Source organism: Nicotiana attenuata, chromosome 11, assembly GCF_001879085.1.
Source record: "Nicotiana attenuata strain UT chromosome 11, NIATTr2, whole genome shotgun sequence".
Taxonomy (NCBI): domain Eukaryota; kingdom Viridiplantae; phylum Streptophyta; class Magnoliopsida; order Solanales; family Solanaceae; genus Nicotiana; species Nicotiana attenuata.
In genome coordinates this window covers 47,753,344-47,817,708 of record NC_031999.1, presented here as the reverse complement: position 1 = coordinate 47,817,708, position 64,365 = coordinate 47,753,344, and the positions used below count along the sequence as shown (strand labels likewise).

The window sequence follows — 64,365 nt, the reverse complement described above, 5'->3', positions numbered from 1 at the left end:
ATATATATATATATATATATATATATATATATATATATATATATATATATATATATATATATATATATAATTATAATACTTCAAATATTCAGAAAGTAATCAAGGGACTTTCATATTTAATACAAATCAGAAACTAATTTTGAATTATTTTAATACAAAATGCATACTATACAAATATTTCAATCTGTTTCTGAAACTGAGACAGATTCAGTTAAATACATTTGTTATTTAAAACTACTGAGTAATGTTAAATACATCTGAATACAGTTAAATACATTTGTTATTCAAAACTAATGAGTCCATTAAATACATCAGATGTAAAAGATACATCTGAGTACAATTGAATACATAAAAATCATGTAAGACAAATTCGTATAAGAGCTCAATTTGTGAATTATACAATTAGGCAAATCAATCCTAAAAAATGAGTTACGATGGATTTGGAAGGGGTAAAACTTACATTGTCATCCCATAGTTTACCGTCAAATGATAGAAGGTAAAACCAATTTTTTGAATTGACTTGATCAACTCCAAAATTCAATGGTATATGAAGTATTGACTTGTTCTTCTTGTAATGGTCTTCCAAGTTACATCTACAAGGATGATATAAAAAAATATTATATTCATTTTTAAAAATATAAATACATAATAGACATACTGGAGAAAAAATTCACTTCTGTTCATGTCTAGCAAGAAGATCATCACGAACCCATTTCTCGTATTCCTAAATGATTAATGTAGGATGTGGCCCCGTTATTGAATCATCCTCAAAGGGGTATTTTTTTTTTCAAATATGGGGGTCAACTTTACTGAGGTACCTGTTGTTCATTGAATTCATGAATAGAGACTTTTAATTATAGATACCATGGGGAAATAGATCATAAGTTTTTAAAACACTAACCTGCGGAGTCGAAGTTAGGCTCGTAAGGCGAAGAATACCATTTACTTGGTCGCCGATTCCTATGAGATGGTAATGGGGTTGATTCAACATTTTTTGCACTATGATGTATAACAATTCTAGTTTCTGGAATTTGACTTGGAAGAAACTTGTCGTCCAGCTCAAATTGCGATACATAGAAATCTGTAGATACACCCTCTTGGCCTATAGGTGGTATGTTGCACGGCACCTCCGATGTAGTATTCACCTCCACTCTTGACTCCACACAAAGGGCATTAACAACTGTATTCTATTAGACGTATACATCAATGTTAGTGTATTATAAATGACCTATATACATAAAGTAACTGATTGTATGAATACATTTAAATACATATAAATACAATACATATTTGATCTTGAATTTGTATATTGTTGAGGCTGTATTTGAATGGAAAATTTAAATACATCTGACTACATGTTAAGAATACATCTAAATACATATAAATACGTTACATATTTGAGGCAGTATTTAAATGCATCTAACTGCTGTGTAATAACATTACTATATAGAGGAAGCTTAAATATATACAAGTATCATGTCTTAATATATATAATACATCTAGATACAACATGCGAATGTCACAATAATTATGTAGAAATAAAGTCAGAAAAATACAAATGCATATAGGATTAAGATTATTAAAAATACTGAAGTATTATGTATATACTTGTATTTCACAATGTTACAAATTATTTTATATATGATTAATTCGAATAAGAGCAAACACGAGATATAAACATATACTAAAGAGGTTAAAAAATATTAAACCTCAACATTATGCCGACAGCTGTATCAGTCTGTGACCTTTTGGACTATCTTGCAAGTTGGCATCATATGACATTTCAATACCATCATCACGTCTCCCTGTGATTTCCTTTCTCTGGTGTACGCTTTCCTTTTGCTGATTGTCTTGAAGATGCTCAGAAAGCATCTTAAAGTTATCATTGATCAATGATCTCAGAGACTTGAACTCACCCACAACCTTAGCAAGACAGAAATAATTAGATAAGTGTGCCAAAAATATATGAATGTTAAGCACTAAACTGTAATGTTTAATATGTGCATAAAAAACTCAGGTATTCTTTGAATGAATTTAGATCGTTCATCAAAGAAGATACTTCATCATTTTTGGAATTTGCCGGCTAATTGTGATGCAAAACATTTTGTGCAATTTCAGATACACCAACATGAGGAATCTTGGATTGAGTCTCTGTATTTGAGGGATGAATAATCTGTTCTTTGCGCTTTTTATGGGGCGGTGATGAAGATGGACCAACACTTGTAGCATGTTTCTTCTTAGACTGAAGATCAGGTGTAGGAGAAAAGTCATCCGAATCCTCTGCCGACTTGTCTGAATGAGTAGGAGTAGGACTGTTCTCAACAACAACGCCTACTGTCGGAATCTGAATAACGGCAAGCTCTATATCGCTTGGCTGGATGTCCTTGTAAACAATTTGAAAAACGAAATACAATCAAAGTCTTACTACCATGGTTGTATGAAAATCTGAAATCAAAATGTAATTTGTATTCAAATGAAGGCTGTATGCAACTGTGTGCAGCAGTAATGATTAGTAAATTATAAACTAGCCACCTAACAACATTACATAATGAAAAAAAGGTTGTATGCAGCCATGTATCACTTTACAAATGCAACTGTAAATTATAAACTAGCCTTTTTTGCAATTGTATACAAATGCAACTGTAAACTATGAACTAGCCATTTGCAACTGTATATAAATGCAACTGTATGCAACTTTACAAATGCAACTGTAAATTATAAACTAGCCACCTAACAACATCACATTACGCAACTGTATACATAAAAGAAAAAAAAAGGTTGTATGCAGCAGTAATGATTAGTAAATTATAAGCCACCTAACAAATAGTAAATTACCATGTTTCCATTGTTATTGAACATGTCGTTCATCAGATAAGCAAAGTTTGGCTGATTACCGATGGATCTCCAATTGAGTATTCTGGGTACCACGTTATCAACTCGCAGTGCAATTTTGGGATCAACATTTGAACAGCACTCATAAAACCAAACTTGCATGGCTAGAGGCATCCCAGCTATCCTGTAGTACTTCTTCTGAGCATCCATCCTCTTGCTAATAGATTTTATAAGGCTCTCAAATGCTTTTATACCCCATGGATAATCAGAATAGCTCCCACTCTCGACCAAGTCAAAATGTAGCTTTGGGATGGTTGTGCTGTTCTTCTCGGATGAAAAGATGAAAGTTTGTATTAAATACAACACAGCTATCTTTAAGGCATCCCCATCGTTGTTCTGACCCCAATTCTTGTCAACAAAGCATTTCAACAGATCTTTCTTTTTGACAAGATTGGCACCGTCAAAGTATGTCTCAACAATCCGGTTAGGAACCTTTTCATTGAGCTGTCAGCAGGGTTACCAACACATTTGAGGCCAGTCACAAGCGCAAACTCCCTTATTGAGAAAGATAATGTAGTACCATTGATGTATATTAAAAATACATCGTCAGGACTTCCTTCTAACTGCAGAACCATGAAGCATTTGAACACTTGATGTTGGACTTCACAACGCTTCATTTGAAGGAAACTTCCAAAACAAATATTACTAGTTGTTTGTACTGCTCTGGAGTAAGATTTTCTTTGAGGTCGGAGACTATGTCTGTGTTAGTATATACACTGATATAGGGTGCAAATATAGGCTGTTTTTTCACAAACAGCTTAATTTCCTGCATTTAACAAGAATAAATACATATAAATAACTGAATACAACACATATTTTATAATACAACTGATATGAATGCATATAAATACAACTAAATACAAACTGCAAAAATAAACTGGAGTAAGAAGTCAGTGATCGAAATATATGTACATATATAATACATACACATACAACAAATAAGACATTGCAATTAGAATAAAACAGTGATAGGAACTTTAAAAATCCTTATAAATACAACTAAATGCTATATGAAAAGGTCAGTCTAGTATGTAAAAAATAGTGAAAGAACTATTTGAATACATCTAAATAAATCTAAATGCATTATGCAACATACAATTCAATAAAAGTCAATTTGTATACATCAGAATGCATATACATATTTGTATCATTGATTTCTGTAAGTACAAAATACATTGAATATACTTTTTGAATAAATCTAAATACATCTACATGTATATACATAAAAAACAGAGAAGTCAACATGTTTATACATATAAATACAGATGAATACATCAACAATACAGATGAATACATCAGAAATTACCTTTTCTTCCAGTGTATCCGAGCTTTTACTTGCTTCAACCTCCTTCCCCTTGACAGATAAAGCTTCAGAAATATGTTTTTTCCTTTTTTCCGCAATGGGAAGTCTTGTTTCTTTCAATGATTTCTCAACTTGGGTTTCTTTGAAATTGTCATGGCAAGATTTTGTTCTCTTCTCCAATGCCATATTTTTGGCTAAACCTGCATCCAATTCCCCTTGAGTGATTTGCAAGGAGAAAGAAGGCCCATCGAAAGTGAGAATTTTAGTGGGTATACCTCTGGTAATCAACTTGCGGGGTGTTGAATCAGACATTGTGAGAATACGCTTGGATACTGTTGATTAGAGAAAACTTGGTGAGTAGAGATGTTGAGAATAAGCAAAAATAGCGAAAATCAAAAAATTTAAATACTTACTACACTAATTATAGAAACAAATGACAAAAAACGAGAGGAAATCAGGGTTTATACCGAGATTGGGGAAGAAGGAAGCGGTGTGGGCGAGAGGTTTCTCTGCTTTTGAGCGTGTTTACAGGGAATGAGAAAGAGAATAGAGTGTATCAAAATAGAGAGAGAAAGAACGTGTATTGAGAAGTTTTTATGAAATACGGTAATTATGAGAGAGAAAAATAAAAAATAACATGTTTAGTGACTTAAGTGTAGGAGATAACCAAAATTAGAAATTTTGCTATAAACCATAAAAGGTATCTACAAAATATAATTTATTTTAATTGGTATTTATTTAAAATAAATAAGGTGTTAACCTATGCTATAGGAGGTAAAAATTCCTTATTGAAATAATGTGCTTGTTTCCGGGGGCGGCTCAATGAATTAGGTAGCCTAAAGCCAAACCATAATAAAAGGCCCATAAGCTTATTTCATAAAATCCTATACCCAATAACTAATGAGCCACAAAAAACTTACTTTATGATCGATAGACCAATCAAACAAGATAAAATAATAATAACTAATTCAGAAGAGCTAAAATTATAAAGGAAAATGGTCAGAAACAAAAAAATGAAATTGTTGTGCCTAGAGAAGAAAAAATTAGAGTTGAAGAAGGAAGCGAAAAAATATACTAAATAACAAACAACAACAATAATACCAAATTCAGTATAATTTTACAAGTGAGTCTAGGGAGGGTAGAGTGTATGCAGACCTTTCCCCTACCTAGAAGGCAGAGTTAATAGATTCCTAGCTCAAGAAAAGATGAAAAGAAATCAGTAGCAATAAGCAGTAACAACGACAAGATAATAAGAAAATGAAATGAAGGGAATAAATTTCGTTCTAAATAATGAAATAGAAATAAATTTTCTATAATCTACTCACTCAGTAGAATAGTTTCAACCATATTTGAAAAAGTAAAAAATATATATTTTGTGACCTTAAATGGTAATTTATAATAATAATAATAATAATAATAATTATTATTATTATAATAATAATAATAATATATTGGGGCCTTCTATATTTTGAGGCCTCAAGCGGTGGCTTGGCTTCATCCGCTTCACCCTTAAGCCGGCGCTGCTTGTTTCAATAACTACTCTAAATACAGGTCCTCTGCTCCAAAGAAATTTATCGCGCTATGGAACTTGAACATGCGAGGGTCACATTACAGTTCTTCCTCATTAAAATTTGGCTAAGCCAGAACTTTTGGCCTCCCAAAATATTACATCTATTTTGGTCAATATTTCTCACTACAAGGGCAAATGTCCAAGTCCTTTGTTCTTTTTCCTTTTCAAGAAGCTAGTAAAGTTAAACTCAAAGGCACAAGTAAATTCCTTTGAGGATGTTCCACACCCATGAGGAGCTTTTTCATTAGGGCAAAGGTCACTTTAGTTCACGGCTAAAATTATTTATATCTGGTAGCCGTAAAAGCATATAAAATTTATATATTTTTTGTATAAAATATTCAAATATATATATATATATATACACACACACAAAAAAATATATATTTTTCAGACTCTTATTTTGAGAGTGGTTTACAATATCATTTGACTTTTGGTTACTTTAACCCGCCTAATGGTGTTTTGTCCGAATGAATGGCAAGAATGCTCTCTTTGGTTGATCTTGCGTAAAGCTAGTAAGATTTTGCGGAAAATTCGGGCTAGCAGCTTTATTAACTACTGTATAAAGTCATAGATTTTCCCTTATGGAGGCAAAAATCGACTAATTGTATTGTATGAGTGGCAAACAAGATGTGAAATATTCAGAAGAGGAGAATGATATCAGATGGACTAGATAATACCACCTTGAGGAAATAGGAGAATTGGCTAATTTGACAAAGCAGGCGAAACCTTCATATCCGAGAAATGGCGAACTTAATTTCAGTTAAATCGGCGCTGTTGTGACGGATTTGGCATGAACTCCTATCTTGTCTATTAGTAACAACAAATACATGGAAAAGGGGAGCCAGGAACCTTTAAGCAAAATACCATTCCAAATTTGAACTATTTGGAGTATAACTCTCTCAGTCAGAAAGTCCAATGCAACGCCAACGATCAAAATAAGTAGCTAACAAGATATACAAGTTAGAAGGCATTTTCCGTTGCACAACACACGAGATTTTCTGGGAAATGTTGCACAATATTTGAGGGTTCCTTGCTTTGACGTACTAATTAATTACCGATCGATCCGTCCGTCGATATAAACACAACTTCAGTTGCATGTATAAGTGGGGAAGGGGGGAAAACGAAATACAGACGCTGCAATTTTTATACTGTATTTCTATATAACAATGTTGCAACCAATCCCCTCAGATACAAGAAAATGTTGCAACTTCAAGTTTTAAAGTTATGTAATAATATGCAAAATATGCTGAGAAGACCTGAGATTAGTATCATTTTTCAAAGTATACCAAAATTGTTCATCAAGGTCTATCTCTGTTTTACATTATCAAACTCATAGCTTGGGACTTGGGTGTCACATCCGCAAAAAACCAATCTCTTCATTGCGCAGACAACACGGCAGCCACCTTTTGAAATGTTAAGTGGTCTATCTGTTGCCACACAGTTTGATGCTGGAAAATCAGGAAGTAATCAAGAGTAATAACACTTCTCTAAACTGCATGTGGGATGGCAGAATCACCAAATCTTATTTTTCGCCCAGAAGAGGAGAATGACAACTCCAATGACAATAGCGACAGGAGCCCATTTCCGAATCAGAGCCTAAGTTATGAAGATATGAGTCAGTATATTAAAGTAATCGCAGATATAAAAACTAAACAACGTATTCCATGATAAGATAGGAAGCAAATCTGATACATGCCTACATGTTTATGCTAGTGCAAGGATCTAACAAGACACCTAAAACTAGAACCAGACGGGGGCAAAATTTCATTCCCATTTTCTGTTGGTTTGTCCTAGTCTAAGCACAAATGAGATTGAAGCAAGTGCAAGTTTCGAGGAGTAATGGCAAGAAACAGAAGTCCTCAATGGTGATACATCATGGTTTAACATTTCTCCATCCTATTTCTTAACCACAGGCCTCCAAATGGTCCGTTCAACGATAGAAAATATCCATCCACAATCAACTGGAGATCGAGCCCCATAATCTTCTACAGTGACATCCTACATGATATGAATCTGTGTGTGCATTAGAACGTAAAGAACAAATCCCAAGTTTCATGTTACTTGAAATCCTTCTACATCACCACTTTGCATTCTGACTAATGAAAAGTGGAAAGTACACTTCCTGCCAAGAATATGAGCACATTATCTTAAATTTCCATGGCACTAACCTGGCGATTTAAATCTCTTGCTTTATCAGCATATATGCGGGATTCTGATGTCAAGCGACTGGACATCTGACTGACTTCTGCAGAAATTCATATTTGAACAATCAAATCTCTAATATCAAACATAAACTATAGGATATAATCCCATGAAAATAAGAAGGATGAAAAAAGAGAGAACCAACTACATGACAAATGATACATGATAGCAAGAGTATTTGCTGATCGATATTAAAGCTTTGAGTCTTATGACTGACAGAGAAACATGTGTTTGGATTTATATCAATCAATCAACTATTCCTGATTCTCATATTAGTTGGGTTAAACTAAATAAATCTCTTTTTTTTTAGGTGCGGTGCGCAAGGCCTAGACTGTAGTGCAACGCCTAGGCGACGCGCGAAGGACCGGATAGCAAGCTACCCTAGTGGACCTTCCCCCTTAAAAAATTGAGTTAATATCGTGTGAGCCGATGACCCACATATCAGATATTAAACTGATAAGAAGCTAAGAACAGATAATTCTCTGCACCATTCCGCTTTATTCAGATTTATTTCATTCCAACTGGCCCTCGGGATTTCTCGGTTATAGAAAAATTAAATAATGTCTTTTAAGACAAATTAAGAGTTCTCCAAAACTAGAAGTTCTCTATATCTCACTTATTCCTAAAAGGATGTACATGTCTCCAACTATAATAACAGGACTCCTCACAAACACATGAACTAATGTGATATAACTAATAAGCCTTAATCCAAATGAGTTGGAATCAGTTATATGAACCATTTGCTTCCATCGCATTCTGTTCTTAGTTGCGCTTTCGATTACTGTGATGCAATAAAATGTCAAAATTGACGCAACTCTTAACTTTAATTTGACAAAGGTTGATTTTGGCCCACCCTTTTGCACCACAAACAGCATAGACTTTGTGAATACTTTTGAGAATATAAAGACTTCAAGGATAACAGCTCATCTGACAAATATACGCCAATTGGAGGAAAAGGCAGAGGTAATACAAGAAATACATGGAGGCTTTAATTTGGTAGCCTTATGATCACGGAAATGACGAGTATAGAATTTTGCTTTCCAGGTGTAAACAACGGAGAGAAAAAAGGAGGAACGAATACTTCACAAGTCATAACAAATAGGCATTACCTCTAATTAATATTTCAGGATGACAAATAAGCTAAAATATTAAAAAGCAAAGTAATAGCATAAAATACTAGTGAATAAAGAAATTGTCAGACAGTATTTGGTAGCCTTTCAGGGCTGAATTATAGCAGAACACTAAGCATCAGTAACTTCGCAGATGTTTAGAAGATGAATGAGGAAGTGCTAAGGTTAGCACAACAAACCTTTCCAAAATTATGGGATGGTAATGAGATCAGGCAAATATTGGGATGAGAGACTTACGATCCAACTTTTCACCAACACCTAAAACATCTTGTACATTTCGAGTCATTATCTGATGAACTTCGTAAAGTTCATCATTCAACTTTGTAATATTGCGCTGAGTTCTGGTGTCCTGGTACAGTTTCTTTGTCCTCTGTATAAATGTATCTTTTGAACCGAGAAAAATTACAAATTGCAAGAAGAAGAAAAATTAGTATTCAAAAGAAGACCAATTCGAAATTAGAAAAGAATAAAGTAAAGGTAAGACCATACCAAATTTAATAAAAGCATAGGGCCTAGCAGCAGTTTCAATTTGACTCCCATTGACACGCTCAAACTCATTCTTAAGATCTTCCAGGTATTGAAAGGTAAGTTTCTTGGGATAAGAGCGATCACACATTGTCAAATAACAAACACGGCCTTCAATGATATAACTGAGCTCATGAGTTAAGAGATCACTGAATCCCCAGAGAACACCTTACTTTTAGTTGGTGGAAAGAAAGCTTTAGTATAAAACAAGCAGCAGTTAAGTATGTTTATTTTGTAAAGCCTAGCGCAATCATATGTGTAACTTGGAAAGAAAATCCTGAGATTTTGTTCAATAAATCATACTTCCATCTATAAGCTTAAACCTGCTATTTTAATCTGGAAAATGGATAACATAATGCTTAAATAGATAAAGTGCATACCATGACCAAAAGCAGAAAACAGACTCACAGTTATATGATATGTACAAAATGCATCATGCCTATTGTTCAGCTTCTCCTTTTCTAAATGTATTTACCAGTTTCTGCAAATCCAAGGTTAGATGTCATTCAGATTATTACTTGTTTACTTTAGATTGAAAAAAGAATTGTATTGAAAGAGAAAAGGAGAGGATATATGGTAAGGGGCTAAGGGCAAGGAGTCCTCCAATAGGAAAACAAGAAAGATCCCCTTAGCTCATCTAAAGCATTAAGCTGGAGCCCCCTTCATCCCTTTGGCTATTATTTGGGTACTTTGAAGGGAAAGAATAACGGCAGTCTTTGAATGAGAAAATTGACTTTGTACAGATGAGGACCTGTCTTTTGTTTCTTCTTAAATTTCGGTCCAGTCCACCCAAGAAGAAGCCAGAGATTTGAAGGAGAAAATTGACTTTGTACAGATGAGGGCCTGTCTTTTGTTTCCTCTTAAATTTCGGTCCAGTCCACCCAAGAAGAAGCCAGAGAAGCCCTCGGTAGTTATACTACTTCTGTTTATATCATGAAAATTCCCAGTTGTCCCTAACTTTTGCAAAAATAACTACAGATGCTAAGCATATACTCAAGCGTATACCAAATTGTTGTTTCCCCAATAACTGTTCAAAAACAAAAAGGGAGGGGACAAATCATTGAATTCTTGAATATTCATTAGGGAGTCTCTAATGGAACCCCCTTCCACCCAAAAAATAAAACACAAAAATTAAATAATGCAGTCCCACTCACAAGTGCATAAACAAAATTCTGTGTCTTTCTCTGAGCTGGAAGTTGTTACACATCATAATGTTGAATATAAGATTTAGTGAAGTTATCTGGAAAAGACCACTCTGTTTCTTAGCTTGTACCATCTCACAATAAAATAAAATAAAAGGTAACTATGTGAGAAACTTCCATGAGCATGGCAACGAGAGATGTAAACACACCGGTAACATCGAAACAGATGATGTATGAAACAAAATACTAAAAGGATACTGGAAAATATAAGGCCCAGTTTCCACAGACATCCTTGATGCGTCAATCTGGCCCATAGAGAGGTTCTTGAACAAGGACTTGGCTTGCTGCTTATAGAAATCTGCATCTGGAACATCACGACCATCATCCAGCCCCTCAGCTAAAGGAAGACCATCAGTCACACGAGCAACCATTGTCAATTTCACCATCTTTCCTCCACAAGCATACAACTACAAGCAAACACAATAAGGTAAGAGCTAAACTTGCAGATTTGAAGCAGGAAATGTTACAAATAAGTTCATACTTTCTATTTCTTTTTTTAATGGTAACATTTTATACATCAGCACCAAGAATATGCTGGCAACAGTATTTACGAGCTACAGCCCTTGTGAACTTCACAAGGCTTCCACAAATTGTAGAATAGATTTTCTATCTCCTACACAAAACTCTTTACAGCGAAAGTCAAAATAAAATACAATTCATTTTAACTACTTGTATAGAATTACTCCTATCTTCAAAACATCTGTTGTTTCTTTCCTTCCAAATGGTCCACCAGATGCAGGCTGGCATGATCTTCCACCATTTTTTCTGTTTGACCCATCTAATAGCATAGTTCCAAGCTTTCAGTAGGTCACATGTGCAACAAGTCCATGGACAGTTGATTCCAACAAGGCCTTTTTATGGGACTTTCCTACTTTCAGGTCCCAATAAGTCTCAGGCTTTTTTTGTGCAAGAGTAAAAACATAGCGAGTAGCTTCTGTAAGATGCATTTTATTCTTTTACTTTATCTCTTGGAATCCAATGACTTTTGCTCTCATTCAGAGACTATAACTTCAATCCAATGACTTTCTACTACGTTAATCCAAATAAAACATTCAAAGTTAGCAAAGATGTATGACTTTGAAGGCACTCTACAAGATAAAATCATCTAAAACGTAGAGTGTATGAATACTGATCAGAAAATCCAATATTCCTAAGGGAATTAGAGGCGATTGAGATCAAATTGATATAATGATTCAAATGTGCAGAGTAAGTTGAAAAATTATGTTGTTCAGAACTTCAGATTAGGACTTCTAGAGATATTTAACACTCCTTACAACTTTGCGACGCTGTAGTCCAACAATTTTCTAATATCTTGTAATTCCCACTTTATATAACATACTCCCACAAATGATAATAACTTATGCATTATACGCTCTGAATATAACTTTCCATTAACCTATGAGCATGTCAATCACCTCCCCGAATGAAGCAGCTTTCCCTCCTCCTATCGTCCTTTGTGTAACTTAACTATAGAAAATAACAAGGTATAATGAATTCAAATTTTCGAGAAAGCAAATGCATTGCAGAATTTAAGGGCTCACCTCGACCCATGGCAAGTTGAAGCTATTTAAAATTTCATAAAAAGAATTCACCCCAAAACAGTTTCCTCTTTGAACTTATCAAAGACCTACTAAAATGAGCTATATTCCTCAAATATTACTCAACAGAATAAAATTGCATAATTCGGCACATCCTAATTGGGATAAAAACATAGTATGATGTCATTAGATTTACACTAGGTTCAGTTTTGCCTAGAATTTAGAGAACCTCTATTTTGCTCTGGAAGACAAATTCCTTAGTGTTGGAATGAAGTGAGTCCGCATAGAGCAAAACAAATATACATGATTCATAAAGTTGACCCCAAATCGTCGGGGATTCAGGCGCTGAGTTGCTCCGACACGGCAATTTAGGTGTCGCACCCGTGTAGACACGACAATAGTATGGGTGTGGGTATGGGATCCGTACCGGATTTGGTCAAACAAATTTGGGTACTTTGACCACGGTTGATTCCCGAAATCAGAACCAAAACTAGGGTAAATTTGAACAAATAGCATACCATATCTAGGAAATCAATCATTTACTTATCTATAACTTGAAAATAAAAAAGAAATCCACACTACAAAATTTCTCATAACTTAGAGATATTTTTGTATTTTTATTTTTTCGAATTATTTTTAGCCGGATCACTGCACCCATATCCGTACTAGGATCCGTATCCCCAAATCTTAGAATTTACGTCTCAAAGGATCCGACCTCTAGATCCGCACCCGTGTCGGACACCCGCACCTGTGTCCGAGCAACTTAGAATCAGACGTAGTAAAGTACATAATTCAAGATGCACAACATTGTGAACTTAGTTGCAGAATCGCGGTCTGGCTAGTCGTCAATGAAGTGGCAGGAGAACCATCAAGTCTCAAGTTCAAATCCCAACAGAGGCAAAAAAATACTAGGTTATTTCATCCAATCTGCCTATAGCTGGTACATAATGAAATAGTCAAGGTGCTCACAATCTGGCCCAGATACCACCATCATTGAGGAAAAAAATTGCAGAATAATTATCTTTAGACCAAAAACACTTTTGCAAATGTAACCTAACATTTCACACATGCAATAAGATTCACTTACAGAAGTTCCATAAAATTTAAATTAAAATAAAAAAGATGATTAAGAAGATCAAATGTGAACAAAAAAAGAACAATTAGCAGGCGATTTCAGTCCCGATTGAACTGTATGAATACTAGTATTTGAATCCTCTCTATCAATTTCGTTCTTGTGGGACTCATTTCATCAGAATACTCAACAATTTAGGTAAACGAAGCACATTGACATAAATAAATGGCAATAAAAGAAAAAAACGTTAAATCTGTGACAGATCAAATTACCAATCATAGGCGTCTTGACTCTTGACTCCTACGTTGGTTTATCGATGGATGTACTTCCCGATCTTCGGTTGTATTGGAAGTTTTTGAATTTTCTTCAGTTGATTTTTGTAATTAAAAAGAGTAATACAGGATTCAGGGAAGCGGGCAAAGAAGAGGGTTTTGCATAGATTTGGGGGGTAAACGTTAAAAAAGGTTTTTATTTAGACCTCGGCAAAAGCTGTTCAGCGTGTGCTCTTTGGTTTAAGTAGTGGAAATTTCAGAAGAAAAAAAAAGACAATGGTCCCTTAAGTTTGTGGTAAGTTTAATCTACACCCTCATAAGTGTTGTGAACCAGGATAACTCAAATGATATGTATGGGCCAGTTATTTGGACAGAGGCTGTTGGGCCAGGGGCTAAATTGCGAAGAGGCCCAAGAATCAGAAAGCCCAACAAGAGATTTGTCCGGGATCCAGGTTAAGGAAGCACGTGACGAAGTGAGTAAAAGGGATCATCGTCTAGGTTTGGAGGATTAGGCAAATGTTACGTGAAAAGCTCTGTACTTCTCATCTATTTCTGTCCAAGCTTCTCATCTCCTTCTTCCATGGTGTATTTCTAGCTTCTCATCCCTTCTGTTATCCTGCAGCCATCCTTTTTACTATTCCCTTGCAAATTCCAGTTGATTGTAATTCAATTTAGTGAATCAATATAGCTAGTTGGTTTGGTCGATATTTGGTTTATTACATTGGTTCTTTCATCCAGAAGTCTTCAATGAAGGACCAAATATTTCGAACTATCGATGATTCAATTAAGGTCGTGAAGGATTCGTGGTCCAAGGATATCGCTGAAATTCGTTCATTGTTACATGAGTTGGCTGAAAATCTTGCAACGAGTAAGCCTACTCCGGTGGAATTCCAACGATTTAGCGGCGAGGATCCAGAATTATGGATTTTTCAGGTTGAACGCTACTTTGAATTCTACGGCACATCAGAAAATAACAAATTATTACGCGCGCCTATTTATCTCGAAGGTGAGGCATTGGATTGGTTCCGATGGCTTCTCCGGAACAAGCAATTGAAGGATTGGGAACACGTTGTCGCAAAGGCGCGAATTCGTTTTCGTAAACAGCATCTCAAATCGCTGGAAGGTCACATGGCTACAATCAAGGAATATTCTACTGAAATTGAAGCCCAGGTGTTCGATAATATGCTACATGGATGTTGTTGTTCTAAGGTCTTTGCTACTGAGCGATCAGATATAGAAGTCCTTACTAATACAACGAAATCTGCTTTAAACAATGCAAAATCAGAGGAGGTCTAGGTGTTTGATGAAGGCTCTCAGGGAAATGGCAACACGCACCAGTCTCACTCTGAGACCTTGAAAACCAAGGTTACTTCTGAGGTTCTAGTTAATCAGATCAGTATTTCGTCAAACTCTGTTCCTTCCTTAGTAGGTTTAACTGGTTGCAATTGTAATGTGACTAAACTACTGGAATCTAAAAATAAAGAGGAGAAAAATGCAAGAGACAATGCAGCGGTAATAGAAATTTCTCCTCTAACGGATATAACTAGTTATCAAATTCCTTTTGCTAGACAAGGATATGTCATGTCGAATGCTATTGGGAAATTTCCTGGGATAGCATTTCCATTTGCTAGTGCTAATCAAAATATATTGTTCCATCACCACGATGTTAACCTACACAAATGCAATTTGGTTGATACTGGACAGGAGAGAAGATTTCATGGTTTCTTATTGTCTGTAACACATGAACCTACTATGGCGGAGAATATACAGGGATTACTCCGTACATTTGCTGAAAGTTACTCCAAGCAGTCCCCAAATATTCAGGCCCATAAAGCTGTTAGGTTGTCGCTTGCGATGTGTGGTCTAGTTTATAAAGCAAAGTCTACTTCGCCAGACTTTTCATTTGTTCTTGGTTTTGGTTTTTTTTCACCACATTTGTTGGCGCTGCAACATACTATTCAGTCATGGTTGTGGATGATTTCAAGCAGATTATTAGGATATTAGAGTGTCATGTTGATTCTATCTCCAATGATCTATGCTTTTGAATCAATTGCAATTTGATCCCGGTGTGAATTTGTTCATGGCAACCCCCAATGGACGCCCCCTGGTTGTTCCATTGTAACCTAGGACATCTATACACACTCTCTTACTTGTGAATCTTTACACATTCTGGGCTTTTTGGGTATTATCCTACATTCGTCGCACTATCGGCATAATTCACGAAGACATTAATCATCACAATCTTTTGGTGGATTTCCATGCTCCTCTGGTTAATCTATGTGACTGGGATATGTTAAAGCTCTGGTTGAAAGACAACTAAATATTTCTCACATATGCTCTCAGTATTATAGAGCGACAGAGCTTATATTTGGAGCAACAAAGTACACTACTGCGATTGGCATTTGGTCTACTAACAGTGTCCTTATGGGAATGAATGTTAACGAAGAGATGGTTAAGCTTTGGCCTCTTATGGACTTAGCAAGCTTGGATTACTGTGCTTTGTCTAGGTTGAGTGAAGAGCAAATTTTCTTTGACTGGATGAGTTGTTGCTGTGGTGGAACTGAGAATAATATGCCTAGCTGCAACCAAAATGTCCCTTTTCCTAACTTTTCTATTTCACCTTGTAGAAATATTAAGTTTCAGCATGCAAAAACAACTGATTGTTATTTAATGGCTCAAGCTCAACAACCTGCGATGAATCTTTTTGTATGGGATCCAGGAATACGTTCCAAGTACATAGCTCTAACAAGTTATACAGTAAACATTGCGGCACTACTATTGTTGGGATCTACTGGCAAGTTTTACTTCATTAGATATGCTAACTCTATGACTCAAGTGTGGGATCTTGGACGGAAATTGGGTATCCATTCATCCTGTTTGCTAACTAGTTTTGCATTAGTAGTTGCTAGATGTGGTGCCGATGACTTCATTATTTTTATACTACAATCTATTTTAGATCCTAGTAACAGAATTATTGAGTTCCTGCCCGATTCTTCATTGTGTGAGTTTGCTGCACTACATACTTGTAGCTTGACTATGATGGAAAATGTTTTTTTTTAGATGATGTAAAAGTTGATTTGATGAAAATAGCTTCAATTGTTGTTGCTGATGTTGTTCTCAGAACAATGATAATTGAGGGTAAAGGCACTTTTATCTTGGTTGGTCCTAACATTAGACTTGGAAAGTTTACAACTACTTGGAGGCTTATGTGTTATCGAGCCTATTTTGGTGGCTGTATAAGCATTGCAGAGCACAGTAGGGACCAACAAATTCTTGAGTCAAATCCAGTGCTTGAACTAATTAGCAATGCCAAAACAGTACAAACGGACAATCGAGACTCGGGTTGGCGAGTCTAGAAGAGTATCTAGTGCAGAAAAGGGAACGTTCCTCCTTGAAAGATCTCAAGAATCATTATGTTTAATTCTTGAAGAGAAGAAAAAGTGTAGGTTGGGGGATCCTGAATCATTTGACTACCTCAATCAGTCTTATTGCTATGAACTAGTAAGTGTTACTGGTGCTCATGGCTCTCTTGGTACAAAGAAGGTAATGGAAATTGGTGCACTTAGAGTGAAGGAGCAGGGTGCAATTTTTAGATTTGTGGCTTATGTTCTTCCTCTTAGTAATTTAGAATTGGCAAAGGGCACTGGAATTGATTCATCAATTCTTAAGGTTGAAAGACATTGGTCAGCTCTTGACGCATGTTCAAGTCGTGACCGATTCACTAACATAAAGTTAGTGCGGCTCTATTCGAACCTTGAGGACAAGGTTTTTTTTGAGGGCAGGAGTATTGTTGTGAACCAGGATAACTCAAATGATATGTATGGGCCAGTTATTTGGACAGAGGCTGTTGGGCCAGGGGCTAAATTGCGAAGAGGCCCAAGAATCAGAAAGCCCAACAAGAGATTTGTCTGGGATCCGGGTTAAGGAAGCACGTGACGAAGTGAGTAAAAAGGGTCATCGTCTGGGTTTGGAGGATTAGGCAAATGTTAGGTGAAAAGCTCTGTACTTCTCATCTATTTCTATCCAAGCTTCTCATCTTCTTCTTCCATGGTGTATTTCTAGCTTCTCATCCCTTCTGTTATCTTGCAGCTATCCTTTTTACTATTTCGTTGGAAATTCCAGTTGATTGTAATTCAATTTAGTGAATCAATATAGCCAGTTGGTTTGGTCGATATTTGGTTTATTACAATAAGTAACACAGAAATATATAGTAGCTCCTTTTACTTGTAAAAGTAAACAATGTTTCATCTACCCATCCAAAACGTAGTCTCTAAATCTAGGGGTGACAATGGATATTCGAAAACCGACTAAATTGATCGAACCGTACCGCACCAAACCGAATTTTAGGTTTCTTTTTAAGAAACCGTAGATTTTTATATAAATCTATAACCGCACCGATAATTAGGGTTGGTTTTTTATTTTATAAAAATAAAAACCGAAAAAATACCGAACCGTACAGAATAAATTTTACATGTGGAAAATATATTTATCTGGTAAGTTTAAAAATAATACTGCATTAAATTTTTCTTTTGGCCTTGGAATTATGAAAACTATTACAAGCCAACAAGCAACTAAACTCAAAATATTAATTCCTACAACCTATATATTATGCTACTTCTACTTAAACTAAGTTATTTCAAGTATCTTTATTAGCAAAACACATAGTATTCTAGCGATTACGAGTAGCAAACTACAATGTATTGAATATAATTCCTTTCATATAATTTAGATATACCTTTTTGAATATTTAATCTTCTATAGACTTTATTCTAGAGTTTTAGCTTGGTTAATATCTTTCTACTTGTGTGATTTATATTTTCTTTGCCGTTGCTTGGTTTCTTCTACGTTGTTATATAATAGCTGATGGATCTATACTCTAGTTAACTTTCATTTTTTTTTAATTCATCACCCTCCAAATAGTAAAAATATCTAAAGAGTTGTGCTAAGTCCTATAAAAGAACGTATGTTATTACATTCTACTTATATTGGTGAATTTTACATGATATTTACAAAAATACCGAAAATTAACCGACCCGTACCGATACCGAAGAGAAACCGATATGATTGGTACGGTTTCGAAAAATCTAATTTTGGTTATCCATAATAGATAACCGAAAAATCGGTATGGTACAAATTTTATAAAATAACCGGCCGAACCGAACCATTGACGGCCATATCTAAATCGAGTTATTTTTTGCATTTATTGATATCGCATAAAGGACTTAATTTTCCTTATATGTAGAAAATTAATGTGTTGTATGTGCCTTTATTGGCGATATACACTTGTTACTTTCTTTTGTTTTACTATGGCAGATAAAATGATATTCATCATTCTGTGACGATCATCCAGCGAGTAAGGATAATTATAGTTGCAATATGTTATAAGAAGTGTCCTCCGTTTGCATCTTATGACGGCTGCCTACTCCAATCCTTATGAAAACTACTTAAAATATAGCTTTCATCTCAAAATGTTCAACAACAATAATAGTTACGCCTTCCATTTTACGTCGCCCCATTTAAACTTATTTTACGCCCAAAAAACATAAAAATAAAAACTACTCTACTGGCTTACAAAGAGATAGATATTTTAAACTCTTAAACCTTTTTTTGTTTTGTGTGTTTGATTTTGACGGAAAAAGCAATTTTATCTAGTAAATGTTGTTTTGTTTCTTTGTCAATTGTCACTAAATGCAGCTATCTAACAACATAAAACATTTGTTGACCTAGTATTGTAGTCGTAAAGTGTCATGAGCACGCTTAATAAGGATAATTTTCAAGTCATAGTATTAGAGGTTTTGGATTTTGATTATCAACAAATCAGAAAATAAAATAAAAAAAAATTGAAAAACGAAAATTTCCAAAAAAAAATGGTAGGATTACTGTTCATCTGTGTTCTAAAACGGAAATCCTACTGTTGTTCATTGCTTATTTCCAAAAATGTCAGAAGTTTTTTTTATCTCTCTGTCAAATTTTGTGTCCGAAAATTGTTGAATCCACTGATAACAGTTGAAAATCGTTGGTTACTTGGGGTCTAGTTCGAATTCCACTCCATTTGCGACTTCGGGTTTCTGGGCTTTGCTCAGATTTGAATTTCGCTGAGGATTCTAGTTCAAAATCGATTGGGTGTTCGAGATTTTAGTTGGAAACACTGATACAAGGTGGAATCTGAAGATTTGAGATCGATTTGAGCTGAATTTCTAGGGTTGGGTTCGAAATTTTGCGAAGCTGCTTCTATACGGAGAAGGTGACCTAGGGTTGTGGATTTCGTCATTGTTTCTAGAAATAGATTTTGTGGTTTTGTTCTAATTGGTGTTGAGAATTTGTATTCGAAGTTTGGGAGTGTTGAAGCCTTGTTCGAAGTGGTCTCGGTCAAAATTTTGGAGTTAATTTGACGAAGAAGACGAGCTGGGATTCCTTTGATTTCCTGAACTATTATTCAAAATTGATTCCAAAATTGTTCTTTGTGTCGAATCGAGCTCGTATATCAAATTTGAACTCGTCTGATGCAGATTTGAGTGAGGTTGCATAGAAAATTTTGAGTCAAGCTTGAAGAACTTCGAAAAACACCAGCTGCAAATTTGAAGAATTTTGCGGACTGGTTCGAATTGATTCGAGCAGGAGAATCGTCGCAACTAATCAGGTTTGAATTCTTTGATTATTAAACTGCATTTCGACTTGATCTCTCTAAGTTAATTGTTGGTGAAAATACAATTACAATTGAAAATTAAAATAAAGAAAATGAAATATATTCAGGCTGAGGCGCGGATATCTCGCTCTCTTTAAGAAGATTCAAGCCCACTGCAACAAAGTCTTTACTGGTCCAGCAGTAATCCTCTTGACTTGTCTCCCCCAGGATATAACAGCCTGATCACGTCGTAAGACTCGAACAAACTCTACAAGTTGATGAGTCCAAAGCCCCACCAAGATGAACAACTTCCTTCAACAAAAGTAAAAACTCTCTTCTCCTTTTTCACAACTTTAACCTCACTTTATTGAAACACTCTCAATTATTTTTCACATTCACATTATGGAAGAAAGACTCCTATTTATAGGTGTAGAAATTCTTCCTTGAATTAAATTGGAAGAAAGTGGGGTAGTAAGTTATGAAATCATGGAGAACATGTGATAATGGATAAATTCATGTGTAATTAGTGGTAGAACATGAGAGAAGAGTTACAAAAGAGTTATAGCCATTTTCTCATCATGGAGTAGTGGGAGTTATGAGAGTTATAGCCATTTTCTCATCATGGAGTAGTGGGAGTTATGACATTTTATTTTAATAATAAAATGCTAAAACACTAAAATTCCCTCACTCATTTTAATACTCCCTCTGTTCCAGTTTATGTGAACCTATTTCTTTTTTGGTCCGTTCCAAAAAGAATGACCCCTTTCAAAATTTGGTAACAATTTAGCTTAAACTTACAATTCTACCCTTAACGAGAAGCTTTTATAACCACACAAATAATCTGGGCCCTGTTTAAACTTGTTTAGGACCACAAATTTCAAAAGTCCTCATTTTTTCTTAAACTCCGTGCCCAGTCAAACATGTTCACATAAATTGGAACGGAGGGAGTATTAAATAAGAGAGTTTGTCAGTTGAAGGGAGACTATTATGCATAAATAAGGTGTGCTCTGCATTGAACCTTCACTTAGCAAGACAACAATCTTTATTCCAGAGTCAGTAGTGGTCTCAAACTTGAACTATGATTGTTTTAGGGAAATAAATTTTCATTACTTACACATAATAATCAAGGTGTTGACATGAGCTTTATTAGACAGCACATTACGGCCTTGTGCTATCCCTGTTTTCATGAGTGTTTTTGAGAACAAGCCTAATTCTCATAGGAAGCGGCCTACTTCCACTCACATAGGTGAAATCTGTCAAGGGTCCTCCTGTAACTCTAACACCCCACTCATACGAGCTACAGATTTTCATTACGAGTTAATAAAACTCAACCTACAAATCATTACAGGATAAATGCGCTCATACCATAGGGATGGAACAATAAAAAAATAGTGCATTTCAAACCAAGCCATCATATGATTCGTTCTTTCCATTGAACCTGGTTATAGGATTTCTAGTCCCCAGGTTGGGTTTCCTCATATATGACTTATGAGCTTCAATCCCATCCCCCTCGATGTGCTCCAGACCCTTTCTCTAGCTAAGGCCTTAGTTAGTGGATCTGCAAGACTATCACAAGATTTTACATAATCAACATTAATGGTACCACTTGTCAAATATGATCTCATAGTACCATGTTTTCTCCTTTATAGGTCTGGATTTACCGTTGTAATAACGGTTTTGTACTCTACCAATTGCATCGGTGCTATCACAATGAATTAAAATGGAATTGATTTTTCAAAATAAGGAATTTGAAATAAAATCTCTCAACCAATTCCCTTCTTCACTAGCTGAAGCTAAAGCAATTAGCCCAGCCTCCATGGTAGAGTTAGCATTTATTGTTTGCTTTTTTTATTCCAACAAATAGCACCACCTCCCAAAGTAACAATATAACCTGTAGTAGAACGAGAATCACCAGATAAAGTGTTCCAATCTGCGTCAGAAAAGCCTTCTAGTACAGCAGGATATTTTTTATAAAATAAGTCATAGGTTTTTGTACCAAGAAAATACCTATAACTCTTGTTATGGCATGCCAATGTTTACTACATGGCTTACTTGTAAACCTGCTAAGTACTCCTACTGCGTATGCAATATCAGGTCGAGTACAATCAGTTACATATCTCAAGCTTCCGATTAAGCTAGCATATTCCTTTTGATTTATCACATCATTGTCACTTTGTACAGGAAATAAGTGAACACTTGAATCAAAAGGGGTTACAACATGCTTGCAATTAATAAAATTATATTTTCCCAAAATTTTCTCAGCATAATGTGACTGGTCAAGAAAAGTTCCGTCACATGTTCTAGTAATTTTCATTCCAAGAATTAAATTTGCCTCACCCAAATCTTTCATGTAAAAATTGCTACTAAGCATGCTTTTAGTTTTTCCAATAACATTAATGTTAGCCAAATATTAACATATAATCAACATAGAGGCAAACAATTACATGTGAATTATTCCAAAACTTATGATAGATGCACTTATCACACTCATTTGATTTAAAACCATTTTCAGTCATGCAGGAATCAAACTTTTCATGTCATTGCTTAGGTGCCTGTTTCAAGCCATATAGGGATTTAGTAAGTTTACACACTTTACTTTCTTGGCCTGCTTCTATAAAACCCTCGGGTTGATCCATATAAATTTCTTCATTTAGATCCCCATTTTAAAAAGCAATTTTTACATCCATTTGATGAATATGCAAATAAAAAATTGCAGCAATAACAATTAAAAAGTCTAATGGATGTAATTCTAGTTACTGGAGAAAAAGTATCAAAATATTCAAGGCCTTCTAGTTGCTTAAAACCTCAGCAACTAACCTAGCTTTATACTTATCAACCGAGCCATCCGGTTTTAACTTTTTTCTTAGGACCCATTTGCACCCAGTTGTTTTACAACTGGTGGTGGTAAATCAACCAACTTCCGAGTTTAATTAGAAATTAGCGACTCAATTTCATCATTTACAGCCTCTTTCCAAAAAAATAGCATCACGTGACAATAAAGCTTCTTGTAAATGGAATCACCAAGCATGACGGTTGTTCCAGAATCAGCCCACCATTCATCAACATTTTCTACCATGTTAATGTTGTTATCACCGCCACAAGTGACTCTTCGGTAACGTTTGCCTGTGGTGTAGGACCATATTTCCGAAATTTGCAAAATCGAGCAATATGCCCACTCTTGCCACAAACAAAACATGGTTTCACAATTTGAACTTGTTGATTCTGTGCTTGGTTGTTTGCACCATTATTCTTCTTGGGAGGTCTACCATAATTTTTCTTAAAAATCTTCTTCGGCTTCAAAAAAGTATTTTTGTGAGTTTAGGAGTAATATTATTTGAAGTAATTAAATTTACCTTTGTAGTGACGGGTTGTAGAGTGCTCTCTTTTTTGATGAAGGTTGTAGAGTGCTCTCTTCCGATTGCATAAGTGCATCTTGGCCTCTTGCCTCTGCTTCCATGCGAATCCGCATTATCAACGTCTCAAGTGAAGTTTCCTTTTGTTTGTGGCGCATAGTTTTTTGAAATTCCCTCTAAGAAGGTGGTAGTTTATCTATTATCCACAAACAATAAGGTTGTCTCCAATTTTAATTTCCTCGGACCCGAGCTCTCCAACGATCATTATGAAGTCTTGAGCCTGGTCTACTACAGATTTATTGTCCACCATTTCAAAATGTAAAAATCTGCTAGCAACATATTTTTTCGCACCAGCCTCCTCGGTATCATACTTACTCTGCAATGCTTTCCAAATTTTCTTTGCAGTAGAGTATGTTCTATCATAATAATCGTAAAAATGATCAGATATACAATTAAGAAGATAATACCGACCCTTGTATGAATCATCGTTATATTTTTCAATTTTTTCTTGAAGGGCAATTAGCTCATCATCATTCATGTAGGAGTTGTCTACTTTGCTTGGATTTTTCTCAGTTAAAACATAAGAAACATTGAGAAGACTCAAATAAAAAAGACTTTACCCTTCCATCTCTTGAAATGAGTACCGTTGAAACGAAATGGCTTGTTGAGATCTTCCACCTTGATATCCGCGGATTTTTCAGCTGTAGCCATATGAATTCGCCTTAAAATTGTTGGTGAAAATACAATTACAGTTGAAAACTAGAATAACGAAATCTTCAGGCTGAGACGCGGATATCTCGCTCTCTTTAAGGAGATTCAAGTCCACTGCAGCAAAGTCTTCACTGGTCCAGCAGTAATCCTCTTGACTTGTCTGCCCAGGATACAACAACCCGATCACGTCGTATGACTCGAACAAACTCTGGACAAGTTGTCGAGTCCAAAGCTCCACCAAGATGAACACCTTCCTTTAACAAAAGTAAAAACTCTCTTCTTCTTTTTCACAACTTTAACCTTACTTTATTGAAACACTGTCAATTATTTTTCACATCTACATTATGGAAGAAACACTCCTATTTATAGGTGTAGAAATACTTCCTTGAATTAAATTGGAAGAAAGTGGGGTGGTAAGTTATGAAATTATGGAGAACATGGGATAATGGATAAATTCATGTGTAATTAGTGGTAGAACATGGGAGAAGAGTTGCAAAAGGGTTATAGCCATTTTCTCATCATGGAGTAGTGGGAGTTATGGGAGTTACAGCCATTTTCTCATCATGGAGTAGTGGGAGTTATGATATATTTTATTTTAATAATAAAATGCTAAAACACTAACATTAATCGACTTGAATCAGCGAATTCGACTCGCATTCTTTACCATTTGATTAATTGTTGAACATCTGAAGTCTGCACTTGAAGAATCCGTTGAGAAGTTGGTTGAGTTCTGTTTTGAAAAGTTTTAGTTTCTGATTTTCTGAGTCTTGAACTGAACTTCCGAGTTTGGGCTTGGTTGTTTGCGCTGAAATTCCATCTGTTCTTTTGGGATTAGTGACTGTGATCGAAATGAGTTTTGTCGATCTTGAGTTTGATTCCTTGAAGTTTAGTTGAGGGTGCTGATCTATCTTGTATCTGGGGAAGACTAATCCTGAAATTGAACCTTGTGAAGCTAGTCTTATGTCTGTTCTGCTGTTTTGAAACTGATTTCTGCCGAGATTATAAATTGCTACTGCTGGTTTCATGGAGTATCAAATGGAATTGAATTTGTTGTTATAGTTTGAAGTTGAAGCTTGGGTTGTCTATGTTTGCTGTTTGAGGGCTCTACTGTTTTGGACAATCATTTTACAGTAAGTTCTGCCCTATTTCTTCACAGCTTCAGCTGCAAGTTTCAGCACTGCTTCTGCTCTATTTGGACTGCTGAATATCTGCAAGTTTTGGACAACATTTGGGGCTGCATTTGGTTGACTGAAAACTCTGATTGTTCTTTGGTTGAAGACTTGAAGTCTGCATTTGGCATCAGTTATGCAGCAATGTTAGCGCCAATTAGCTGCAGTCTTGGAGTTGTTATTTCTGCATTATAAAACCTGGAATTTCTGCATTATAGAAGCTTGAGTTTGGTTTGCTGCTATTCCAGGGTGAATATGCTGAAGAAGTGAGAAAACGATAAACCGATTCAATTGCTTCTCCTGTTGTCTTGCGCTTAGCTTGGTTTGGTTTCAGTTGGGTTCTACACTTTCATATTTCTGCACAGTTGGTTTGCTCAGAAGGATTACAACAGTCTGAAACTTTGTTAGCGTTTGTGAATCTGTCCAGAATTACCGATCACATCCTTTGCGAATTTGGCTTGTTTTACAAATCTGTCCACATTTTTGCATTCAAACCAGCAACTACAAACAAAATCTGCCCAGTTGAATATAAATATTCAGAACTGCTGCTGCTTCTCGTTCTAGTCTTGAACCATGCTTTGAGTTACAAGTTGAAAAGATGTTTAGGAGCAATTGAAGTTATCTGCAGTTTGTTACATTACTGCAATTTCTGGGAATTGAGGTTGTAGTTCTCAATTGCTTGTCTGCTAAGTTAGCTACTGTTATTGAGAATTATCCCTAGAGTGTGCAGAGTTGTTTTGAAGCTGTGGTAAACAGATTTGGTGAACATTCAGTCAAGGGTTTGAATCTAGTTGCTTGATTCTCTGAATATTGAGCTGAAATATGGTTTGAGCTGCTGAAGCTCTAAGCCCTTACTGCATCTGTTGGTTTAAGGACCTGCGCATCTGTTTGGTATTCTGCTGAAGTTTCTTTGGGCTGCTTAATTCTGCAGGGTGAATAGGTGAACAGCTGCATTTTTGGAACAAGTTCAACACAGTTTGCCTTTGCTACGTCTGCCCAGAAGATACACTTTAGTTGTTGAACAGTTAAAGTTGAGGCTGCAATAGTTCTAGCAGTTGCAAAACTGACCAGTGTTGCATAAAAAGTCCAGATTCTTGCAAAGAAGACCAGTTTTATAGAAATACCCAATTTTGCGCTTTTTTTTTTTAATTTTTTTTTTTTACAAAAGTGTCTTGTTTTGTAGTTTCTTTTCTTTTCTTTCCTCCAAGTTGTAGTAACCTAAACTCTTTAACTAGATTAACTTAATATTTAGTTCATATTGAGTTTAATTCTAGTTTCTTTTGTGTGCTTTGTTTATTTCGTGACAATTTTTCGTGCTTTTCTCTTTATTTTCGTTGTGAATTGTTTGGCTCAAGTCCGTTACTTTTTAATTGAGCTTTCTTTGGTGTCGCATACATTCCGTTCCGAATCGATACTTGATTACCTACTTGGATTGATTTGGGAATGTTGGTTGTGAAGAGAACTTTTAGATACCCTTGTGTGGAAAAAGGCTTGAGTGGTGAGTTCAATCGAGCGAGGTTGCAAAAGCCTTTGACCTTTGAGTGTAAATACGAGTGTTGAGTGACACATATATTGAGTGAAACACTAAGGGAGTGAATTGTGAGGTCCTATTTTTGACTAACCAACTTTCTCGCTTTAAGTTTTCTTTTGTAGGAACAAGGAGTCATAACGGAGGTATGGATGGTTATGTGGGTACTTCTTATGAAACTAAGTGTGCTTCTCCAAGTGTTGAAATCTTTTATGATGAAAGTGGGAGAAAGATAAATTTGAGGCATTATATTGCGAATATAGAAGGCTATGAGGGTTGTTTGGTTGCTATAAGTAATCTCTAGGCGACCAACTTTATACCTTCTTCCTTTGTTGAATGGTTGGGATTGGATTGTATTCCAAGGGATTCACCTTATAAATTTCGGGGTGAGTGGGTTGATAGAGGAGTGATAGGCATTTGCTTGCTTCTGAATAAAAGTGATCATGCTGTTTGCTACAAAGAAACAGTAGACTATCTGCTCAGAAATATACTTTCCTTTTTTGGCTGCCAAACTTCAACAGTCACCAAAGCCAAAAAATACAGTCTGTCTGCCATTCTGGATTATTAGAAGATACTGAAAATGTAAAGAATTTATATATTGTCAATGTATTTTAACTCTTTGTAACAGGTAAGGTAACCTGCCTTATTTTCCTAGTTGTTGATTATTCCACTTTTTATAGACAGTTATGTATTTACTTTTTAACTACTTTATAGTATAAAATTCTTTTAGACTATCAGTATATAGAAGTTAAGCTCCTATAAATAATACACTATATTTCCAAAGCGAAAAAAAAGAGAACAGTAAATAAGATCAACCAACTATCCAACAACAAAAGTATTGGTAGGTATTCTTAGTGGGACGTATTTTGCTGAACAACTTAATGCTATACAACATACCCAGTGTAATCCTACAAGCGGGGTATGGGGGGTAATGTGTATGTAGACCTGACCCCTACCTTGAGAAGGTAGAGAGGCTGTTTCAATAGCTTAATACTATATATTCAAGTAATTGCTCGATGTTGTGCATTGCCAAACACTTCTCTGAACTTACTAAAGCAAACAGCTAAAGAAACAAAAAGGTTGGTTGATACTCCGCCTACTCCTCAGAGAGAAAGACTGATGTTTAACCGAAGGTGGTTCATCAAAAACATTAGCAACTTGTTACAACATGTATGAAGGTGCCGGCTATTTAAGCTGGAGAAGCAGGGCACATGCTGGATTACTTGGACGTTTGACCTTCTGAGAATTTTGCATGTGCCCCGACCCTCCAGCTTAAAGTCCTGCTATGCCACTGCATCTGAGTATGGCTACAATAAAGGCAAGACAATGAGCAATTCAGGTAACTCATTAATTAACTGTTTTCTCCATCCTTTTCGAATACATTGAAATAGTTAAGTATATATTTAGTCACATGAGCTGATTAGTTACCATTAAGTAATGACCTTTTAAATAGCTTCATACAACAGCATAAATTCATTAGGATGTAAGTAGAACAGTCACTCTTAAAAACTTGGTTTTCCAAGAGCTGAAGCGGCTGAATCCACATGAAGCAGTAAACATGCATAGAGTTTTTGCTTCAATCTATCAACTGTCTCGGCCACATCTTTATTCAAGGTTGACTTACATCTTAGCTTGTCCAACCAGTCGTTTGCATGCTTAAGCTGTGACAACGCAAGAGCAATTTGGTTATTTGAATCTTTTTGTTGTACTGGGCATGCTTTCTTTTTATGATGCTGCTCATCCAACCGAAATCCAATATCAAGAGCTTCCTCCAAGAATTTCAGAAACCAGGACTGTATTTCATTAAATAGAACATCTCTTAACTCCCTCACGCCTCTAGAACCATCTCCTTCTGCCCACTCTACCTTTTCAGCAACAGAAACTTCGATTAAAGGCTTCATAGACTTGGGAGTACTTTTACCATTCACGGAACGTGTTTCCTTGCCCGCTTTCTCCTTCTCTTGTAAAGATAACTTTGAAGCAAAGTTATCTAGGATTTGGTCATTTGTCTTAGTATTTGGTTGTTGCATAAGCTGGTTGAGTGTGAAAAATTTGGCCAAATTGAGATGAGGGCTCTCTGGTGATGCAGATGAGCATAGTTCAGCAAACATGCTGGGAAAAAAATTCGTAGCGCATGAAGAAAATAGAAGGTGAATAACTTGATGCAATTCCAATTGAGACCCTGAGCAAACTTTTTGGCTTATATTGTACTTACCTCAGGGAATGAAGAAGATTGGTTGCTGTCAATGCTTCTTCTTGAGCTTCTGCTGCTATTAAAGAAGCTAATTTTTTCCTTCTAAGGATACCCTTATTACAAACACAAAACAATGAGAAGCGTAAGTACACGTGGATCATGTTGATTCTTTAATGATCCCCTACATCCTCTTCAAAACATTTAATCTTACAAGTATTCATTCTTTCTCTTTTGCTAAGTCTAAAATGTGCATCTCTATCCAGGGAAGAGAATGGCCTCATTAAGGAGAACTTAATATGTTATACCTTTAAAGTCAACTCTGCCTTTGGCAAAATTTCACTAAATTTTAGATAAACGCAAAAGAATTAATGGCATGAGTTATGAAAGGAGAACGCAAGGAAACAAATTTACCTTCCCTGGCTTTGCGAGATTAGGTGGTAGTGAGGACCAGGGTATGAGTTTTTCAGAAAATGGACCGTTGCTTTCTTGTTTGCTGCTGGTGCGTTTTAACATTGAAAACCTTGGAGTTGTCAAAAGCTCCCTGCTATTGAACACATTGACATCTGAGTTTGGAGAAAATGCATCAGACCGTCGAGTTGTAGGCCGTGTCTGAAATTCAAAAGCAGAATAAGTCCTCAACAAGCACAGAATAGGATTGGAATCACAACTGTTTCACATCAAACTCCCTCTTAGCTTGTTTTCCTTTTTAACCAGTGGATGCCTTATTATTCTGGTGTCCGGAAAACAATTGGTATGTGTAAAAAACTTGTTGTATAGAAGAAAGCATATTTATAAAAGTTATTTTTTCTTCTCTTTTATATAAGTATGCCGTTCCAAAAATAGTCAAGCAACAGCTAAAATTCAATTCTGCTGCACAGGGCTGTAAGGTAATCTTTTGGTAAGTGACTATGCACGTTATCATTTACTCCCGGAATACAAGTTTTGGAAATCTCGCAAATTTTATGTCAGACTATTCGATTCCTCATCTTATGAATAGTAATTTTGCTACTTGTGCTCTTTTGTATTGGTTACAGTGGAATTAAGAATTGGTTACAAAAAATGGATGCTTTTGTTAATTACAAGTTAAATGTGCTTCACTGAAAATTTATCAGTAACTTAGGGATCAAAAGTGCAATTATCACTTGATTTTATGATCCCGCTTGCATTATTAATATTATGGACTTTAAGCGAGTGAAACAGATGAATGATGTGATGGAGGATCATACCTGACCTTTAACATCTGCTTGTTTCCCTTTCAAAGGTACAGCAGCTTTGTGATCTGATCCATTACTCTCATTTTCACCGCCTTTCACACCATTGCCTTGATCAGTTCCACCAGCCTTTGTGTTCTGGTTTGATAAACCCTGCATATACCTCGATGCAACAACCGCCTTCTCCTCTTTGATAACAAGTTTTTTCTTTCTCTTCTCTTTTTTCAACTCTGGCAATTCATTGCACTTTTGACCAGTATTATCAGTTTTAACAGAAACCTCACATGATTCCAACATTTGCATCAGATCCTTCGGGTTACCTACAAACGGATGTCGCCCTGGAATTGGCCTCACCCCAACTAAAACCGGTACTGGTGTTCCAGCCTCCATTCTATCAACATAGAAGAACTGGCCAAGTTGCAATTTGTTGTTCAAAATGAGCTCATTATCTTCTTTGAACAGCGTAACATAAGTCGAATGAGAAGAATCGGATACTTTGACAAAGAAGCCGTGGTTTGGCCACAATTCTGAACCACTCAAGGCAGGGACAATGCTGATTACTTGTAAAAGAACTGATCTATACTCCCCGCGAACTTTTACAATGGAGTTCATACTTTGAAGAAGCTTAATCAATACGTTTGGTACGAGGGACGCCATCTTCCCCTTCACCTTGTTGCCCCTAAAACCTAAGATAATTCATGTTAACAAAATTGAATCAGACTAATCTAAATTTGTGATAACCTAGGTGGGTGCCGCATAAAAGCTCATTTTGTTCATCCTACAATTTTTTACTAGAATATTATTTCGTTCATCATACAAAATTATACCAATGTGCTCAATAACAACAACAACAACAAACCCAGATAAATCTCACAAGCGTAGGGTTTGGGGAGGATATATAGTGTGTATCCAGACTTTATCCGTACGTGGAAGGTAGAGAGGTTGTTTCTGATAGACCCTCAACTCAAGGCAAGATGAAAATAAAGCAACATTAACAACAACAAGATAACAAGAAAATGAAGCAAAGGGGATAACATGTAAAACTAGAAATCTAACAATAATATTGCACCAGACTAACACTAATATTACTGGTAAAATGTACTCCATTAGAAGAAATGAAACTTTTAGTCATGCAATGGAAAAGCAAGAGTTTTAACTATAAATAAGTGTTAGTACCTCTAAGAACAAGACGGGGTAAGTTGACACCTATAAGAAATAACCGAACCCAACTGAACATAGTTCAGGATTGAAGCATATATAGTTGATATATAAAGTAAATAAAGCATACCTGAAGAATATGGTGGACCAAGTAATGGGTACTCAGGTGAAATAGTCGAGCAAACTGCCAGACACCACCGTACGTTATCCTAAGAAATAAAGATGGTGCGCCAAGAAGAAGGGAAGAAACCAGAGGCTGAATAAACAAAATGGCAAGTGTGAGAGCAATCGCTGTGCAACAAACACAAAAATTCCAAAGAAGCAATGCAACTTTAAGTATCTTTCCATTGCAGGCACGTTTGTGTCAAACTTCCCTTGGCTTCTAAGCCAAGATAGCAACTATTTGACACCTTCTAAGGGTCCCTTACATTCTTTAAAATGACCATTCTGCCCCATCTTTGATAATGACATTATGACAACATTCTTACCATATATATTTGGTGGGTAATTCAGTCAGTTTGGTATTGTTGTTCTGCTGGTCAGTCCACCATTTTAAGGAGTAAAAAACATTGAATTTTTCTTTTCTAAGTCTATGTAGGACTGTTGAAATGACAATAATTTTTTGCACACCCCTAGAAGTTGTTAGTGTACTTGAATTAATGCATATTTAAATAAAGTATGACCGCATGATAAACTTTTCCTATTAAATAGGGGGCGGCTCATGGGTAAAGCAGCTGAAGCAAGTACTTTAGGCCTCGCAGTCGCGTGGGGCCCAAATTTTCTAATAGTTAGTAGGTGTATATGAATATTTCTTAAAATATTAGAATAAAGTACAATTCTCATTAAAAAAACTTGACTCTTCTCCAAATGTCTATATATATTGCTTGTAGAATAATGGTAACAAGTCCTATAACAGTTTCTTCATCAGAAAGAAAATTTTCAAAACTAAAATCTGTAAAGTCTTATCTAAGATCAATAGTGCCTCAAGATAGACTAGGTTAGCCATACTATCAATTGAAAAAAAATTATTAGAAGAAATCAATATAAGTTTTTTTTTATAATAATTTGCATCTGAAAAAGCTAGAAAATTTACTTCAAATAAGATTATATATATAAAAAATAATACTCTCGTTGAAGTTCGCTCTTTAGGCCCCCAAATTTACCGAGCCGCCCTTGTTATTAAATACTTCCAGGGCTCGAGCGCCCATTACGTGGATAAGTTAGCCATTTAAAATATGCCACCTCCTTTAATTATGCATATTATATATATACAAGCTTTTGTTATAACAAACTAATTAAAATGAGATCCTAAAGAGCCCAATTAATTAAAAATAAGACCCTCCGTCAAATAAAAAACATGCTCCACTAAAACAGGAAAATCAAGAGCCAGTTTCCCAAAATCTCTTCAAAAGAAAAAAAAATTCTAGTGCCTACTAGGAATATTTTATCATATGTTCAAGTGTTTAGTAGGAACAAACCTTAGTTTCAGGGTCTAAAATGAAATATACTGTTATTATTGTTTAACCAGAAAATAGAAAATATTCGGGTCCAAGCTTAATTTTTAGAAGAACTCGGGTTACTGATAATGAAATTTAAAACAAATAAGAAGAATTGAAATGAATGATAGCTGAGTAAAAGAAAACAAAGTAAATCAGTGTATTCCAATAATATTGCATGTCTTTACAAATGTTATATCTCTCCTTTTATAGCTATCTCTCAGTAATACGTTTCCTTTCCTCTCATAATAGAGCCATTATGAGCAATTAATGACATTTAATATAACGTTATAATTGGTAATCGTAACCGTTTCGTGAAGATTCTATAAAGTTTTCCATCTTGATGCTCATTAGTTACGGATAATACGTATTTGTACTTTTTGCTATCTAGGTTCATTCCTATTATGCCTTTTCAAATTACCAAGAGGTCCGAGTAACTGTTCCTCCCTGTTTTCTTGAATCTCTGCTTGTGCCTGTTAAAGCTCGTGTCTCTTCAGCTATCCTTTGCCAGCTGTCACTCTTTTATTAATCCATGTGTCTTGATATATCATCACATAATAAATTCAGTATGTTAACTTGATTTTTCCAATACAGTTAGTCCCCCCACTTGCCATTTATTCAACATGAATATTTGGGAAGTGGATCTCATTAAAGCGGAAATTTTTTCCGCCATTATACCTTCTTCAGAACTGACGCTTTGTATGTCACTTCCATTTAATGCTCGTGACATGTGGCGTTCTTTGATTGGGTCTGCAACCCTTCAGCGTCTTTTAGGGTTTTTTGCGGCTGCACCAACCACGAAGTGACAGTTTTCATTATGACGCCTCCATCATTACCTTCTTTGTTTGATGGTTGCTTCTGAGTATAAATATAACCTTTACTTTGTCTTTCTCATAAAAGTTTCTTATCTTTGAATATTCATTCTTGTTTTCTTCCTTGTTCAACCATGTCTTCTTCAAACCCCGATCCTCGTAAAGTTCTTATTGTAGATGAACTTCCTCTTGCTCCAACTAGGAGCAGGAGAGGAGGTAGGTTACGTAGCTTAGGATCGACATCCATTCGAGGTTCGCCTTCATCTTTACCTAGTTCCACTCCTCATTCTTCTTCTAGAACCAGGGGTTCTCTTTCACATAGAGCTTCTTCTAAAAGCAGAGATTCCAATGAACCAGTTCGTGAACCCTTAGTAGATGAAATAGTTCCCTCTGAACTTTCTTTTTATTCTGATAGGGAATCAATTAGGAATCAGGTTTCCTCTATGTCCTCTCTTGATCGTGCTGATGTCTACCCTTCTCAGATTACCAAAGGTTTAATCTCTGTCGTCCGTAGGGATTGCCATTGGAAAATATGGGACTTGGGCGTTGTGACGAACCGACCAATCGTCTCATGAATTACTACTCTGTTTCCCCCATTTCTGCTTCTTTATGCTTCGTTATCCGTATTTTATGGTATCGGGTTGGTCGGATCGAGTCCGGAATGATTTTTGGTAAGGTTTGAGACACTTAGTCTCTTTTAAGGAAGTTTAAGTTGGAAAAGTCAGCCGGATGTTGACTTATGTGTTAGAGGGCTCGGATGTGAGTTCCGACGGTTCGGTTATCTTCAGGAGGTGATTTGTGGCTTAGGAGCGTGATCGGAATGGGTTTTGGAGGTCCGGAGTAGATTTAGGCTTGAATTGGCGAAGTTGATATTTTGGCGATTTCCAGTTGATAGGCGAGATTTTGATCTAGGGGTCGGAATTGAATTCTGAGAGTTGCAGTAGCTTCATTATGTCATTTGGGATGTGTGTGTAAAATTTCAGGTCATTCGGACATGGTTTGGTTGGGTTTTTGATCAAAAGCGTATTTCGGAAGATTTTAGAAACATGGCTTGAATCCGATGTGTTTTGGGTGATTTGATGTTGTTTGAGGTGTTTTGATGATTGGAACAAGTTTGAATAAGGTTTTAGGATGTGTTGGTGCCTTTTGTTGAGGTCCCGGGGGCCTCGAGTGAGTTTGGGGTGGTCATTCGGATCATTTTGAAGTTTGGAAAATTGCAGAAGATCTGCTCAGCTGTTGCAGAGATTTATCTCTTCGCGTTCGCGAGTGGAGTCTCGCGTTCGCGAAGAAGGATTGAGGAAGGCCAGGAATTTAGCCTTCGCGTTCGCGAGAGAGGCCTCGCGTTCGTGGAGGGCTGGATCGGTAGGCATCGCGTTCGCGTGAGACTGGGTCGCGTTCGCGTAGGTTGGCGAAGTGATGCATCGCGTTCGCGAGGTTGAGGACGCGTTCGCGATGAGTGGTCTGTGTAAGGCATCGCGTTCGCGTCTGCCATGTCACGTTCGCGAAGAGTAAAAGTTGGTCTATGCAAGTTTGTGCTTCGCGAACGCGAGGCTTTGACCGCGTTCGCGAAGAAGGAAATTAAGGCCTGGGCAGAATGTTTTTAAGTCGTCTTGTCCGCGATTTTGGGGCTTATTTCACCCATAGCTGCTCGTTTTTGGAGATTTTTGAAGGAGATTGAAGAGGGATTCAAGGGGAATCATTGGGAGGTAAGTTTCTTGGACTAAAAACTCGATTATTATGTGAATTCCACCTAGAAAATCATGAAAGCTAAGCCTAAAATTGAAGAACTAGGGCTTGAGAAATTGGACTTTTGAATTGGGATTTGAAGGACCATTTGAGTCGGATTAGAGAACTTTTGATATGTATGAACTCGTGAGGAGATAAGGAATCTATTGGTGTGAAAATTTTTGAGTTTCGAGAAGTGGGCCCGAGGCTCGAGTTTTTGGTAATTTCGGAATTTGTGCCCTTTGTTGATTGTTTTCGCTTGGGCTTTGTTCCCTTAGCATAATTTGACGTCCTCGTTCTTATTTTGGATAGATTCGACGCGCGTGGAGGCCGATTCGAGGGGCAAAGGCGTCGCGAGCTAGAGATTTAGCCGGTTCGAGGTGAGTAATGATTGTAAATGATGTTCTGAGGGTTTGAAACCCCGGATTGCACATCGCAGTGCTATATTGAGGTGAGGTACACGCTTGATGACGAGCGTGGGGTCGTGCACTATTGGGGATTGGGACTTGGTCCGTTCCGATTGATAATTTTACCGCGTATTTGATTGAAAACTATTTGCTATCATCATTATTTGGGCTGAATGCCATATTTGGGCCTAGTGCCAGCTATTTGAACCCTTCGGGGATTTTTGTTGATATTTCCTCACTGTTTTGACTTTACATCTGAACTCAGTCATGTTATTTTCCACTGTTTTCAAAACTCAGCCATGTTCACTCAGTTTTAATACTCAAATGATATTTAAATGATGTTTTGGGCTGAGAAACATTGTTTTACTGTTGCCCGAGAGGCTTATGTGATTTTTGACTGAGTAAGGCCGAGGGCCTGTGTTGTGAGGATATCTTTTGGGTCGGGCTGCACGCCGCAACGGTGATACATTTATACTGATGTGAGGCCGAGGGCCTGAGATATGTATGCCACGAGGTGGCTTGATTAATATGAGGCCGAGTGCCTAGATTTGATGTCACGAGATGGCTTGTTATTGCGCTTGGGCCGCAAGGGGCCCCTCCAGGAGTCTGCACACCCCAGTGAGCGCGGGTACCCATTGTGATGTGAGATATATCCCGAGGGGCTGGTATGGTTCTATGTGATTGCCCGAGGGGCTGGTATTGTTCTATGTGATTGCCCGAGGGGCGGATTTGTTGACATTGTGCCCGAGGGGCGAACCTTATGTGCTTATCTTTCTTATTTGCATGACATTGTTCTACATTCATTTGCGTAACTGTTGAAAAAGGCAGTTTCAAAGAAGTTTAAACTGAGCTAAGATGTTTTAAAGGGATTTCACAGCTTCATTGCTTTCTTACTGGTTTTTGAACTGCTTATATACATCATGTTGATGCACTTTTCGTGATTTCTTATCACTCAGTCTTTATTTATGATTATTACTCACTGAGTCGGAGTACTCATTTTACTCCCTACACCTTGTGTGCAGATTCAGGTATTTTCTGAGCTTGGTGGCAATTTCATTGGAGTTAGCAAGGTAGTCGCCTGGCGATCGCGGCTCTGCTTTCTTCTGCTGTATTCCTCCTTATGTATTCTTGTGATTTTTCTGACCATTTTGGTCTTGTTGTGACTAGACAGTTGTAGTAGATGCTCATGACTAGTGACATCCCAATGTCGGGCTGTGTTGGGTTGTTATTCCGCATATTTGTATTGTTTACTGCTTAAAGGTTGGATTATTCATCCTTATAAATGACTTATTGATTTATTAAGCTGTTAGAACTGGATTGGAAATGTGTCGGCTGGCCTTGTCTTTATTGGAGGCGCCATCACGACCGGGTCTGGGTTTAGGGTCGTGACAGGCATATGCCCGGAATCGAATTCCGAGGTCCCAAGCCCGAGAAATGAATTTTTAAAGAAACTTGTTTTCTGGAATTGTTTATGAGGTTTGGAAATGAATTTTGATTAGAACATATTGTTATCGGGCCCGTATTTGGTTTCGGCGCCCGGTACAGGTCTTATATATGATTTAAGATAATTTTGTGAAGTTTGGTAAGAAACGGAATCCGTTTGACGTGATTAGGACCTTAAATGCAAATTTGATATTTAAAGAAGTTTTGAGAAATTTCATTGATCTTGAGGTTTAATTCGATGTTCATGATATTATTTTGGTGATTTGAGTGCACGAATAAGTCAGTAGGATGTTTTTGAGGTTGTGTGTGTATTTGGTTTGGAGCCCCGAGGGCTCGGGTGAGTTTTGGATAGGCCACGGGGTGCATTTTGAACTTAGAAAATTGCAGGATTTTTGCTGGTGTGATCAGGCCTGCAGGCTTCGCATTTGCGAAGCCTGGCTCGCAAATGCGACAATCGCAAATGCGAGGGCTTGGTCGCAAATGCGAACCAGCCCAGGCCTGCCTTATCTCGCAAATGCGAGTTATGTTTCGCAATTCTGACCTCGCAAATGCGAGGATCCCCTTCGCAAATGCGATGTATGCTGGGAAGGACTTGAGTCGCAAATGCGACACATTGTTCGCAAATGCGAAAAGTCTAGATTTCCTAAGGGTTCGCAAATGCGAGTTTCCCTTCGCAATTTCCAAGCCAGCAGAGGTCGGGGTTCGCAATTGCGAACCCTGTTCGCAATTCCCATATCAGAGACCTGCAACTTTTATACTTAGACGAATTTTAACCCATTTTTCATATTCTCTCAAAACATAAACACACTTAGGCGATTTTTCAAGGATTTGTTCTTCTCCAAATCAATTGTAAGTCATTTTTAACTAACTTCCTTTAACTCTTAACATCTTTTAACATGATTTTAGCTTCAAATCAATGATTTTTATGGGGGAAATTGGGTGTTTTGGGTAGAATCTAGGTTTTTCAAAAACTGGGGATTTGGACCTCGATTTGAGGTCCGATTTCAAAACAAATTATATATTTGAGTTTGTGGGGGAATGGATGATGGGGTTTTGGTTCGAACCTCGGGTTTTGACCATGTGGGCCCGGGGGCAATTTTTGACTTTTTGGGTAAAACTTTGGAAAATTTATTTTTATGCATTCGAATTGATTCATTTAGCGTTTATTGATGTAATGAAGTAACTTGTGACTAGATACGAACGAATTGGTGGTGGAATCGAGGGGTAAAGCTATAATTGAAGCGTGAGTTGTGTTCGTGGCATCGAGGTAAGTGTTTGGTCTAACCTTAGCTTGAGGGATTAGGAGTTGAGTCCTATTTGTTAAGTGTTAATTGTTGAGTACAACGTATAGGCATGGTGACGAGTATCTATACGTTGGTGTCTAGCATGCCCGTGAGTCTTTATATTGTGATTTTCATGACTTCGTTGTATTTTTTAAGCCTTGGTGATGGTTTCTATATGTTGTGTAAAGTTTGTGGAAGGAATTGTGACCTATGAACATTGAGGAGCGTTGGCTCAAGTTATGTAACGAATTGTGAAAGTGTAAGTGATAATTGAATCTCTAGAGCATTGGCTCGAGTTATGAAGTGAATTGTGAAGTAAAAGTGAGAAAGAAAAGAAGTTATTATGTTGACACCCTTACCGGGCTATTGTTGATTTATTTGTTATCTCCCTTGCCGGGATATTGATATTATTGATGTTGTTCCCTTGCCGAGATTTATTTGTTGAAATGTTGTTCCCTTGCCGGGAACTTTATTGCAATTTCATTCATTCCCTTGCCCTATTGTTTGTGATTGTTGTTTGGGTGAGGAAGAGAGTTAAAGCACGAAGGGTGTTGTCATGCATTGTTTGTTTAGTGAGGAAGAGTATAAAGCACGAAGGGTGATGCCGTGTATTATTGTGAGGAAAGAGTGTAAAGCACGAGGGTGATGCCGTGCCGCACGATATACCATTCCGTGCCGATCTTATTGATTATATGGTGAGGAAAGAGAGTAAAAGCACGAAGGGTGATGCCGTGCACACTTTTATTATATGACTGCTTTGGTGAGGATGAGAGTAAAAGCACGAAGGGTGATGCCGTGCATTTATTGATTTCTGATTCTTGGTTGATATCTGAGTTATTATGTTGTTTCTTTCGTTTATTTGATGTCTTTCTATTCGGATTTGTCATCTCCCCTACAGCATGCTCCCCCTCCCATTTTGACTGTATCTCTGCAAATTCTTTTCCGCTGTATATATATTTGAACTGCACATGTTTATGTGGCAGTCTGGTCTAGCCTCGTCACCACTTCGCCGAGGTTAGGCTAGGCACTTACTAGCACATGGGGTCGGTTGTGCTGATGCTACACTCTGCACTCTTTTGTGCAGATCCCAATGCTGTTGACTCCGGACCGCAGTGAGATTTGCTGATCCTTGATCGTCAGGCGACCCGAGGTAGTCCTGTAGGCGTCCGCAGGCCTTGGCGTCTCCTTCTATCCACTATTTCTGTTTCTTTCATGCATTTCTAGAGACAGTGTCGTATTTATTTCTTTCAGACCCTCTATTTGTAGTATTCTTAGACCGTTTGTGAAACTGTGACACCAGTTCTGGGTAGTCGAGACTCAAACAGTTGTACTAGATATTCATGTTCAGATAGCTTATTGCTTCTTTCTTCCGCTTATGTTAAATTCCGCTGTTTCAATGTTGTTATTATTGTTAAAATTGTTAATGAATATAAAACGGGTAAAAAGATAAATTGTGCAATTAATTGGCTTGCCTAGCTCGTATTAGTGAGCGCCATCACGACTCCCGAGGGTGGGAATCCGGGTCGTGACATATAATCTTCACCACCAAAGGATGTGATGCAGTGGATGAGACTGCTCTTCCCTTAACCAGAGGTCTCGGGTTCGAGCCCTGGGTATGAAAAATTCCTTGGTAGGGAGCGCTTTCCCCTGAAAGGGGCCTTAAGCGACGCGAATCCGGATATAGTCGGGCTCCAATACGAGTACCGGACACCGGATGGGAAACAAAAAAAAAAAAAACTCATATAATCTTCTTCTTTTAAAGCTGGCAGTTTTGAATGCAAAATTCAGAAAACGTTGTTTCAAAACACGTTTGATATATTTATATAAAACGCGATTTTAAACCACGTTTTACCTTAACGTCCGTTGACGTGGTTCAAAATCGTGTTTGATATATTTCGGTCAGTAAATTTTTTTCCCACCTATTTATGTATTTTGAATCCAAAAATACAATATTTATGTTCCGGACTCGGGGGGGGGGGGGGGTAGTGGCGGATCTACATGCTGATTTTGGGTGCTCAAGCACCCATTAACTTTGACAAGATTTAGTAAATTTATATAGGTAATTATAAAAATATTAGATAAATATTGAGTGAGCACCCATAAGGCTCCATAAATACTTTCTTTTTTCCTCTTCTTTCAGAATTTTTATCAGTGAGCACCCACGACTTTAAAATCCTGGATTCCGCCACGCGGAGGGGGGGGGGGGTCATAATTTCCAGAACTGTGAAACAAATATATTAAATTCTCCAAATAAGGCTCCAATTTTTAATCTTCACAAGAAAGTAGTTTCTTTAGAAAAAACCAAAACATGGTTATAAAAAAAATAGGATGGTGGAAAAAACTCCAAATTTATTCTTGTACTATTTAAAATTGAGTAATTTTGTCCCCTGTTAAAATTTTGACCTTAACATTACCCTGCCAGTTAGTAAAACGTCTCATATTTGCCTCACTTGTTAGGGCTCAAGGACAAAACTGAGACTTTTTCCTAATGACAAGGATGATGTTAGACTAAAAGTTTAACGGAGAGCAAAGTTCCTCAAGTACATGGGTAAATTTGACCATTTTCTCTCAAAAGTTTGATAGTATCCTAATATGTTGGCCTTCCTTGCAAACGGAACAACAGAAAAGTTTATCTACATCTCCAAGACGATAACTGCAAAATGAAAAAAAAAAAAATAATAAAAAATTGGTTAGCTAGAGTTACGCTAAAATATAATTTTGTTTTTTTCATAAATATAAAAATTATTGAATGTTACTTACATTCAGAATCAGTTTTCACCCATTTAGATCCATCATTACAGGTTTTCTCTCGTTTTTTCTCTTCTTGCTCTTCCTTTTTTGGTTGTTTGTCCTCTAAATATCTCTTTGTTGATGTCCGAGAGGCATTTTGAGGGTTTATTTTCTTGGAAAGCATTGTCCTCAAAAGCTGTAATAGTAAGATGCAATTGTTAATAACACAAGATAAATCTGTTAAAGAAAAATTAGTGGCGAATATAGTTAAGAAGGTTTAGCTGATTCAGTATTTTTGACACGAAACTTGACTAGCTATACATATGTGAGAAATTACTATAGTTTTAATAACTACTACTAAATTTTATGCAAAATAAGAACTAGTGAGACTCCCGTCTAGTATAAACAATTAGAGGATTTCAATTGATTCTGACCCCATAAGCGGGATCAAACATACGGCTGTCGGAAGCAAAGCGACGTATTATATTTTTTCTAGAAAAACAACTCACAGTATGAGTCTAGCTAATTAATGAAAACTCGAAATGGATATTGATTTGATTCAAGATCTATGAAAACAAAATTTACATAATAATAATTGGATCCATAATTTGGTTCAGTGTGACAAGAACATAAATATATATTGAGTTAAAATCTTGGATCTGGCTATATATACATGAGAAGAACATAAGGGAAGGTGCAAAAATATAAACAAGGAAATTACTGGAAATATGAGATATATTTATACCTTCTCCATTCTTGATTCGTGAAATGGATCTGGGAAAGTAGGAGGTGGACCAAAATTACCACTTGCACAAGCGAACATTTTCTTGAGAAGAAAAGAAATAGATTTCTTCCCAATTGCTTTCTTTTTGTTCTGCTTACTACAGACATCTTTGCATCTTCCTATAATCACTCTTATAGTTCTGTCAATTTCTTCCTCGTCATAATCAAAATTGTCTGAATTAGTACTGCTGGAACTAATCCTGCGATCAACTTCCAAACTTGACGGACAATTAAGAAATCTGTCCAATGGAAGAATATCATCAGCCGGTTTTCGGGATAATAATTTTGTTAATTCTTTTTGTAATTTGCCAACTTCTTCAGGTGTGAATTCTGCTAAATCTGGTGAATTCTCTAGGATTTCGTCCTCGTGATGATGATCATTTTGTACGTGTGTTTTTGGTCTACTTTCTTCGAGATCACTGCTCTTGTTGCCAAAAGTTCCAATTGCCAATAACGAATCTGGCCAATCTTTAAACTCTTCATTTGTTTGATCTGTGACACAATATTAAACAGTCAATCAAACAACTTAAAGAGACAGTCCAGCATTTTCTCAAATTTCGAAAATTTATTAATGTATCATGTAAGTATGCATATATATATATATATATATATATATATATATATATATATATATATATATATATATATATATATATATATATCCCCCACGTGAAAAAACTCCTCAATATATGCCGTTGCCGTATCAAGCTTGTTATATGTATGCCATGTTAGGGATTAATTAGGAGTTACTAGAAATCTATGTTTTCACCATTTGTCGCGCTACCTATTTAATGTAATGAAGAATCACATGAGTATTTTCTTAAGGTAATGTAAAGAGCACTCTTTCTCCGAATATTCTACTGTATACATACCCATAATTAAGTCAAATATTACACATGTATATGAAATCTTGAATGCCTTTAGTTATATTTCTGACTTCGCCATTGCAGTCAGTATACGCGGTAGTTTCTCACATCCATCTTTTAAAACTGGTCCCTTATCCTTCCCCGGCCCATAAATGTTCTGCTGGGAGAAAAAACTCTTTTACTTCTAACTTCTGTGGTATATATATATAACAGATAGTGCATGCATACATGTCTTATATAGGAAAAGCACAAAATTAAGAAATTACCTTTTGGTTTTGTTAAGAGGAGAAGAGGAAAAAGGCTTACTTGTGATAGGAACTGCATTAGGTTTTTTGCTTCCTTGTCCCCCATTTAACTTATTATGCATCCAGTTAAAGAACTGCAAAACCCAAACAAAGTAAAATTTATCAACCTAGAGATACACAATTTTGGAATAATTACTGCAACTGTTATGCTAATTTAACCAACCTTCATATCTAAAATGAATCTGCTGTTGACGTTTGCGAAGTTGGTAATTTGTGGACAGTAGAAGAAAGTTGAGAAGTAGTAAAAGCAGATCCTAGAAGCCAATGAGAAGGAGCTTTAATTAGAAGTAGTAATAAATTGGTGTGAGCTAGTTTGTCACTCTCTTATAGTATTCTTGAGTCAACTATTAGTAGAACTAAAAACATAGACCTATTGGTTTCTATTACTAGCACAAAACATTATCTTCTCTTTTTATATGGACAAAAGTGAAACATGCAAATTTTACTATGTAGAATAAAGATAATGCACACACATAGAGGAATAATGTGCGCGCACAGTATACTACTTGAGTGATCACACTGTTGAAAGAGGAATGCGTGGCTATGATACCTTCCATTAGATTCAAAATTAATGCTAATCTTTAGGCATTCTTCTAGATTTTAAGTATAGATTTAATTTAACTAATTATATACACCGGTAGTGTGAAGGGAAGCCTTAGCTTGGCGTAACTGGTAAAATTGTTGTTGTGTGATCAGGATGTTACGGGTTCGAGCCGTGAAAATATTCTCTTGCATAAATGCAAGGTAAAGTTGCGTACAATAAACTCTTATAGTCCGTCCCTTCCCCGGACCTTGTGCATAGCGGGAGCTTAGTGCACCGGACTACCCTTTTGTATACACTGATAGTGTAAAGAACCTTCACGTTATTGGTGTATTTTAACCAGTTATAGCATATTACTTGTCTCATTATTCAGGTCATTAATGCCATTTCCAAAGAATATTTACATGTAGTTATCGTTTAGGTGAGCCGAAAGTGTGTAAACATTTCTTTACATTACACGTGTATGAATGCCGAAATCGATGTCAAAGAAAAACATTTGTTATCCAACGGTTGTTGTCATGCCACGACTTGTATGACTAGCCCTCCTAATGACACCAATAGTAACACATATATCTCCAACTTAAATTAATACGCATTAGTAGTAGCTAGTTTGCTTTCAAATCTCATTCTTAAATATTTTCCTATTATATTGTCGATTGTGGGTCTATACGAAATAGTATCTTTGCCTATAAAGGTGGAGTAAGGTTTATGCATCCATTGCCTTTTTCAGACTTCGGCTAAATTTCATTATTGTTGTTATAGTCGATCGTAGGTTAAAGGACAATATTAAATAACCAATAAATCGACAAAGAAAGCTTATTCTTTTCTTTCTTTTGTTCTTTTAGGGGGTCAATATATTTTGTTATCCTTAATACTTTCTTTCCACTTATCAGCAAAGGCATTAACATGCTGGATAATTATCATGAGTGGTCTAAGCACGCCAGGAATATAAGAGAATCCATTCAGAATTACATTAGATATACTTTGCTTTTTTAGGCATCCCTTACATTACATGTTATATGACACTGTCAATTTTAGTGGGTGTTTGGACATAAGAATTGTGAAATTTCGTGAAAACAGTAAATTTTTCTATTTCAAGTGAAAATAGTATTTGAAAATTAGAGTTGTGTTTGGACATGAATATAATTATGAGTTATTTTTGAATTTTTGAGTGATTTAAAATGAAATTTTTGAAAAATAACTTTTTGGAGTTTTTCAAAATTTTAAAAAATTCCGAAATTCATCCTGAACTGAAATTTAAAGTTTTCATGGTCTAATTTGGAAAAATAGTGAATTTTTTTCAGAAAAAAGTGAGTTTCTACTGCCAAAACAGGCATTAAGGGCCGTTTGGCCATAATTGTTTTTTCACTTTTTTTCGAAATTTGTTCACTTTTTTTTTCGAAATTAGTGTTTGCCATGAATTTTCTATTTCACTTGAGGATGAATTTCGAAATTTTTTAAAAATTTGAAAAACTCCAAAAAGCTATTTTTCAAATTTTTTACTTCAGATCATTCATAAAAATTCAAAAACATCCCAAAATGGTATTTATGTCCAAACACAACTCTAATTTTTAAACTATTTTCAGGAAAAAAAAAGTTACTTTTTTTGTTGGAATTTTACAATTCTTATGTCCAAGCGTCTATTTAATTTATTTAAAAAAGAATGACACCTTTTATACTTGAAAATGCTTTAACTATAAACTTATATTTTACCCTTAACTAGATGAAATGTATAAATATTCTTTCCTTTTCTCCGATAAGTGCTGTCTACCGACCAGAGCCACAAAAAAGGGCCAGTCGGTAAGAGACACAGTGACAGAGGGATCTTTTGTTGTCAAAGAGCAGTTGGACACAAGTATTTTTATGGATATGAATAATCTTTTGAAGTTCAATTAGCACTTATTGAGAAATGAGAAACCCGTCATTCTTTTTCAAAGGAGTTTCGGCCATTTCTCTTTGGGCTCTAGCTAAACAACTAAAAGGTTCTTCTACATGGCCCCTCAAATAGAAGTTCAAACTTTTTTTTTTTTTTTGGTTCTCATTCGTTGTCCGTCATTCGCATTAAATTCTAATTCGCGTCGGGTAAGTCTCACATTGAGGGGGAAGGTAGGTAAAATGCTCCCTAACAAAAACGACTTCATACCTAGGGCTCAAACCTGAGATATCTGATTAAGGATGAAAGAGTACTTACCACTCCACCACAACACTTGTTTGTAATACTTTATTCCATATGCAATAGAATATGCTCCAAGCCTCTTTGGCTCTTATAATCAACATAACAATTACCATCACATGTTCTCCAGAAACTATTGCTTATTTTAGACCATAAATTTAAATTTTTTCTTTTTCTTAAACTTCATTTCCAATCAAAGCGCACATATGAATTTGAACGAATAGTGTAACAAATAAATACAATGTGGTGCTTTTTAAGGTGGTTTGGTAAAATTTTAAGTTAACCAAAGAACGCTCTTTATTACTTTCTCCGGTCCATTTTAATTAATTTTTTTTATTATTTTTTCATATATTAAATAATTCACCTTTTAGCATTAACTAACAATGAAATTGACCATATTAACCTTAAATTGTTTATTGGAACTATAGCAAACACTCCGAGGCTCTTTACTTCAATGATAACTTTGAAAAACAGAAGTTAATATAAATTCCCTCTTGATATTTGAAAAAATCGAATATTGTGGACCACAAAAAAATCATAAATCAATTAAAGTGGACCGAAGGGAGTAATAAGTAATCCGTAATAAATGTCGTGAATCACAAAAACTTAAAAACTAGGTGTGGGCGTTCGGTACTTCGGTACGGTATTTAATAACTACGACTCGGTACTCGATATTCGTTATATCAATTGTGCATACTGAATACCGTACCTAAGTAGGTCGGTAAGCTTCGATATTTACTTATTCGGTTCGGTACGATTTCGTTGTCATACCAGAGCCTTTCAGATCTCCCAAGATTATGCTATGCCTATTGCCTAACGTCTCTTCTAACTTCTGCTCAGAATTCAACCACTCAAAGGCAAACTTAGAAAATAGGATCTTGATAATTACATAGAATAATTACATAGAGCAAACTGATCATTTGCTGGTGCCCGTAAATCTGCTGTCTCTCGCTAGGCGCGCTAAGGGATTAGGGAATTAGGCGGCTTGGGGTGTTGAGTTTAGCCTATTGGGCTGGAAAATAGAAATAAAGTTAGGCTCAGACTTAAATATTTTGGTATACTGAAATATCAAAAACTCAATACAGAAATACCGCAATTTCTGTACGGAAGTATACCGAAATACCAAAATAACCGGTACCGAAATATTTTCAAATAAATTCGGTTCGGTTCGGTATTCGAGTTTTCGAATTTATACCCACCCCTACTTAAAACCTGAAATTATATGTATGTATGCTCGAGAGTCATATATATTCTTGATCTTCGAATGGACCAGTTTTTGGATGAGTGTGTTAGCCAAACAAACTGAAGAAATTAGGGAAAGGAGAAAAAGGAAGAAAGGAGAGGAGAGGGAAAAAAAAGGAAATGATTTAATTGAAGATATTAATAATAGGGTGGGAGCTTTTTAAGAGAAAATATATAGAATTTGTAAGAAAAATATAAATACTTATTAAAAACTACAAAATAAATAAATAAATAAGCTTCCATTATATATATATATATATACACTCCCGGGAAAATATAGGTACATTGACAGGAGCAAAGGGCTCAATATTGAAATTAGTGAAAAGATATGTCCCAAAAAAGGAGGTAAACATCAGTAGGCCCATATGTTTATACACGTGTCAAGCCCATTTGCATCACTCATTTCGTCATTTTTTGTTTAAATAAATGTCTACGAAAAATATAAATAATTGATAATCTATTAAAATAATAATTAATCTACTACTACAAGTTAACATTGATTGATAGTTCATCTACCATTTGCGGTCATTTTAATATATTCGAAATCTACTCAGTGTATTAAAGTATTTCATGCTCCAGACAGAGTCTGAAGGGCTAAAAATCAGCGAGCCACAAAAAAAAAAAATTCAGAAAAAAAGAAGTTAAATCCATTCTTGATATCTGAAAAAAATTAAATATTATGGATCATAAGAAAAATAAAAAAATTAATTAAAGTGGACCGAATAAACTGATAAGCAATCCATAATAAATTTCGTGGATCGTGATAATTCACAATTAGCGATTTTAAAATTTTGAATTCATTTAAGCACCTAATTAATCCTCTCCAAGAAAAAAAAAAGAAGAGAAAATTTCTCTTAAAATAATAGCAAATATATATATATATATATAAATATATATATATATATATATATATATATATATTTGTAAGTTATATAAAAATTATATAATTCTATATATTTTTTCGACTATTAAATCTAAATAATTTTACCGCAGGCTAAAGTGATAATATCGGAAAAGAAAGGACCAGAAAGAGAACGTGGAGATAGAACCGCACAAGTCGCAACAAATATAAAGCTCATTGATTATGTCAGGTTAACACGTGTATGAAGCCGAGGTTTAGTTGACTTGTCTTTAATCCAATGACAAGACTATAACTTTCGAAATGATTGGATTTGAATATTATGCACAGTAACTTGCTTTTAAAGAATTAGTGGTGATGATTAACCCTCTCTTTGATATCTATCTTAACCATATGTACGTTTAGTTCATGAAGTTTCTATGAGGAGACAATCGGCATGTGATCATATGCCATCTTCAATCAAGATAGATCTATCTTGGCTCATAATACACTCAGGGATCGGTTGATGGAATGTATTAGGAAAAATAATATATGTATTACTTTTGATATTTTCTTAATATTTTGTATTTTTCGACTTATATATAACTAATATATATAATAGTTATACATCATATTCTATACTATTCGCATACGTAGAAAACTATGGCATTAGTTATACTATGGTTTTTAATATATGGATAAGCATGCATGAATGTCATTTCAAAACCTTTTTCAGAGAATGTGGAAGGTATATTTGTAATAAACAATTATTTTAAAATATTATGCAATACATGTTATTTTTAATACATCAAACCAAACCGTCGATAAGAAATTAATCTCAGCATAACTAATCTCAGCATTATTACTACACCCTATTTAATATTATTTTTATACCTCCTACCAAACGATCCCTAATATTCTTTAAATCAAAGAGTTCATATCACTTGTGGCTAAGCCATGACTTTCACAAGGGAAGTCAATATTTAAAAAACAAACATGCAAAAGAAACTATTTAAGGGAATTCAATGTGAGAAATACCACAACACAAATACTTTTATTTTTGTATAGACACATGTGTTAACAAGTTAGGAATCTTTACGAGTTAATCAATGGGGAAGTAAGTATTCAAATACATAAAATTAGAACTCTTTGACATCACCAAGTTCGTCATTGAAGATTTTTAGACCACAAAATGCTTAAAAGATCTATTGCATCAACTCAATTAGGACTAAACAAAGAAGGGAAATAGTAAGAATCATCAACATAAAAATTTGCTTAGAAGCTTTTTAACCTCGAGATTGACGTAAGACTGAAAAAAGAGATTAGTGAGAAAATTAATTCCTCCTACCAAGAAAAGTTAATTTAAAAGTTTAAGTAAAGAAAGGCCATGTGAGTAAACTACTAGAATTCTAGTGACTTGCAAAATCATATCTTTGCTAACTCATATCGAGAGAATTTGCCAGATGTAGAATGTTCTTGACCTTACTTCAATTAAACTAAGTCTATATATGATGTGGACTTGTCTCCTCCATAATAAAGTACCTTTATTCTCACTTTCACTAGCTCGCTTTTCATCGGATATTTTCATATTATTTTATTCTTTTATCTCCTAATTAATATTATCCTAAATAATTGACTTTGCTTGATGTTCCCTGTGAAATTCTTAAGTATTTGTTACGATCCGGATTTTTCACCATCGGAATCATGATGCGCCTAACATTTTCCTTGCTAGGCAAGCCAACGTTAGAACAATCTACTCCTTTTAACAGTTTAAAGTAGATATTAAAGAAGAACTGAGATAACTGAATAAATTTAAAGTAACAATACGAAAATTGAACTAGCCAAATATCTATTACATTTCCCTGAACCTGGTGTCACGAGTGTACGAACTACTAGAGTAATACACATAAGGGTCTGAAATAAGTAACAATCTGTTCGAATGAAAGTACATATCTAAATAGACAGAGGAAGGGGACTCCAGAGCTGCGGGCGCTAAACAGCCGTACCTCAAGTCCCCGCGAAGGTCTAATTCGAGCTTGCTAATAACCGCCGCTGGGACCGTATCCAAAATATGCACACAATCGACCCCATCTACTAGTAAGTGCCGAGCCTAACCTCGACGAAGTAGTGATGAGGCTAAGGCAGGTCATCTACGCTAAAACCTCTACGCAGTCTATAATAATGACAGAATAATTGAAATACAGTACATAATTAAACAGCCAACAGGAAATGATAATCACAGCCTCGAAAATAAACCAGTGTCGTCCAAAATTACCAATCTTTACCAGCTCAAATAAAAGTACCGAAAAACAACGCAGCTCAAGAAAATGAAACATATAGGTTGTTGCGACGCGCAACCCGATCCCACTAGACATCACATAATCCTATCTTATTCCACCAACACAATATCAATAACAGTATAATATATATATATATATATATATATATATATATATATATATATATATATATATATTGTAATTCACCCTCATTTCACCATATCAATCCATCCTTATTCCACCTGTTGCGGCGTGCAACCCGATCCTACTGTATATACATATTTACCATTTCCACCATATCAACCCTCCCTTATTACATCTGTTGCGGCGTGCAGCCCGATCCCACCATATAAGTACCAAACAGTCATGTACACGGTTAAATCAACAGGCTAAATCACAAGGCCTTTATGATAAATAAATACCAAACTAAACCCAAAAAAATAACCTTTTTCAATATAGATCTATACAAATTATACTACACAGCAAGACCAAACCAGCAATTTACAATTAAAAGGTACAAACAAGTCAAATTAAGCAAATAACAAGGATTTGAGGAAACTATGAAAAGAGCTAACATGATTAACAAAAGAAAATATTGATTAACACGTAGCAATTAAGCATGGAAAACATGTAGAGCATGTAACAATTAAGATATGAGGAAAAACAATTAAGGAAGAACGATAAACTAGGGAAAACAGATAGTGTATAAGCACTTGTCACCTTGCATATACACCGCTCACATGGATTCACATAACACAGAGTCCGAGGGTTCCTAATTCCCTCAATTCAAGGTTAGACCCAACACTTACCTCGCTCCAAAGGCCACTCAAGGCTCAATCACAACTTTGCCTTTCAAACACGCCTCCGAACCAACAATATCTAGCAAATTACCAACCAAAAGCTTCAAAATAAGCCTTAGGAATCACCCACAATCAATAAGAATTCAATTTAGGCGATTATTGAAAAAGTCAACAAAGTCAACACCCGGGCCCACTTGGTCCAAACCCGAAATTCGGATCAAAAATCGATTACCCATTCACCCCGAGCCCGGATATGTAACTGGTTTTGGAATCCGACCTCAATTTGAGGTCTAAATCCCCAATTTATCAAATCCATATGTTACACTCCATGTTTTCGTACGTAAAATTATGCCCTAAGTAGATTGGTGAAAGCTCGTAAATGAGATATTACATCCCGCTTTTTCGTACGTTAAAGTTTCATCGTAAGTTAATCGACGTAAGTTTGGGAATGAGATTATTTTGGAATTATAAGTATTATGCTATTTCAAACAAGTGATGAGTGAATTCGTGAAGGTGAGAGGGCAAGCGAATCGAAGAAAATGAGTTTCGTCGAAGTTTGACATTTCAGGATAAAATACGGTCTAAGCTATAATACCCCGTGTTTATGGACTAGTGCCATACTAGGTACCACATGACCACGATAGCAAGGTTTATAAAGTGTATTAAAAGTGAGTAGCATTTTAAGTAATTTGAGATAATTCTTAATTATGTGGATATTGGGCAATTATTGGTCAGTGGAAGATTAACAAGATAATCAAGAAGTTTAGTGGACAATTAATGAATTATTTGGATAAGATTAATCTCTTTAACATGGAAGCAAGGGAATATGTGACTCTTTGGCAACGGTCTTAGGTGTCATATTTAGGGGCTTGATTGGCTAAGTCATCCTCTAAAGTGGGGCCCGCTCAATAAGATACAAATCAATCTCCCTAATTCATTAAAGGGAGATGGATTAAGATATTCAACAAGGAAACGGATGAGATTTGTATTCTCAACAATATGGATATCTCCAAATAGCAATATCTAAGTGAAGCCTTGAAATGATTTGCTAGATTTATATGTTTACTGTTACGTTACAAAGGCCTCTAATATATCTCAAGTAATCACGTGCCTGGGTATGAAGTATAAGAATGAACAGTGCAAATCTAGTTGATCACACATAAGCAACGTAAGATTTTGCAATTATAAGAAAGTAAAATGCAATCTTTTTCAATAATATCATAGGGATTTTCCTCTACTTCAATCTGCTGTTACGTGTTGTCGCAATTGACGTGTGTTAGAGGGATTGTCAAGAGAATCGGCTCGGGTATGTTAAGGCTATCCTTTCTTTCTTTTGGCATGATCTAAACGACACAAACAAAGCGAGTAAATACACAACTTTCATAAATGACTCTATTCATAGAAATGCTAGAGATGCATATATTCTTGATTCCCCATGCGTCTTATTATTCTATCCTCTGTCATGGGTCTCAGAAAAATACGTAAGTTGAAAAAAGTTTACTTCATGGTATTACTCAAAGGCATAATGGTCTTATGAAATTCAGAGAGATTCTATTGACGTACTTCTTATGCATTGCATTCAATTATACTTGTACATTGGCACATGGCCAGACGACGTTATATACGCGTATATATGTATATTGGATATGGGAAAAGGTTACAGCCTTATATACGCATCACCACCTGATTAGCTGGTATACATTGCTGATCTGCCTACAGTGACCGAGATGATATGATGGGATGCCCTCAGAGGCTTGATGATGTTATGTACACATATACCTATGCATGGTATGACATTTATATGCATATGCATGACATTATAATATTAATAATATTAATATTAGACTTACATGTTAAGTCTCTTACTCCATGTTTCTGTCATGTCTATTGTTTACTGATTTTTATTCCTTACATACTCGGTACATTATTTGGGCTGACATCCCTTTTCCTGGGGACGCTGCGTTTCATGCCCGCAGGTCTCGATAGACAAGTCGAGAATCCTCCAAGTAGGCTATCAGCTCAACAGAAGATGTTGACGCGCTCCATTTGCTCCGGAGTTGCTTATTTGATCAGTATGATTAGGACATGTATTGATTGGTATGTCGGGGCTCTGTCCCAACCTTTATGATATTTATGTACTCTTAGAGGCTTGTAGATAGATGTTATGTATACTGATACTTGTATGGCCTTATCGGCCTATGGTTTGACTTTACAAATGATCATGTCGGCCTTACATGCTCGTATGTTACATGTATAAGTTTTTGTATTAGGTTGGGTCGTCCCATATTAAGTATTCCGTTATGTTTATTTTGGTTAGCCCATGACGGCCCTTTTTGTCCCATTTACCAATGGTAGTACGATAAGAAAGATACGTTAAATTGGTACTCAGTTGAATAAGGTACCGAGTGCCCGTCGCGCCCCATCAGTTTGGGTTGTGACACTCTAGTTTCTACCTAAAACTCCTCAATTCCACCATGAAAAACCTTAGATTCTAGGTTGAAATCTTGTAAAATAAAGTGAAAGTTTGAATAAAACTAGTTAAGAATCACTTACCTATGAATTGGGGAAGAAATGGTCTTTGGAAAATCGCCTAGAGGGTTTCTTGTTTTGAGAATTTTGAGAAATGAGCAAAAATTCCATCTAAGTTAGGTTTTACACAGATGCAGATGTCGCATATGCGACCTTGTGAACCCTGTAATTGCGAGAAATCCTTCGCAAATGCGAAGTGTTCCCCAGCCCTGTTGTCTTCGCAAATGCGAACATTTGTTCGGAAATGCGGACTGAGATGATCCAAATGCGACCAATACTTCGCAAATGCGAAGTCCAACCCCCAGCCCAACTGCTCGCAAATGCGATGGGTTCTTTCGCAATTGCGAGGCTCGCATTTGCAAGCACGACCTCGCAATTGCAAAGTCTGCAGACCTATAGCACACCCGGCAAGAATTCATAAGTTAAATTCACTCCGTAGCCTATCCGAAACTCACCCGTGATAGTATCACGGATAATGATAGAGTTTTAGAAGCTCCAAGAAGGCCATTTACAAGATCTCAAGCTAAAGAATTGCAGACTAAGGTTGTTAGACTTCAATGGCAAATAAAGAAACTTGTAATTGTAGAGGAAGAGCTCAACCCCAAAGGAGATGAATTGTCCAAGTTTTATAATTAATTGGTGGCCCAAATTAAAGTCCAAGAGGAGGAAGATTGGGTCCCAACATCAGCCCTGAAGTCCACCAAAAGGGCACCAAGAAGAGCTTAAAAGAGGTCCAAAAGGCGGTATTTTAAAAGGAGACCAGTTGGAGTCCAAACCAATGGCCCAAACTAGTAGTTTTGATGTTATAAACGTCAATACCACACAAGAGGGGGGGGGGTGATTTGTGTGGTACCTAATTTTCGCGTTAGAAGAACCTGGTTCTTCTAAGTGTTCTAACTACAGCAGTTTGCGGAATAATAAATGCTGCAAGTAAAGTGCACAAAGATTTTTACGTGGAAAACACCTGGCTCAAAAGGTGAAAAAACCACGACCTACTACTCAGTAGGATTTTCCCAAACTCCACTAAAATCACTGAGCCAAAAACTGCATTTACAAAACTCTTTGTAAACCTAGGATTAACTCTAATCCCAGTGTAGCACACAGCCTCAACTGTTGCGACACTTTCAAGTTAACTCTAACTTGAATACTCAATATACCTATTACAATTGCTTCTATGAAAGCTGAAAGGTATAATATGAAAACCTACTACAATTGAACTAGACTTAGAATAAACAAAATGATGAAACTGGTTCTTCTATCTTAGTTTCTGTAGCTTCAGACGTGCACACTTGTATCTCGCATATGTTGCTTGCAAATCAGACTTGATATTTTTGCTCTCAAATATGCTTAACTTCTGCTTATGTGCAATCACCTATAAAAGAGAACAATCGTTATATTTATAGAGTTAGTAATCAGAGTTTGATAAGAACTCGAATTGTGGATCCTTTGACAATTCGAGTCCAAGAACAACTCTAACTCCTAATCCATATCCTTGATCCGGATATAATTCTCTTTTCATAAGGAGACTTCAACTCCTTATCCTATATGCAATCTTTTCGATCAATTCAGAAGATATTGTTGCTGATCCTTGAGACTTATCTTCTTCACGCGTATGTCACATGTGTAAGCATATCAACACTGTGTCTCACATGATGGACCTGGTTCATGGCTGAGTTCATTTTGTCAATCTTCAAAACTTCATCTGAACTTGGGCCAACAAATTCCCCCTTTTTGATGATGACAAACTCTGTGCTTTTATTGATCAGAGACCCTGTGGAACTCAGCTTAATTTTCACACTTTAATTTAACTTATCATTAAGGAGCAGGTTTAATCAGGTTATAAAACATCACATTTTTCAGAATACAAAGTAAAGCACAATATCTCTTCCCCCTTTTGGCATCATCGAAAAGTTGCATTTTATTAGAATCCCAGATGTTAATTATTACTCATGGCCACTGGGGCAACTGCAAGTGAAAACATGATTTAGTTAATCAATAATCAGCTTCACAGAAATTTAACTATTAAGACCAGAAGTTTCATAGAACAAGAGAGAACAAAGCACATTGTCATTGATTAGGAGATGTTTCTACAAAACAAACCACAAAAAGAAAAACAAACATCCAACCATGAGCAAAAAAAAACAGAGAAAAGTCCCGAATCTGGGTCACTGAAGGAGTTTCTAAACTGGTTCTAGGGCTTGGAGGAACTAGAGGGTTGGGATTGAAGAAGATTAAGTATTGTTTGGAGCATCCCTTCACTCTTTTCATTTTCCTTTGCTAGCTCATCTTTGAGGCCATTTCTTTCACTTTCTAGTTCAGCAATGCGAGCCTGGAGCCTAGCAATTTCTGCATCTTTTGTTCCACATTCTAGAACCAATTCCCTAACTTTGCTGTTCACAGGAGTCTTCACGGATGAACCGGGTTCAACCGGGGTTACACTTAGCAGATAATCACAAGCCTGCAGAGTTTTGATCCCAAAGTGTTCTTTGCTGGAGGCCATCTCCCACTTCTTCAAAGGCACATCTAACTTGGCCAAGACAGTTGTCAGTATAAACCCATAAGGAGTGGCATGGGCCTTGGAGCCATTTATCACTCTATCCAGCAGCTTCACAATGAAACTAGGCCAGTTAATCTGCTTTCCTGTCACAAGACACTCCAGAAGGACCAGGTCCATATAATTTGAAGTGTGCCTTCTCTCCTGTCTGGGCAGCAGACACTTGTTCACAAATTCAAATAGCACCTTGTGCTCAGGCTTCAGCAGACTTGGTATCACATAAATTCCGGGTGATTTGGAGAGCAGAAGGGAGAGAATCTAGACAAGGCCACCTTTGCCTAGTATAATCATCATATCCCTCACAGGGTATGTCTAGAATTCTTCCCAACTTAGGTGCATCAAACTGCACCTCTACTCCTCTCACCAGGTTTGTAACAACCCCGTTCACCACTGTGGCATTCGCCATAAACTCTATCAGTTCTTTTCTTGCAAGCCTGTCATCCAGTTGAAGAACCATGTCCTTCCAACCCTGTGCTTCCAGTGCATCAACCAATCTTTTCATGCCTGGCTCCTCCAGGTCTTTCAGAATTCTTCCTTTCAATATTTTTCTTTTTCCAAAAAGGATAAACCTGTCCTGCTCTTTCTCAGATTCCTCTTCTTCTTCTTCTTCTCCACTCCAAGCTTCTTCTTATTCAGGAACTTTCACTTGTTTTCCTTTAACTGCAGACCTGGTTCTTTTTGCCAGGGAGGGTTCAGCAGAGATAGATTCTGAAGACTTCTTGGTAGAAGTCTTGGATTTCTTAGGTTTAGGAGTGGGAACCTCCTCAGTTGTACCTCTCTCCTGATGGACCAGTTCCATCTCTTCCTCCTCTTCTTCTGCAGCCACAGAACTTTCGGCTTTCTGCAACTCAGCCTCGCTTTGCCTTACCCTGCTTCTGGTAGCTTTCACCTTTGGTGCTGAAGGGACAGTAGACTTAGGAGATGACACCTTGCTCTTCTTTGTTGGCTTAGAGGCAATTGGAGCCTTTTGAGAAAAAGCTTTGCGCTTCTTGGGATCATAGCTTTCTCCAACTTTCTTCAGAATGTCAGCCAAGGTTTCTTCCACAGATGAACTAGGTCCATCTTGTTGTTCACTCAGGTTCACAAGACCTTCAGCAGCTTCTCCAGATTCACTTCCCCCTGGCTTGTTGCCACTCTCCTCAACTCCTCCACAAATTGCAAGAATTTCACCTTTCTTTTTCTTTCCCTTCCTCTTCCATTCTCCCTCACTTACATCTCTCACAGATCCCACTAACACAAACCTATCATCTACTTTCTCCACTACATCAGAAAAAACATAGCATGTATTTACCTCTTTAGGAGTTTCTTGATTTTTGTCTGATTCACAAGACCCACGTTCTTCTCCATCGCTTGCAGAGACAAAAGCTTCAGACTCAGAACTTGAGTCAGATGATTCTTTTTCAGAGCTTCCCCCTCTTTGACTCGCTTTCAATTTTTCGTTGAGAGCTGTTCTCAAAACACCAGTAGCAACAGTCTTTCTAGCCAACATTTTCTGCCTGCGGAATCTTGGTTTAGGGTTGTCGCTAGGAGGTACAGATGAAGATGTATTAGGAGATACTGGTGCGGGAGTTAAAGGATTTTCTTGAGAGTTAGTCATGGCGGAGAATTTCTGGAGGATTTTTGGGAATTTTGAAGAATTTTGGAGAGATGGAGGATGATCAGGGGTTTAACACTTAATGATGGTTATGGAGTGTAGTAGGAATATGTGGAGTGTATTTAAAGTAGAGTATGATTAGGTGCAGTAATGGCAGTCTTTTGCAGTGGTCAATCAGGGGTCTAATCTCATTAGGACTCCGGTCTTTAAGAGGTAATTGATCGACGCTAGTTTTAAGGAGATAATCCCGTTTTATTTAGAATTCGAAGAGAATGAAACTGGTTTAATGCACAACGGTTAGATTTTTAGGAGTTTGGTTAGGATAGGACTTCTGCTCATAATTGGAATATTTATTTTTCTAATTGTGCAAAGTATAGAAATATACCTGACCTTTTCTCATGAGCATATACTGATGAACCAGGTTCTTCAAGTAGAACTCCTCTTGATTATGCCTCATATATCAGAATAGAAAAAAGACTTTGTAAGAGATCAATGAATTAATATAAACACACGTCACAGGAGTATACTGATTAGAGTATGAGACTGAGTAAGAATTAGTCTAGATATTTACATAAAATCAGAACTTCTAACCAAAAATGTTTTTCTTTTTTATTTTTTTCATTTTTTTTCATTGCATTCTGAACTGGTTCCTTTTAGGTGATCTTAATCATCCCTAATTCCAACCTGTTCCTTTCAAAGTTTTCCCTATTCAGTGCTTTGGTGAAGATGTCAGCTATTTGTTTATCAGTAGCACAGAATTCTATTGAGATTAATCCTTTCTCATAATTATCTCTCAAGAAGTGGTGTCTAACATCTATGTGCTTGGTCCTTTTATGATGAACAAGGTTCTTTGTCATACTTATAGCACTAGTGTTATCACAGAACATTGGTATGCATCCCACTTCTATACCAAAGTCTACTAATTGTTGTTTGATCCACAGTAGTTGAGCACAATAAGAAGCTGCAGCCACATACTCAGCTTCAGCAGTAGATAGGGCTACTGAATTTTGTTTCTTGGTAGCCCATGATATAAGACATGAACCAAGAAAGTGAGCCATACCTGAGGTGCTTTTTCTATCCACTAGGAAACCTGCATAGTCAGCATCAGCATAACCTACTAGATCGAAATTACTACCTTTAGGGTACCATAGGCACAAATCAGTAGTCCCCTTCAGATATCTCAATATCCTCTTGACAGCAGTCAAGTGAGACTCTTTAGGATTAGCTTGAAAACGAGCACAAAGTCCTACACTGAAAACAATGTCAGGTCTGCTGGCAGTAAGATACAAGAGTGAACCAATCATACCGCTATACAACTTGTGATCAACTGATGAACCAGGTTCATCAATATCTAATTTAGTGGCAGTTGCAATAGGTGTATCTATTTCTTTAGAGTCTTCCATTTTAAACTTCTTGATTAGTCCTTTTGTATACTTCTGCTGATGAATCATGGTTCCATTTGAACTTTGTTTGATCTGCAAGCCTAGGAAGAAATTTAGTTCGCCCATCATACTCATTTCAAACTCACTTCCCATTAATTTTGCAAAGTCCTTACTCAACCTATCTGTAGTGGCCCCAAATATTATATCATCAACATATATTTGTACAACAAGAAGATCTTTACCTTTTTCCCTTAGGAACAAAGTGCTGTCAATTTTACCTCTTTTGTACCCATGCTCCAGAAGAAATTTTGACAATCTTTCATACCAAGCTCTTGGGGCCTGTTTGAGACCATAGAGAGCTTTATCTAGCTTGTATACATGATCAGGACATTCTCTACTTTCGAATCCTGGAGGTTATTTCACAAACACTTCTTCTTTGAGATAGCCATTTAGGAAGGCACTTTTGACATCCATTTGATGAAGAGTGAATTCCATATGTGCTGCAAAGGCTATGAGGAGTCTAATTGCTTCAAGTCTAGCTACTGGAGCAAAAGTCTCATCATAATCTATCCCTTCCTCTTGACTATAGCCTTGAACTTCCAACCTTGCCTTGTTTCTGTAACTGNCATGCCTCACAAACTTTGTCTTCCTTGAACTTGATATTAGGTAACCCTATCACCAAGTCCTTGGAGACTAATTTGTTCAATTGATTTAGACTGGCATGGCCAAGTCTTTTGTGCCAAAGGAGGGGATCATTAATTAACACACTCAAGCAAGTTAGTTCATTTTCAGAGAGAGTTGATAGATCTACAATGTAAATATTGTTAACTCTCCTTCCCTGCAAAACAATCTTGTCAGTAGTAAGGCTAATCACAAAACATTTTGTGGAAGTGAAAGCCACAAGGTTACCTCTGTCACACAGTTGTGACACACTTATCAGGCTATATTTTAAGCCATCTATCAAATAGACATTCTCAATGGAATGAGAGTCTGTCTTTCCTACCTTTCCAACACCAATGATCTCACCTTTCTTTCCATTTCCAAAGGAGATATTACCTCCTTTTAGGTTCTCAAGTGAAAGGAACTGGTTCTTGTTACCAGTCATATGTTTTGAGCAGCCACTATCCATGTACCATATTTGGCTACTTCCCTTCACTTGGTCCTGCAAAAAGAAATCATGGGTTAGTCTTAGGAACCCAAACTAGTTTGGGTCCCTTTCTATGGGCAAAAGGATGAATTAAATTTTTCTTTGCCCAACCAGGCAGTTTGTGCTTTTCTTGAACAAAGGCTTTGTTCTTTTGACTGGCCTTTCTCTTACATTACATTCGTTTTGTAATGGCCAGTATTACCACAGTGTGTGCAGATCTATTCTCAGGAAGTGTGAGATACTTGTTTTTGGGATCCCATTTTGGAGCTTGTGTCCCAAATCCAAGTCCTCTCTTGTCGCTACTATGATGTTCTTGCAGCCAGGAGAGTGCATCGGAAGCCTTGTTCCATTTGCATGTTCTGTCTAGTTCATGCTTTACCTTTCCTAAATCTTCTTTTAGGACTTTAATCAATTCATCTTTCTTGTACAGTTCATCTTTCATTTTTCCTAGATTTTCTTCTAGGGTGAGAAATGATTGATCAGCCCTTTTCTTTTCTGTCCCTAATTTCAGTTTAATATTTTCAGATCTAAGTTCTAGAATCTTATTTTCAAGTTGATGAACCTGGTTCTTCAACTCAGTATTTGTGTTATCACTCTCATCAGCCCTAGACTCTAACTTTTATATTTTTCTTCTAGGATAACACATTCCTTAGACAGAACATCCTTCTCACTATTTATTAATTCAGACTCATCTATGAAATCCATCAGCAGATCAGCCAGTTTTTCCTTAGACAGGAACTTAATTTTTTCTGTAAGGTGTAGAATACTTACCTCTTGTTCATCTTCTGATTCTCCGATGGCCATTAGAGCTTGATCCTCCTCAGCTTCATCTTCAGAGTCCTCATCTGATGTTTCTCCCCAAGTAGCAACCATAGCCTTAGTTGAACCTTTGTTCCTTCTTCGTGTTTCTTCTTTCAGCTCTTTCTTTCTTCCATTCAATCTCCCATTAAGGGCAGTTTCTGATGTGGTGATCAGTCTTCCCACACTTGTAACACCCCTCATTGGTTTGTTTCTCAGGAGCCCTCGGTTTGCTGAATGTTGTTCCTTTTGAAGTACCCTTTCCTCTCATAAGATATTTCTTGAAATCTCTGGTTATCATAGCCATTTCATCATCTTCAAGATCTGATCCTTCTGAAATTCTGAGAGCCAAACTTCTTTCTTTCTTTGGAGCATCCATCTTCATTGTTTGCCTTCTCAATTCATAGTCAGTGAGATTTCCAATCAGTTCATCCAACTTCAAAGTAGCAATGTTCTTGGATTCCTGAATGGCAGTGATTTTGCTTTCCTAGGAGATTGGCAAAACTCTAGTTAGAATCTTCTCCACCTTGTCTTCTTCCAGGATAATCCTTCCAAGAGACTTAAGTTCATTTGTCAGTGTAGTGAACCCGGTATACATTTCTTGGATAGTTTCTCCTATCCTTCATAGTAAAAACTTCTTCATATTGAGAATACAACAACTGTTCCTCTTGACCTCTTCACCTGAGGTGTTCCTTCATGAGCCACTTGTAAAGTGTCCCAAATCTCCTTGGCAGTAGTACAGCCTTGAATCCTGCTATACTCATCAGGACCAAGTCCACACACTAACCATTTCTTGGCTTTTGCATTTTTCTCCCATTTCCTTAGATCTTCAGCAGTACAATCTACTCTTGTCTTTGGAACATCCACTCCTTCAGCATTCTTCTTGGTTGTGGCTAAAGGACCATCAGTGATGATATCCCAAAGCTCATAGTCTTCGCCCATTATATGGTCCCTCATTCTGTTTTTCCACCAGGAGTAGTAGAGACCATTGAAGAGAGGAGGCCTGGCAGTGGATTGCCCTTCCCAGTTCCCAGGTGGTGCACTCATGTTGATCTTTTCCTAAGGTGTTAACCTCTTCAAGGATAACCTGCTATGATACCAATTGATGTTATAAACGTCAATACCACACAAGAGGGGGGTGATTTGTGTGGTACCTAATTTTCGCGTTAGAAGAACCTGGTTCTTCTAAGTGTTCTAACTACAGCAGTTTGCGGAATAATAAATGCTGAAAGTAAAGTGCACAGAGATTTTTACGTGGAAAACACCTGGCTCAAAAGGTGAAAAAACCACGACCTACTACTCAGTAGGATTTTCCCAAACTTCCACTAAAATCACTGAGCCAAAAACTGCATTTACAAAACTCTTTGTAAACCTAAGGATTAACTCTAATCCCAGTGTAGCACACAGCCTCAACTGTTGCGACACTTTCAAGTTAACTCTAACTTGAATACTCAATATACCTATTACAATTGCTTCTATGAAAGCTGAAAGGTACAATATGAAAACCCACTACAATTGAACTAGTCTTAGAATAAACACAATGATGAAACTGGTTCTTCTATCTTAGTTCATGTAGCTTCAGACGTTCACACTTGTATCTCGCATATGTTGCTTGCAAATCAGACTTGATCTTTTTGCTCTCAAATATGCTTAACTTCTGCTTATGTGCAATCACCTGTAAAAAAGAACAATCGTTATATTTATAGAGTTAGTAATCAGAGTTTGATAAGAACTTGAATTGTGGATCCTTTGACAATTCGAGTCCAAGAAAAACTCTAACTCCTAATCCATATCCTTGATCCGGATATAATTCTCTTTTCATAAGGAGACTTCAACTCCTTATCCTATATGCAATCTTTTCGATCAATTCAGAAGATATTGTTGCTGATCCTTGAGACTTATCTTCTTCATGCGTATGTCACATGTGTAAGCATATCAACACTGTGTCTCACATGATGGACCTGGTTCATGACTGAGTTCATTTTGTCAATCTTCAAAACTTCATCTGAACTTGGGCCAACATGGTTCTAGCGTCCACCTCCCTCCTCAATCTGTGAAGTGTTTGTTCAATTTCAGGATCGAGAGGAAGGAGATTGTTTGTGCTTCTACTTCTTCGCATTCAACAGAAAATCCTGTATTAGCACAACCAAAGTGACCTGAAAGTTAAACTCGAATAAATAAAGAGTAAAAGCTCAAGTCAGTCAAGTAGCTAATTTCTAAGTCCCCGGCAACGGCGCCAAAAACTTGTTGCGACCAAAAACACCCACGCAAGTGCACGTGATCGTCAAGTAATAGAGTAGTGAGTAGAGTATCGTTCCCTCGAAGACTTGTGATCAATTATTGACTGATTCAAACCCAATTACTTTACTTATTCAAGAGATGCGTCACAGAATAAAGATGTACTTATTTTACTACCTAAATTATCAAGAAATAATCTAACTGAAGCAATTAACCAAACGAATAGCAGTTTCGAATAACACACAGTAGGAGAGGATATTCCAGGGTCACGGGCTAGTTAACAATCTTGTTGTGTCCTTAGCTTAAGATGACTAATCAATTTATCTGGGTTATTGATTGACAAGGTTTATATTACTCATAAGAATCTGTCGACTTCTTACTCGCCTGCTCAAGTTAACTCAATGCCTATATTTCTATGGAATTAAGATTAACAAGAACGCATTTACAATTCCTGTATTTTAACCAAGCAAGGCAAGTNNACCTCTTCACCTGAGGTGTTCCTTCATGAGACCACTTGTAAAGTGTCCCAAATCTCCTTGGCAGTAGTACAGCCTTGAATCCTGTTGTACTCATCAGGACCAAGTCCACACACTAACCATTTCTTGGCTTTTGCATTTTTCTCCCATTTCCTTAGATCTTCAGCAGTACAATCTACTCTTGTCTTTGGAACATCCACTCCTTCAGCATTCTTCTTGGTTGTGGCTAAAGGACCATCAGTGATGATTTCCCAAAGCTCATAGTCTTC

At 36.5% G+C, this 64,365-nt stretch overlaps 3 protein-coding genes and 1 long non-coding RNA gene across 6 annotated transcripts; 1 reads left to right on the top strand and 3 right to left on the bottom strand.

The window, feature by feature from the left end:
- Nucleotides 6,896-13,936, bottom strand: LOC109234464 (25.3 kDa vesicle transport protein-like). The gene is made up of 6 exons (XM_019400475.1): nucleotides 13,707-13,936; nucleotides 11,023-11,231; nucleotides 9,587-9,747; nucleotides 9,335-9,481; nucleotides 7,934-8,010; nucleotides 6,896-7,361 (listed from the first exon to the last, which is right to left on the bottom strand). Exons 2-6 carry the CDS (start codon nucleotides 11,208-11,210, stop codon nucleotides 7,278-7,280), a joined length of 657 nt encoding a protein of 218 aa, XP_019256020.1. The 5' UTR covers nucleotides 11,211-11,231; nucleotides 13,707-13,936; the 3' UTR covers nucleotides 6,896-7,277.
- On the top strand, nucleotides 19,100-26,860 carry LOC109234463. The gene is made up of 3 exons (XR_002069212.1): nucleotides 19,100-20,346; nucleotides 20,460-20,654; nucleotides 25,552-26,860. It is a non-coding gene; the product is annotated as an uncharacterized LOC109234463 (long non-coding RNA).
- Nucleotides 28,413-31,990, bottom strand: LOC109234462. Of its 3 annotated transcripts, none has more exons than XM_019400473.1 (5): nucleotides 31,786-31,990; nucleotides 30,513-31,183; nucleotides 29,698-29,895; nucleotides 29,308-29,399; nucleotides 28,413-29,204 (listed from the first exon to the last, which is right to left on the bottom strand). In XM_019400473.1, the coding sequence occupies exons 2-5, from the start codon at nucleotides 31,152-31,154 to the stop codon at nucleotides 28,595-28,597; spliced, it is 1,542 nt and encodes a 513-aa protein (XP_019256018.1). In that variant the 5' UTR covers nucleotides 31,155-31,183; nucleotides 31,786-31,990; the 3' UTR covers nucleotides 28,413-28,594. The 3 variants fall into 3 exon arrangements, with proteins under 3 accessions (XP_019256018.1, XP_019256019.1, XP_019256017.1); XM_019400474.1 differs by having other exon boundaries at nucleotides 30,513-31,176; XM_019400472.1 differs by lacking the exon at nucleotides 31,786-31,990 and adding an exon at nucleotides 31,674-31,731.
- LOC109235051 lies at nucleotides 41,094-43,849 on the bottom strand. Its single transcript, XM_019401062.1, has 5 exons — nucleotides 43,669-43,849; nucleotides 43,507-43,579; nucleotides 42,297-42,826; nucleotides 41,582-41,747; nucleotides 41,094-41,474 (listed from the first exon to the last, which is right to left on the bottom strand). The coding sequence occupies exons 1-5, from the start codon at nucleotides 43,672-43,674 to the stop codon at nucleotides 41,455-41,457; spliced, it is 795 nt and encodes a 264-aa protein (XP_019256607.1). The 5' UTR covers nucleotides 43,675-43,849; the 3' UTR covers nucleotides 41,094-41,454.

Excerpts from the sequence above, each read along its gene's own strand:
- LOC109235051 (XM_019401062.1), bottom strand. Across the intron at positions 42,827-43,506 it reads TAATGCAGTTCCTATCACAA|ATCAAACAAATGAAGAGTTT; the intron begins GTAAGCCTTTTT and ends ATTGTGTCACAG. Across the intron at positions 41,748-42,296 it reads ACGAATCAAGAATGGAGAAG|CTTTTGAGGACAATGCTTTC; the intron begins GTATAAATATAT and ends TTACTATTACAG.
- LOC109234464 (XM_019400475.1), bottom strand. The coding sequence starts at position 11,210 with ATGGTGAAATTGACAATGGTTGCTCGTGTGACTGATGGTCTTCCTTTA. Across the intron at positions 9,482-9,586 it reads CTATGCTTTTATTAAATTTG|ATACATTTATACAGAGGACA; the intron begins GTATGGTCTTAC and ends TCGGTTCAAAAG. Across the intron at positions 7,362-7,933 it reads CAAGAGATTTAAATCGCCAG|GCTCTGATTCGGAAATGGGC; the intron begins GTTAGTGCCATG and ends TTCATAACTTAG.
- LOC109234462 (XM_019400473.1), bottom strand. The coding sequence starts at position 31,154 with ATGGCGTCCCTCGTACCAAACGTATTGATTAAGCTTCTTCAAAGTATG. Across the intron at positions 29,896-30,512 it reads AAGCAGATGTTAAAGGTCAG|ACACGGCCTACAACTCGACG; the intron begins GTATGATCCTCC and ends TTTGAATTTCAG. Across the intron at positions 29,400-29,697 it reads ATCTCGCAAAGCCAGGGAAG|GGTATCCTTAGAAGGAAAAA; the intron begins GTAAATTTGTTT and ends GTTTGTAATAAG.